The sequence below is a fragment of the Sitophilus oryzae genome, unplaced genomic scaffold, assembly GCF_002938485.1.
Source record: "Sitophilus oryzae breed Bouriz unplaced genomic scaffold, Soryzae_2.0 scaffold_1693_pilon_pilon, whole genome shotgun sequence".
NCBI lineage: Eukaryota > Metazoa > Arthropoda > Insecta > Coleoptera > Curculionidae > Sitophilus > Sitophilus oryzae.
Genome location: NW_022146383.1, coordinates 497,592 through 558,174, shown reverse-complemented (window position 1 = coordinate 558,174; position 60,583 = coordinate 497,592). Strand labels below are relative to the sequence as shown.

General features: G+C 30.9%; 5 protein-coding genes and 1 long non-coding RNA gene across 10 annotated transcripts; 2 read left to right on the top strand and 4 right to left on the bottom strand.

The window, feature by feature from the left end:
* Nucleotides 1–5,844: 5,844 nt before the first annotated feature.
* Nucleotides 5,845–6,768, bottom strand: LOC115881023. The gene is made up of 2 exons (XR_004049967.1): nt 6,488–6,768; nt 5,845–6,298 (listed from the first exon to the last, which is right to left on the bottom strand). It is a non-coding gene; the product is annotated as an uncharacterized LOC115881023 (long non-coding RNA).
* Nucleotides 6,769–7,165: 397 nt separating this feature from the next.
* LOC115881018 (splicing factor U2AF 50 kDa subunit) lies at nt 7,166–16,065 on the bottom strand. Its single transcript, XM_030898370.1, has 9 exons — nt 15,877–16,065; nt 15,566–15,724; nt 15,317–15,506; nt 15,052–15,263; nt 14,830–14,990; nt 12,434–12,556; nt 8,611–8,784; nt 7,570–7,713; nt 7,166–7,503 (listed from the first exon to the last, which is right to left on the bottom strand). Exons 1-9 carry the CDS (start codon nt 15,899–15,901, stop codon nt 7,372–7,374), a joined length of 1,320 nt encoding a protein of 439 aa, XP_030754230.1. The 5' UTR covers nt 15,902–16,065; the 3' UTR covers nt 7,166–7,371.
* Nucleotides 16,066–16,719: 654 nt separating this feature from the next.
* On the top strand, nt 16,720–29,916 carry LOC115881016 (low density lipoprotein receptor adapter protein 1-like). 2 transcript variants are annotated; one of them, XM_030898368.1, is made up of 5 exons: nt 16,720–17,066; nt 27,323–27,433; nt 28,153–28,339; nt 28,565–28,949; nt 29,633–29,916. In XM_030898368.1, exons 1-5 carry the CDS (start codon nt 17,015–17,017, stop codon nt 29,702–29,704), a joined length of 807 nt encoding a protein of 268 aa, XP_030754228.1. In that variant the 5' UTR covers nt 16,720–17,014; the 3' UTR covers nt 29,705–29,916. The 2 variants fall into 2 exon arrangements, with proteins under 2 accessions (XP_030754228.1, XP_030754227.1); XM_030898367.1 differs by lacking the exon at nt 16,720–17,066 and adding an exon at nt 27,011–27,187.
* A 1,610-nt stretch (nt 29,917–31,526) lies between these two features.
* On the top strand, nt 31,527–43,663 carry LOC115881086 (beta-1,4-N-acetylgalactosaminyltransferase bre-4). 3 transcript variants are annotated; one of them, XM_030898448.1, is made up of 7 exons: nt 31,527–31,758; nt 37,259–37,447; nt 37,622–37,986; nt 40,033–40,291; nt 41,260–41,424; nt 41,515–41,733; nt 41,825–43,663. In XM_030898448.1, exons 2-7 carry the CDS (start codon nt 37,314–37,316, stop codon nt 41,961–41,963), a joined length of 1,281 nt encoding a protein of 426 aa, XP_030754308.1. In that variant the 5' UTR covers nt 31,527–31,758; nt 37,259–37,313; the 3' UTR covers nt 41,964–43,663. The 3 variants fall into 3 exon arrangements, with proteins under 3 accessions (XP_030754308.1, XP_030754309.1, XP_030754310.1); XM_030898449.1 differs by lacking the exon at nt 31,527–31,758 and adding an exon at nt 33,283–33,515; XM_030898450.1 differs by lacking the exon at nt 31,527–31,758 and adding an exon at nt 33,343–33,360.
* A 72-nt stretch (nt 43,664–43,735) lies between these two features.
* LOC115881084 (sperm flagellar protein 2-like) lies at nt 43,736–59,697 on the bottom strand. 2 transcript variants are annotated; one of them, XM_030898446.1, is made up of 8 exons: nt 59,422–59,697; nt 50,270–51,253; nt 48,532–49,477; nt 47,997–48,181; nt 46,624–46,874; nt 46,294–46,562; nt 45,485–45,706; nt 43,736–45,359 (listed from the first exon to the last, which is right to left on the bottom strand). In XM_030898446.1, exons 2-8 carry the CDS (start codon nt 51,221–51,223, stop codon nt 43,765–43,767), a joined length of 4,422 nt encoding a protein of 1,473 aa, XP_030754306.1. In that variant the 5' UTR covers nt 51,224–51,253; nt 59,422–59,697; the 3' UTR covers nt 43,736–43,764. The 2 variants fall into 2 exon arrangements, with proteins under 2 accessions (XP_030754306.1, XP_030754305.1); XM_030898445.1 differs by lacking the exon at nt 59,422–59,697 and adding an exon at nt 52,114–53,114.
* Nucleotides 54,619–57,192, bottom strand: LOC115881085 (U3 small nucleolar RNA-associated protein 14 homolog C). The gene is made up of 2 exons (XM_030898447.1): nt 56,141–57,192; nt 54,619–56,078 (listed from the first exon to the last, which is right to left on the bottom strand). The coding sequence occupies exons 1-2, from the start codon at nt 57,017–57,019 to the stop codon at nt 54,675–54,677; spliced, it is 2,283 nt and encodes a 760-aa protein (XP_030754307.1). The 5' UTR covers nt 57,020–57,192; the 3' UTR covers nt 54,619–54,674.
* Nucleotides 59,698–60,583: the final 886 nt, after the last annotated feature.

The window sequence follows — 60,583 nt, the reverse complement described above, 5'->3', positions numbered from 1 at the left end:
TTATCGATTTGATCCGATTTATCGATTTATCGGATTATCGATTTAACTCTCTCTTTTTATCGATTATCGATTTATCAATTTATCGATTTATCGATTTATCGAATTTATCGATTATCGATTTATTCGATTTATCGATTTATCGATTTATCGATTTATCGATTTATCGATTATCGATTTATCGATTTATCGATTTATCATTTACTCGATTTATCGATTTATCGATTTATCGATTTATCGGTTTATCAATTCATCGATTTATCGATTAATCAGATTTTATCGTTTTATCGATTTATTGTTCTTAAATTAAATTTGCTTTTTCTATCATTAACTTTAAACTTGATTTTTATAAGTTGTAGAAAATCTCTAAAATACAGGATGTTTAAAAAAATATATAATAATTTAATTATTTATTGATATAGATGTATGCATTTTACTTGATGTATTGATTATTGCTTTTTTCGATTTATCGATTTTTCGAATTATCGATTTATCGATTTATCGATTTAAATCATTTATCGAATTAATTAATTTATCGATTAATTAATTTATCGATATAAATAAATTATTTTTCCTACAATACTTTTAACACTGGAGTATACATATACAGTTTCGGGATGGATTTAAGTTTATGAACGAAATACATTTAATTATTTATGATTACTGATTTATTGATGTAATTGATTTACTGATGTATTGATTTATTGCTTTTTCGATTTATCGATTTATTGATTTATCAATTTATCGATTCATCGAGTTATCTTCAGTTTTGGAATGGATGTGAATCTATGAACGAAATACATTTAATTATTTATTGATTTACTGATTTATTGATGTATTGATTTACTGATGTATTGATTTATTGCTTTTTCGATTTATCGATTTATTGATTTATCAATTTATCGATTCATCGAGTTATCTTCAGTTTTGGGATGGATGTAAATCTATGAACGAAATACATTTAATTATTTGTTGATTTACTGATTTATTGATTTATTGATGTATTGATTTATTGATGTATTGATTTATTGATTTATTGATTTATTGATTTATTGATTTATTGATTTATTGATTTATCGATTTATCGATTTATCGTTTTATTGTTTTATCGATTTAAATTAAATTTGTTTTTCCTATCATTAACTTTTAACTGAGTTATCTTCAGTTTTGGGATGAAAAAATAACGAGATACAAAGAAAAAATATAAGTAAAAAAAAAAAAATAAAATAATCAGATGTAGAATCTATGAACGAATACATTTAATTATTTGTTGATTTACTGATTTATTGATGTATTGGATTATCGATTTATCGATTTATCGATTTATCGATTTATCGATTTATCGATTTATCGATTTATCGATTTATCGATTAATCAATTTATCGTTTTATCGATTTATTGTTTTAAATTAAATTTGGTTTTTCTATCATTAACTTTTAACTGAGTTATCTTCAGTTTTGGGATGGATGTAAATCTATGAACGAAATACATTTAATTATTTATTGATTTACTGATTTATTGATGTATTGATTTACTGATGTATTGATTTATTGCTTTTTCGATTTATCGATTTATCGATTTATCGATTTATCGATTTATCGATTAAATTAATTTGTTTTCCTATCTTTAAAATTACAAGTTATCTTCAATTTTGAGATGGATGTAATTCTATGAACGAAATATATTTAATTATTTAATGATTTACTGATTTATTGATGTATTGATTTAATGATGTATAGATTTATCGATTTATCGATTTATCAATTTATCGATTCATCGATTTATCGTTTTATCGATTTAAATTAAATTTGTTTTTCCTATCATTAACTTTTAACTGAGTTATCTTCAGTTTTGGGATGGATGTAAATCTATGAACGAAATACATTTATTTATTTATTAATTGATGTGTTGATTTATCGATTTATCGATTTATCGATTTATCGATTTATCGATTTATCGATTTATCGATTTATCGATTTATCAATTTATCAATTAATCGATTAATCGATTAATCGATTAATCGATTAATCGATTCATCGATTTATCGATTAATCAATTTAAATTAAATTTGTTTTTCCTATCATTAACTTTTAACTGAGTTAACAAACAACAACAAAACAACGCTTTATTTTACAAAAAGCCAAAATAGCTTCATCGACAAAGCACTCACAAACAACAAAATCACAAAAAAAATATAAACAACAAAAAATACACAACACAAATAATACAATTTAATTCAAAAAAAATTAAATCTTTAAAATTACAAGTTATCTTCAATTTTGGGATGGATGTAATTCTATGAACGAAATACATTTAATTATTTATTGATTTACTGATTTATTGATGTATTGATTTAATGATGTATTGATATATCGATTTATCGATTTATCGATTTATCGATTTATCGATTTATCGATTTATCGATTTATCGATTTATCGATTTATGGATTTATCGATTTATCGATTTATCGATTTAATGATTTATCGATTTATCGATTTATCGATTTATCAATTTATCGATTTATCGATTTATCGATTTATCGATTTATCGATTTATCGATTTATCGATTTATCGATTTATCGATTTATCGATTTATCGATTTATCGATTTATCGATTCATCGATTTATCGATTTATCGATTTAAATTAAATTTGTTTTTTTTATCATTAACTTTTAACTGAGTTATCTTCAGTTTTGGGATGGATGTAAATCTATGAACGAAATACATTTAATTATTTATTGATTTACTGATTTATTGATTTATTGATGTATTGATTTATCGACTTATCGGTTTATCAATTTATCGATTCATCGATTTATCGATTAATCAATTTATCGTTTTATTGATTTAAATTATTTTTTTTTTATATCATTAACTTTTAACTGAGCATCTTCAGTTTTGAGATGGATGTAAATCTATGAACGAAATGCATTTACTAATTTATTGATGTATTGATGTATTGATTTATCGATTTACCGATTAATCAATTTATCGTTTTATCGATTTAAATTAAATTTGTTTTTTCTATCATTAACTTTTAACTGACATCTTCAGTTTTGGGATGGATGTAAATCTATGAACGAAATACATTTATTTATTTATTTATTGATGTGTTGATTTATCGATTTATCTATTTATCGATTTATCGATTTATCGATTTATCGATTATTGATTTATTGATTTATCGATTTATCGATTTATCGATTCATCGATTCATCGATTCATCGATTCAATAAATCAATAAATCAATAAATCAATAAATCAATAAATCAATAAATCAATAAATCAATAAATCAATAAATCAATAAATCAATAAATCAATAAATCAATAAATCAATAAATCAATAAATCAATAAATCAATAAATCAATAAATCAATAAATCAATAAATCAATAAATCAATAAATCAATAAATCAATAAATCAATAAATCAATAAATCAATAAATCAATAAATCAATAAATCAATAAATCAATAAATCAATAAATCAATAAATCAATAAATCAATAAATCAATAAATCAATAAATCAATAAATCAATAAATCAATAAATCAATAAATCAATAAATCAATAAATCAATAAATCAATAAATCAATAAATCAATAAATCAATAAATCAATAAATCAATAAATCAATAAATCAATAAATCAATAAATCAATAAATCAATAAATCAATAAAATCAATAAATCAATAAATCAATAAATCAATAAATCAATAAATCAATAAATCAATAAATCAATAAATCAATAATCAATAAATCAATAAATCAATAAATCAATAAATCAATAAATCAATAAATCAATAAATCAATAAATCAATAAATCAAATCAATAAATCAATAAATCAATAAATCAATAAATCAATAAATCAATAAATCAATAAATCAATAAATCAATAAATCAATAAATCAATAAATCAATAAATCAATAAATCAATAAATCAATAAATCAATAAATCAATAAATCAATAAATCAATAAATCAATAAATCAATAAATCAATAAATCAATAAATCAATAAATCAATAAATCAATAAATCAATAAATCAATAAATCAATAAATCAATAAATCAATAAATCAATAAATCAATAAATCGATAAATAAATCAATAAATCAATAAATCAATAAATCAATAAATCAATAAATCAATAAATCAATAAATCAATAAATCAATAAATCAATAAATCAATAAATCAATAAATCAATAAATCAATAAATCAATAAATCAATAAATCAATAAATCAATAAATCAATAGGTAAATCAATAAATCAATAAATCAATAGGTAAATCAATAAATCAATAAATCAGTAAATCAGTAAATCAGTAAATCAGTAAATCAGTAAATCAGTAAATCAGTAAATCAGTAAATCAGTAAATCAGTAAATCAGTAAATCAGTAAATCAGTAAATCAGTAAATCAGTAAATCAGTAAATCAGTAAATCAATAAATAATTAAATGTATTTCGTTCATAGATTTACATCCATCCCAAAACTGAAGATAACTCAGTTAAAAGTTAATGATAGGAAAAACAAATTTAATTTAAATCGATAAAACGATAAATTGATTAATCGATAAATCGATGAATCGATGAATCGATAAATCGATAAATCGATGAATCCATAAATCGATGAATCGATAAATCGATGAATCGATGAATCGATGAATCGATGAGTCGATAAATCGATAAATCAATAAATCGATAAGTCGATAAATCGATAAAACGATAAATCAATACATCAATAATTCTCTCTTGTAAAGACAATCCGGGGACATACTCTATATATTTTTATTGTGATTAGCAGAAAGAATTTTTTTTACCAATTTTAAGAGAAACTATTTTTTGCGTTGATTCTGTGTGAATTTTAATTTAATCTATCATTCTAACTTCTACTTACCGTGAAAAATTGTGATTAAATTGAATTCTATTTGAAAGTAGAAGAATTATTTTGGAAAACTGTTATTGGTAAGGGTGCCTAAACTATATATATATATATAAGAAATGGACAAAGATAATATTAGATAAATTGCGTTATCGATGCACCAATTCGATTCAAAAACCGTTATCAAAATAAAAACTTTCATATGAAATAAGTTACTTTTTCTAAACACTTCATATAGATTTTACATCGAGACATATATTTACTCTTTTATTAAGCAATAATGTTCTTTATAATAAACAGTTGAATTGAGTTAAAACAATGAAGTTCAAGTTAAATACTTTGAATGGGTTTCTTAATTACATGCTGCGAGATCTAGTGTATCTTCCACAAACTAATTTTATATCTTTGATCAATATTTAACAAATGTCGCTACATCAGTATCGCTGGCAGCGCCATCTGTTGCTAACTTTACCAACTATGTCCGATAGTCTTAATTACTAGTAACAGATGTCGCTAGAATACTTTGGCGCCATCTTTTAGTGACTTTGAAAACTAGATTATATATCCCTTAATAATGAAACAGAAAACTTTGAGAATCCCGAGAACTAGCTGAATATATGTTCGATAGATGTCGACACATATTTTTTTGGAAGTTAAATGTGCCAAATTAAAAGAATCAAAAATCAAAGCAAATTATAAATAAATTCTGATTTTAATGTTTTACCGTTGTACAAAATCAATATAACAGTAAAAGAACAAGAGTCATTTTTCAGTTTGATTGATTTAAAGAATCAAAAAATTATAATCAGTTGATATACATATTTTTCTGATAATAATGTTCAGATCTACATTAAACCACATAAAGTTAAATGAAAATTAATTTTTGCAGAGGCATTAACAAATCAAAATAATTAGAAAAATGTGTCTTCCTGGTTAATATGACTTTTCTTAAGACAAATAAAAACAATCTTGCAAAAAAATATATTACTCTAAAAATAAATTTACAACATAAGCAACAGCAACATTCTATCTTATACTATCATAATTTTAAATAATATTTCTTTAAGAATTCTATAAAAATTGACAGAAACTTTCCTTGGCTGCCTTTTTCGAGTATCTTAACGCATTCAGCTTTGGTATAGTCGATTTTGTGTTGGAATTCGGAAATGCTCAACAAAGGGTTTTGATTGAAATCGTCCAATTCGTCCATGAGATCTAACATTAGTTCTTCGTTCCAACTAGTGCTTCTATTCGCTACTTCCCACAATTCCAGTGCAGCGAGCAGCACTGAGGAATTGCCTTGATCTAAGTACATTTTCAATATGGAACGACAATTAGGATTGTTTAGACAATTTTGAATCCGACAACTGAATTCTATAATTTCATGTGATGTGAATTTAGGAGAAGCCATGAGTATTAACCTAAAGATACACACAAAAAGTTACTTCATTATTAAGGTACCTATTTCAAGGTTTTAGTACTTTTCTAATAATATACTAAATTTGTTGATATAGGAATTGATGTATGTGTATATAAAAAGTTTATAAACATGAGAATTTGAATTTATTATTAGGAAATCTTAATAATGGATTAAATTAAAGTATACTTACACATATTTGAATCTTATAGTGTCATTTATTCTCTTCCATAATCCCTTAAATTTATTTTGAATTTTCTCCTCTGGAAATTCTCAATACTCTCAATTATTTTACTGGTTTCTACATATTGCCATTATAAAATTTATACAAAAGAAGAGTACCTAGACAATATAGACTCCAAAGAGATCAATCTATTTTTGTAAGTAAGATTACAAAATAATTATTTTTTGATTTCTTAGAAAATTATTTTAGATTTTTGTCATGGATGAAAAATTTTTGTTGACATTGAAAAAAATTAGGTTAGTTTATATAAAAGATTAGTAGGCAACCAGTTAAATTGCCTTAAAAACCTGTAATTTTTTTTAGCTTATTTTCTTTTATTTGTTTTTTATTGATAACAAAAAACTAATTAAAGATGTCATTTTTTGTTGTTTTTTACCCCATAATGTAAAAAACGAGGTAAAGATGTGTAAAACTCATCCTTGCTTAAAATGCCTAAAAAGAGTAATTTATATAGTGATTGCTATTACAATTAAATAAAAAACAACTCATTACGATGTAAAGTTAGATTCTATTAATTAAAACACACTCATTTACATGTTAAAAATGTCTATTTTCTTTTTTTTTTAATTCTTAGGATGTAACATTTATACGGATCACTTGCATATGCAACCAGTAAAACTCAAAACATCCATTGTCTTTAAAAAATTCGGCAATTAATTTATTTTTTCTCTACATTACTAAAGCAAAAGACACAAAAACGTAATCTAGAAAGCTCTGATCGTTGACATCTGAAATTAATCGTCTTATGTCTCAGTCGCTGTCAAATCCAAAGCCAACCGGATTAAATCTTATTCTCTTATTATTTATTATTATTAGGAAAGACTTGAAATAAATTAAAATTCTCTTCGGTGGTACTTGTCCGGATCGAAGTACGACGTCACCACGACCCTGTTGCTGAACTTTCGTCCCGTCAGCGTTTGCTGAGCCTTTTGACAGTCCAGGACGGAATTGAACTCGACAAACACCTAGAAAAAGACAATAAAAAAATTATAATTAAAATTTAACTTTAAAAATTTATTTTTTCGGCTCACCTTGCCACAACCTGGTACTTCCACTCCTTCGATGGGCCTGGGTATCTCTATACTGCGCACCACGCCATACTTGTTGCATTCTTCCTTGATATCCTCCAAAATGTCTTCGTATTCTTCTTCGTCCTTCAGTTCATCAGGAGTAACCTAAAAAGAATTTTATTTTTTTATTTAATTTATTATTATAATTTTTTTAATAAAAATCAAAGATGATTTTGACAGATGACATCCAAAAAATGACAGAAAATACCATAATGTCCCCAACGGGAGAATCCTTGACAGGGACAGTTGTGTCTGTCATTTTAATTCATAGGCAAATTGTATTTTCCGCTGTGGAAATTTTCCCTCAGTCGTTGGACAGACTATACAATCGAAAAAACCGGCGTCGAAAACGCCCTGTTATGCCCCGGCCATAACAATCGATGATAATTTTGGCGAGGTCAAGCCCTAGACGTCATTTACTCGGCACTCTTCTTTTTTTGGCGCTTACCGCCAGTAGGCCTTACTATGAGGGATGTATTTTTTTTTTTAATTTTTATTAAATGACGTCTACAGATCGATCGCACCAAAATTATCATGGATTGTCCCTCCCCAGCCGTCTATGACACTGTTTTTTTTTTTCATAAGGTACGTGGTATGATCGAAAAAAACGAAAACGGCGTCAGTTATAGGTAAAATTATATGGGGAATGCCATTGATGTTCGTTTCAAAGCCAACTGAACGCCATTTTTTTTTCGATCATGCGGTATAAAGAAAGTATGATTGGCAGTAGCAGTTGTCTGTAATTTTAATCATCTGTAAATACTTTGTACTGTATGATCGAAAAAAAAATGGCGTCAGCGATGGCTATGAAATTAAGATCGCTGTCATTTTATATGGAAAATGTCATTGATCGTCATTTCCCAGCCAACCGAATGCCGTTTATTTTTCGATCATACGGTATTTCTAATAAATTACCAAAAATTCATTGTACTTTTCATCAAATACAAAAAAAATAATGTGCAAAAATAAACTTTAAATCATTTCGCAAATTTTCTTACTTACCATGTTAAGTAGACAAAGTACTTCGGTAGGCGGTCCCGAAGCACCGACCAAACTAAGTCCCGGCACTTGAATTTGTACCGCCGGTAGTACCGTGGTGTTCTTAGCTCCTACGCTGGCCCTTTGCACTATCAACCTCTTGTCGCCCAGCTGCATACCGTTCAAACCTGCAATAGCCTGGAAAAAGAAACATTCTATGTTATACAATGGTCTAACAATAATAAAAAAAACAATAATAAAATGTTTTAGTTACTGAAAAACTGCAAGTTTACATCAGTAAATAAATATTATTCTAGTTACTCTCAGAAAATGGTAAAGTCCAGATAGGTCCAGATGGGACACTCTAAAGAGTATCTTCCTGATCTTAACTATTTATTAATATACTTTGGAGGGCAGAGGTAAGAGGAAACATCTCTTATGAGACTATATTTGAAAATGTGGTCACCAAATGGGAAGAATAAAAGTTCACTAAATTACCACAGTAGTGGCACTAACAAGCAATAAAAGAACGAACTGAACTTAGCCCATAGATAAAAGAAAATAATCTTCTATTAAGATAGATATGAAACTTAATAGTAAAATTTTGGATCAAAGCGCCCCTCCGTGTTCTTAGTAGACACTACGTTTAACCCAGCGCCTTCGCCTTTTCTGCTGTAAATATTTTTTATGTTTATATTTGATTTCAAAGGATTTAGTTTTAAAGTATCCATAGTGTACAGAAGCGTAAAATATAAATTTTTTATAAAGATATGATTATATGATATATGATTAATAATTCATTTACTACAAGATGTCGTGAAGATGTGGGTTGAAGAAGGAGTGAAATTTTTATTCAATTTTGTTTAATATAATGTTTATAATAATGTTTAGAACAACTTTTTTAGAATTACTTTATATTAAAACTTGTGTTAAAACTTAATTGTATTTATTCTAAATTAAAAAAAACCCTTAATAAATAATTACAATATAAATAAAACACAACATGTTAATAAAACGAAAGTATGTATATATTTGGTGCTCTTCTTAACCTGTTCACCAACCTCTGCGCTGATTAGATTCATATCCCTGACAAACATCACAAATTTTCACTTTATTTAACACTTTACATCTATTCTTTTATTAATACTATACTTCCGAGTGTTTCGTAAATAAAACCTTTGCAATAACACGCAAATTCTAGCCTTTTTTTGAAACTGTCAAACCCCTGACAGAAAAATGTAATGTTGAGTAGAATGATTATTATTAGCCTTTTGAATAAGAAGACTAAGGAAGGAGCATATCAAAAAATCTTAGGTACACCGCGATGGGACTCAAATATGGCCGACTTAAATTCCGGTTTGTCAGTGTCGTTCTAATTTTATTTAAAAAATGTAAAACTATGATGTAGGGTAGACGTGGGGTAGATTCAATAATTTGTTGTTTTAATTACGTTGTGAATAAATGTTGGTAGTTATTAAAATTGTTATAAAAATATAAATTCTAATAAAATAGATAAGTTATAATAAGTATTTATTAACACAAACATCCGATACGCTACTGAAGCAGGGAAGTCAAATTAACGTATCTAAATTCTTTTGACATCTAATCTTTGACAAGTAATAAATAAAAGCTAAAAATGCAAGAAAAAAATATAATTTAGTTAATTTAAGTGAATTTCATAAATGATCGGTTTACTAAAACGTATGTATATGATATAGTCACTTACTAGCGAAAAGTTGTTCCATTATTTCACTCAATTTCTGCCGAGATCTACCGCACGCTACACAATCTATTTTAGAGTCATTTTCATAAAGTTTTATAGTGTTACTGTTAATTTGGTGCTAGCCACAATTTTCATCTAGATTTACTACCTTTATACAACTATCAAAAGTAGTAGAATAAATAACAAATAACATAAAATAAGCTCCTTAAAGACTGACACAAATCCACAAAATTTCAAATCACTAAATCCTTTGAAATCAAATATAAACATAAAAAAATATTTACAGCAGAAAAGGCTAAGGCGCTGGGTTAAACGTAGTCTCTACTAAGAACACGGAGGGGCGCTTTGACCCAAAATTTTACTATTAAGTTTCATATCTATCTTAATAGAAGATTATTTTCTTTTATCTATGCCAAGACGATTAGAACTTTCGGTACGCGAACCGAGGATTCGGTAGGGTTTTCGTTCGGTTCGGAGTGTGTCACAACCGAAGAAATTCTACCGAATCGATCGGTAAAATACTTACAGAATAAGGCCCCAGAAATCGCACATTTATCTATCTCTTTTTAATGTTTTTGCTATAGTAGCGCCATCTTCAGTCTACCCTCTTTTATTACCACTTTTAAATACACTAAGATATTTCTCCTTACCTCACTGCCCCCCATAGAATATACAAAAAAAATATACAGGGTGGTCCGAACTGTATTCCGGAAACTTCGGCAGCATATTCTGCAGATAAAAATAAGTAAAAAAGTTCGTATAAATGTATGTACTAAAATGCTTAGTTTCGGAGATACAGGGCGTAGAAGTTTCATTTTTATTTTGATTCTTTCCAAATAATTTATGAATTAACGTCAATATTTAGATGAAAATTGGTGTCGAGTGCGAGTTTTTTGACCTCAGAAATTTTATTTTGATGTTGTAGTTTTGTTGTATGTTGATGCATTTATTACTCCTACTTGTAGAGGGCGCCGCGCCACTTACATATTTTTAACCGATTTGAAAAGTAACTTTTCGTCCGTACCTGTATAAAACTACCGAGTAAAAAAAATTACATTTACGACATTTTTTACATAAGAAAGGTCTCTTAGTAAAAATCGCTACGAGTAATGGTTCTCGAGATATTTGAAATCGAAATTATCAATGCCTATCATCATTGACATAAATTAAACATATCAACAAAATAGTTATTTGACTGAAATCATAAATAAGAAATGTTTTTGTGCCAAAAGTTCAACAAAAACTGTTTTATCGTCATTTTTTCGCAGAAAAATTTAAGAATAATTTAAAAGCATAAAAATTTTCCAAATAAATGTATTATTTCAGTCAAATAACTATCTACTCAATGTGTTTATTTTTTTGTCAATGTCTTGAATATTTCCATTCTAAATATCATGAGAACGGATGTTCTTAGCGATTTTTATCAGAGACATTTTTTACGTGAAAAGTCACGGAAATTTATATTTTTTCACTCAGTAGTTTTATACAGGTATGGACGAAGAGTTATTACTCTTCAGAACTGTTAAAGTACATGTAGGTGGCGCCCCCTACAAATCGGAGTCATATTGACATCAATATCAAATTTCTCATGTCAAAAAACTCCCCGACACCAATTTTCATCGAAATATTGACGTTACTTCATAAATTATTTGGAAAAAATTGAAATAAAAATGAAACTCCTACACCGTAAGCATTTTGGGACATACATTTACACGAACTTTTTTACATATTTTTATCTGCAGAATATGCTGCCGAAGTTTCCGGAATACAGTTCGGAACACCCTGTATAAAAAATATAATATCCAATCAAATCGAGAATTACAATACAAAAAAATACCACTATAAAAATAATAATACAGAATTCGTGCATTTTTGTACTTAACAATTCTGTATTTATTCTCTCTTTCTTTAAGGGTGGTTGCAAAGACCTCCAGTAATCCTGCTGTTAAAACATAACAGCTGGTTTTTATATGTAAAAACCAATTGTTATGTTTTAACAGCAGGATTACGGGAGGTCGTTGCAGCCACCCTAAGTGGGTACAAAATTGTTTAATATGGCTAAAGTCTGTCCAGCGAGCCACAAAAAATGTTGACAGACGACACACCTTTTTTCAAGAGTCTTACCTGATCTGTCATGGTGATGTCCACGTATTCTGCAAAGGCGTAGCCCTTGCTCAAACCGAAGGCCGTGTCCTTGACCAAATTAAAGGCCCTTAACTGACCGAAGGACATCAGTAATTCTTTCACCTAAAAAACACAAACGTCTAGTCAGTGGTTATAATTTCTTGGAAAACCAAATGTTGGCAGAAATGTACTAGCATTGAATATTATTTATTAAATTACATTATTTACATAAATTTTGATTTGAATAATAATTGATCTCAAAAAAAAAATGCAACAAAATATTAACTGGATATAAAGAATTCTCTGTAAATCCTAATAAAAGAAATAAGTTACATTAGTACCAAATTAATTTTGAATACCCTGTATAAGTAATTCAATGCGAGTACATATTATTAAAAAAAATACAACAACCCTAGGCTGTACCAGTAAAATATAAAAAGTATATCTGAATATATTTCTTTTAAACAAAAAAAATCTTTTTATATGCTTTTTCTCCCAGAAAAAAAAACAATAAATTTTAAAATAATTTAGGACAGCCTTCGTAGCGCAATTATTTTTACTTTTATCTCTTTTCAAAATTCCATTTTTCTGTGTTTCATCTATTTTTTAACTTGCCTTTCTTAATCCACAGGGTGTTCAGGTTTTTTAGAGCGGAATCGACAACAACAACAATTCATAAGGATCGTGAGCGCGACCCTAGCTACAGGGCAAAAAATCACAATATCAGATTTAGTTTTATATATCTCTTTCTTACTTAAAAATTACAATGAAATATATAGTATGTATCATTTCAAACACATATTATATGAGTTTCAACATTAAGGATTTCAATTTGTCAGAAAAATAAAATATTTTGAAAGCTTTATAACAAGTTTTTGTCCACACTGTACATTTTTTTTGCTAAAATTTAAAGCCTTAAAATATTCGACCAAAGAATAATAAGTTTCCGTCTCATTTATATTTTTGTGTGACATATGACAGATACTCAGAGCAACATACTCATTTTTTCTTAATTTGGAATTTAAATAAAATGGCAGTAAACTAACATAGAATTGAAAAAAAACAGCATCTAAGAAGGCTGGGAAATGACAACGGATGATAATTTTGGCGAGGTCAAGCCCTAGACAGGTAATTATGACTCTTCTTTATTTTTTAATGGCGTTTTTTGCCAGTTGGTCTAAGGACGTATGTTATCTTTTTTTTTTTTTGGAAATACATAGATTTGTAGCTCTGGCAATGTTCTACCCTTTTTGAATCTTTTTATAGTGTTAATTTTTGGCCAGTTTTATGTCAATTTTTAGTAAATGACGTCTAGAGATTGACCTCGCCAAAACTATCATCGACTGCCATTCCCCAGCAGTTTCTGACGCCGTTTTTTTTAATAGAAGCTAGAAAAACTTCTTATAGAATGTTTAATATCTATGTTAATGTTTACAAATTCTGTTTTTTTCCTGAAATTTAGTGTATCAAAATATTCAACCTGAAAATAATAAGTTATATCTAATTTATTTTTTAAGTGTCATATTTGACAGCTATTTAACAATTACAGACTAAATAGACTAATTTTTTATTAACAGTCACTGTAAGTGGAAATTAAATGCTACTTTTCACACACACAAATAATTATCTGAAATTTTCATGAAGTGGCAACAATGTGAATTACATTTCAAATCAATCAAAAATTTTTGCTCATTTTAAAAATATTCTTTTTAGAAAAATCCTTAATGTTTTACTACTCAAAAATGCTGTAAACCGAAAAAATAACGAAAATTGGAACATCCACATTTATTTTTTTCTATAGATTCTTTTTCTAAACCTGAAAAGAGAGCTGAAAAGGAATGTAACCTGTAAAATCTGAAAAACAGTCACAGTGTTTACGTTTATTTCCTGAAAAAAACCTGAAAAGCTTTCCTCTCTACCTAAAAAACCTGTAAGGAAAAATCAGCCAAACGCTGGAAAAAATTAATTTGAACTAAGTTCAAATTAAAAATTTTCCTTTGACTTTTTTTTGAAAATTTCCTGAAAAAGACCCTGAAACAAGCGCAAAAAAAAATCTGATGTCGCTCCTATATATTTTTAGCTGTGCTATTTTACAGAAAAACCTGAAAGGCTGAAAAGAAAACAAAAACCCTGATGGACTTCTTATGAAACAACCATCGTTTTCGATGCAGAGAATGCTAGGAAAAAAAGAGCGCAAACAATCACACTCAGACCCTATTTAAATCTTTAGTTTTACAAAACAACACATACATTATAGAATCAGGAAAAAAACGACGTCATAGTAGCCTTTTTATATTCAAAGCCTACATGACGTCGTTTTTTTCACAATAAATCAATAAATAAAGTCTGCCTCTTTCACGCGACACTCGCTCCTCATTTTCATACCGATCACTTACCTGATCTTCGTTCAAATAGTTAGGTAACCCACCAATAAATATTTTATGTGGTGAATCGGGTACCACCGTGCTAATAACGCCGGCCGGTACGCTAATCGAGTTCTCCGACATGCCGGGCATGGGTTGATAATCGTGCGGTCTACGAATTTTCAAAGATTGTCCTACAAAATATTCCAAAAATTAGATTTAATATAAAACAAGGATGTTCTAAATAAAAAATACCTTTAAAATTAATTCCATCGAAAGCCATGGCTTGTGTCGTCTCGTCAATTGACCTAAACTCTAAAAATGCAAAGTTTTTGTCCAGGTTAATCTGGCAAGCAAGCACAGGGTTGCCTGCAGCTTGTGCAAGACCACTCAAGTGCATCTGTTGATTGAAATATTCCATCATTTCGTCTTCAGTAACACCAAACGGAATGTTACCCACATACAACCTAAATATATTCAATTTAAAACCATATTTTGATTAAAATATCACAATTGTTACCTTCGAGCCTGTCTGGTAATTGTGGAACCAACCACTGGTACAGCAGCTTGAGGAGTATCGGCTACAATATTAGCCGGGATTTGACCAGCAGCCTGCATAGCTTTGTATTGAAGAGGAGTGATATGTTCAAATCCTGGTGGAGGTACATCCCAATATAAAGAAGGTTTTCTTCGTCTAGAATGTCCAGCACCTAAAAGAAATTATCTTGTGGTTAAAGAAGCCTTAGAATACAATGTAAAGACTCGTTACCTTTATGAGCATTGGCTGCTGCCCTAGGTGATCCCGAACGACTTCTCCTCCTGCGTTCCCTAGAACGGGATCGTGAACGTCTCCTGTGTTCACGTGAACGCGATCTTCTTCGTCTCTCTTTGCCATCCCGTTCTCTACTACGTTCGCGTTCCTTATTATCTAAAAAAGTTAAAAAATGCTGCTTATATTTTGTAATCAATATTATATCTACAATATTATGAACACGTATGTTGTAATTTGCTAATCCTCATTGATAATTCTGATCGTAAAAACACAAAATCATCCAAAAAATTTGGTGAAACGATGCTTACCTTTTTCGTCTCCCATATTCACCATTAAGAGAAGCCAACCAGTAACGGATGTTTTAAACAATAAACGACAATTATATAACTAACTTTTAAACTAAAAAATTGGTAAAAAGAGCATTAATTTTAATAAATTTCTTGAAAAACAGTTTACGAAAATAACCAAAAGCCGAGAACCAAAAATGGCGTCTAAAAGATAACTGTCAAAAGTGTCAAATGTCAAAATCAATAATTTGTGGGAAAAAGATTAGGCAACCCGTTAAACACAAAGTTGTATTACGGGTTGCATAACGCAAAATTAGAGCATGAGAAATAAATAGACACCGCTAGTGTAAAGAGCGCATCTTGAAGCCAACATCATAAATTGTATGAACTAGTTAGCAATATAAAAAGAGTGTACAAAAGTATTTTTTGTTGGGATGCCTGTAGGTCTGTATTTCAGTCAATTTTGGCTTTTGGTTTTTATCAGTAGGATTTCATTAGATAATTCTAATCATCAATTAAAGCACAGCTTGTAAAGTTAAAAAGTGTAAGAAATTTGATATTATCAGTTCAAAAAGTATGAGATTCTGCACAAAGGTTCTTCAAGGGTGTTTCAACTATACTCGAAGTAGTGTTGTTCGTTGGTGAAACTATTTGTGAAGCACAATTTTTTTTAAAGTTTTTTTAGGAGGTAAAATGGAAGATAGAGTAGGCAGAGTCTAGAAATATAAAATCTTAAATTATGACTTCACTAAGCACTAAAATCTCTCATCTCTTTAGTGGTAAAATGACAGCTTGCTTGTGTCGGGCAGTGTAAAACGGGAAATCCAATCCATCTCCCAAACGGGCGCCGAAGAGATGCAATTCGTTGACGCCGGTTCGCGTAGGTACTAGGTACAGAATCGTACCGATCAGTACCGCAGTCAAGAAACTCCATCATTTGTCGAAAGTCCGTCTCCTCTCTGATAACACCGCAAGCTGACCACTGACTGGCCGCTTACAAAACAAAAGAAAGCATTCAGCCGATGATCTATTTCAGTGGTGGCAACAAGTTCAGTCTGTCGCGAATAATCGCTTTGTTATAGACGCGCTTTTTGTTGCGGCTTTTTTCTGTGATTGTTTCTAAATTTTCGTAATTTTCTAGTAATAGTTTTTTTTCGAGATGTCGTTCTTTAAGATTAAACCTATTTGGAAAGGAAACTCTAAGCACAAAAGTAAGTCTTATTGTATATTATTTCATCATAAGTAGGTACTTAAAATTTACTTCAAAATATTTTTTCATTAATCAAATGTCAATTTTTTTTTGAAAAGTGATTGTATAAATTATAAATATTAAACTTCTTATTATTAAAAAAAACGACTTAACAAAATTTTCAATTCACACAGGTTGTTGTAAAAGAGGTTTTTTTACTGGAAATAAGTGACAATTTTTAACTACATATAGTTTCTTTAATTACGTTAAAAAAGAGCGCATTTATTTCAAAAGTACAACTTTACGTACAGGTAAAATATATTGAATCATTCTCTATCTACAAAAATATTTTTTAAATATGGGCTAAAATTGTCTGCATATTTTATAGAATAGGCTGGCAAAAGATTTTAAAAGGAACACTAAATTTGGAGTGTTTTTGGAACGCTTTGAACATCTGCTATTTATTTTTTCAAGGAATTTGTATAGTTCACAAACAATAAAATATAGAGAAATAAAATCTTTGTTGGTACATACTTACTAGTACCCATTTTGTTGTTATGCATTAGCCTTATTAGTTAGTAAAAACAAATTAAACATGTGGTAAATTGCGTCATTCTTCATGCTGACACCCACAAAATTTTACACGCACCTGCTAATAATCTAAGGATACAAGTTTTTAATGTTTTTTTTTATTAAATACACGCCTACATGTATTTCTAATTTTTTAAAAGATTTTTTTTTAAATGCGCGTCATTTATATTATTTCGAAATGTGTCCATGCTAAGTTTATTAACCAATTATTTTTATAATATTAATTGGTATTTCACTTTTAATGGTTCAATTTCCTTTTCAAAACAAAATGGAAAGTAAATTGCTACCAAAATTTGACTGTCCTAAACTATAAAAAATATACAGCACTTTCTAACAACATGCACAAATTGTACAACTTCTTAGACGATTATAGCTTTTTACACTTTGAAATTTATTTTATTTTATTTATAAGAAAAACAATGGTTGGAGAAAAATTATATAACAGTACTAAATGAAAAGTTAATAAAATGAAAAATTTATTAAATTCCTAGATTTTTTTTAATTATCTATGAACAGTTGTGTCTATAATTATTGTCTTTGTATTATTTATTGCTTTAATAATGTAAATATAGTCATCACTGACCTTAGAATTTTTAATCAATTGATTTATAGGAAATGAGGAAAAATTTCAAATGAAATAATATATTTTTGGATTTCTTAACACTTTAACTGTTCTAGAAAATGATTATCTTTTCCGAAATGAAAGGTAGACATTCTTTTTTTTTCGAATTCTTGGTTTTTTGAATTTCACTTTTTTAAATATTTTGTGTAACTTCTTGTTAGTTAAATTATTTTAATTATTTATTGTTTTATACAAAGTATAGGTAGATTTATTTTATTCAGTTTAGGGAATTACTAAATATATCTTGTTTCTAATTTCAAATAATAAAGAGTAATACAGATGAAAAATGAAAGTTTAGATATTTCATGATAGTGTTGTATTCTATAATGAGTAATAAACGGCTTATTCGATTTAGAATCGTTTAAGAATAGGAAGATTTATTAATAAAATAGATTAGTACCATTAATTAGTATCATTATCATTACCAAAAATGTAGTCATGACTCTCATTGGACAGGCTATAGTAACACTTGCCATGAATTAATATATTGGCATTAGTAAACTTTTTACTCTAGGAATATAAGATTTAATTCAATGATTATAATACCGTATGATCGAAAAAAATGGCGTCCCTTTGGCTGGGAAATGGCGATCGATGACATTTTCCGTATACGAGTAAATTTACATTTAAAATGACAGCGATCTTAATTTCATAGCCATCGCTGACGCTTTTTTTTCCGATCATACGGTATGTTTGAATAAAACATGTCTATATTTGTGAATTTATCTACAAAAATGATTGTTTAAACTAATAGTAATTGCCATTTTAATATATTAAAAAGGTACGTTTTGATTAGATAAATTATACAGGTGGGTTGAAAATATTTTATATGCTTTTGTAATTGATTTTACTTATTTTTTATTTTTAATAATAATTAATAAAAAATAAATTTATCTTATCTTGCTCCAAATACATATTAAATTTATTAAAAAAAAACAATATATAATGAATAAAAACGATTTGTGAAAGGAGTGTAAAAGGTAATATGTCGCAGAGAAGTTTCACAATGCGGCGGAACAACAAAAACAATAATGTCACCGACACCGCAATCTGCAATTAAAAAGGATATATTGGAAAACAAAATAAAATAAAAATCAATATCGGCGATATCGCTAATTGTTCTACCGTTATAATTAAATGTTGCACGCTGGTCGAGAGGCTTTTAGAAATAGCCAATTTATTTTTCTTTGAACGAATACTACAATTTCACTTTTTTCGTTTGTAAATAGTATTTAGAATTCGGAATGATTACAGATAAAATCAAAGACATCATCCTACTAAATTTCAAGTATAGTCTGTCCAACGAGAGGATCCATGACAATGACAGTTCGAAATTATAGACTATAGTATATACTTCTATGAAAAATTGGCAATTGCAAATATGTAGTTAAAAAGACTTTGTAATTGATTGTCGAGATATATAAATTGTAACTGTAGCACTCTGTATATATGTTATTTTCGGTTCTCTTTGTTCTTCTTATTCTTTATCTTCTCCTTTGTTTAATTTAATTAATTACGCATTTTTGTCAATGTCAAAACGCATTAAAAATCACATATTAAAAAAACATCATGAATAATTTATCGGCAAATTAAATAAAGAATCTGCCATAAGCAGATCGGGGCTTTGTGTTTCTCTTTCGCATGGTTGGTGGTACGGCACCCGCGACGAGTACCCGCCGACCGAATCGTTCGAAATTATAAGCAGACAGAACCTGTAGGTACGACCTTTAAACGTTTGTTATTGAGCAAAAGTGATTTTTTTCGACTTCCGCGAAACGAAATAGAATCGACTCCGGTACGGTGATCCCGTACCACTCGGTACCTCGTCGAATACGGGCTTCATTATGATATACGGAGTGTTTTTAGTTTAGTTGAATCGTAATTGCATCTTAGAGAAATCAGACATGCAGAAATTGCAATTTAATGTAAAGTCGTTAATTCAAGTTATTTTAAATTTGTATTGTTATGTTGTAAAGTTCATATTCGACGATAAAAAGACTTGGACACCCTGTAAATAGACATATGTGTCTTATCTGGTGGTAAACTACGCAGAAGAGTCAATTTTGAGGACGAATCCGATCCGATAGACATAATCACGAATTATGCAAATGAAAACAAACATCGATTAATTACAATTATTAGAAGCGGCAGTACATAATAGACTTTATTCGGTGTTATCGTCGTTTGAATGTAAATATAGGCACGCGGATCCCATTTCTAGCCACTACATTTTCGTATTAATTTCACTTGTGACCTAGAAGAGACCAGAGGGTCAATGTCGCCGATGGTAAAACGCATTTTTATAGCGTCATTTCTTGGTTGTCAAATCCTGTTTTGATAAAAATAACGTTTGTTTCTATTGATCTTGAAAAATACGTAAAAGCTTATACATATGAAATAGTGCCTACAACGAGTTTGTTTCCTATTAAAACTAAAACTCAAAGTTTGCTCGTGAGTAATGATGTTTTTGAGCGTAAATTGACATTTTAGTACTTATTACTGGTCTAAATTATAAGTTAACTGTATATTATTAATTTCATAAACATCAGATTTGTCTAATAAATATCAGAGATATTTAAAATGTCTGTAGATGTCTGTAGTGTGTCTTCTAAAATATAATATTTGGTAGATATATACTTTTTGGTTACAAACTTTCACCAAAATAACAACATTCTGTGTTCCCTCGTATAATTGACAGATGGGAACTTTTATTTACAACGAGGTAGTAAAAAGTCAAATAATTTAGCTACAAATTGCTTAAAAGATCATCAAAATCAGTTAAATTAGAACCCAATATAACTTTAAAATACCTACATAAAAATTTTAAGGTGCCCGGTTTTCGTGCCGGTGAGTGTAGAAAGTTCTTGTAGAAGTAATTTCTGTAATAATTAGTGAGAAATTAAGATACAGACAGTACTTAGAATCTATTAGTATTTGTTTAAAGCGATCATTAAAATAACATCAAAATAAATATTTTAAAAACAACTTGATTGGCGCCAATTCACTGAAAAAAAAAACACTAACGAAAACCGAACAACAATTTCGTGAAATATTAAATAAAACATGTTCTTTTAGGCTTGAGTGCGTTCAACTCACATACAGTATCCATAATACATTGAAAATGAAACAAAAAAGCGTTAAAAATGGTAAAATGTAATAATTTCGATTAAAATTAATTTATGTAAAATATAGCTTGTGTGTATTACGTTATGAGAGATTAACTTAAGGAATTTAAGCTGTAATTATAAGAGATTATTGCGCAAAATATATCTGCGCTTGTAGATCTAGCATTTTACCTAGAAATTCCAGTTTTTTTAGTAAAGCAACGCGGCGCGAAGGTCGCGCATTTTTCTTTCAGATGCGGTGTGCATCCTTTTTTCTGCATTAATTCGTTTATGCTATGATTTCGCGAAAAAGTACATTACATAATGCATGTTTCTATTGTTTAGAGTATAGAAGATGTACTGAAAGAGATAAATTCCTTAAAAAATAGATTTTTGATTGAGAGAGGATTACTTGGTATCTTAAATTCTGAATTAGTTTCAAACATATTTTTTAACGACATTGTTGTAATAAAGTAATAAATACTGTTATTGACAGAACTATAAAAATTTCTTGAAATTTAACAGTACTAATTCATATATTTTACAAAAAAATTGAAAATTTCAAATAGAAAACTTGATGTGGGGCTTTTTTCGCCTCCCTATACTTAGTATATACAGTGTCCCCGGATTGCTTTTACAAGAGGAAAAACTTTTTTATTATTGACATTTTGAGAAAAAATATGACGTTAATTAAAATTCTACCAATAACAATCTATCAAAGATCGAAAACAAAATTATTTTACATGTTATCATAGATACGCGATTTGATTTTTAAGACATCATTTCTTCGGAAAAAATTCAACTATATTTTCACGTTTTTTTTTAATTTTCTCTAAAACGGTATGGAAATTTCGCAAAGCACAAATGGGGATTAACCGTTTTAGAACAAAGATAATTTTTTTATGAAAAATGCATTTTTCTCATAATGTCAATAATAAAAAAGTTTTTTCTCTTGTAAAGACAATCCGGGAACATACTGTAGAACTAAATAAATACATATTACAATAATATTGTTATTGGAGTGTCTCTTATCAAGCGTTAGTTTGATTATAATACATTTTTGTTCTTTCAAGATAATTAATGTCAAAAACTTTATTTTGCAATAGAAATGTTTTATTCAGATTTCTTCAATTATCGATTTTCAGATTTTTAAATTGTAAAATTTTAAATTCAATATTTTAAAGAATCTATACTAGAAAAGAAATGAGACGGTCTGTATAGTTACTAACAGTGTGTTGTCTATTAGTTATTACACATTTAAGTATTGTATTATTTCATTACCAGGAAGAATTACGACATCTAATTAACATTTCTACCAGATTCGACTTTTTTCATAACGACATGAATTTATCATCTTTAAGACGCAGATTCAATATTAAGTATACAGGTTGTCTCTTAAATAATAGTTGAAATGTTTTTTTTATTACCAAAAAATTTTAAGGAAATAAAAAATATAGAAAAATGTTGCAAGTGAAGTAATTCGGACCCGAGTAATTTTCTGTCATTTTTATTCAATTTTACACACAGCGACAAAAACCTCATAATCTTGTTTACAAGACTCGCCCTGTATTGCTTAAATATGTAAGAGTTTTATAAAGTTAAATGTCGTGATGGTTAGACGATTAAAGTGGTTGAACCAAACCAATCCATTTTCGGAATGCTATTTATATCCAACCCTGGTCTGCTCGCGAGTCGATTTCTTGCCTTTCTGATGCAACATCTTTAAGCATTGTCGTTAACTTCTGTAGTCTGCTGCAATATCGACATAATCGGCCAATTTAATCCATTCGAATTACAGGAATCGATTTTATTTCCTTTTGGATCGATATTACTTTGACCATGAATCACACACTTTAAAACGTTCCAAAAATAATTCCACTTTAAAATATCGCGTAGAAAATGGAATCAATCGTCACATGACTACCCTGGCCACTTATCGTATATGCATTATCGAAAATGTACGTATAAACAAACAAAGACACGTATTGGTCATACAGAACGACTTACCACTAATCGTTTACGCTTATCGCCTATACAAAATATTCCAATAGTTCAATGTTTTCGTTCCGATTCGCTGTGTAGAAATAAGCGAAAATGTTTATATTTTGATAATTAATTAACGAGTGACGAATTTGATTTGAAAAGAAACGATAGGATTTTGAAAATGATCACAAGACTCAAGAGGAATTCAAAAATATTACATACCATTTATGATTAATTAAAAGGGCTGGAGAAATTATAAAATAACTAGCGTGTACCAGCGACTTCGTTCGCGTCGAATTAATCATTTGTAATGGTGATGATAAAGCAAAGCAAGAATTTCCATTAACATACAAACTGGATAAAATTTTCTCACATTTAAGTCAGCATGAGAAAAAACAATATGGCGATATTATTATATAACTTGGTAATATTTGAGAGGTAGTTTCATCTCGTTGGAATTTGACTTTCGAAAAATCCGTTTGCCTGTTACGTCAAGCAGTTTAAGCAGAATCGTAGTTAAGAAATCACAAAACTTTTTGGAACACCCTGTATGATTTTTTTAAAAAATTTCAAAATATGTAAAAAAACCAAATAAATTATGCTTGCCAAGCGTTTTCCCGAAAGACTAACCGTTTTTTAAATAACAAATATTGTAATATTTGAGGGGCGTTTTCACCCTCTTGGAATTTGAGATTCGAGAAGCCCCTCCTTATCGAACCTCTACACCCCACAGTCAATCCGTTTGCCAAAAATCAGCTTTAAACGTCAAGCAGTTTAAGCCGAATCGTGATTACTCAATGGTCATATTTTATGAAACACCCTGTATAAATTTATAAAAAATCTTAAAATATGTAAAACAACAAAATAAAATATACGTGTTTAAGAGTTTTCCGAAAAACTCACCTAACTCTTTAATATTTGAGGGATAATTTCACCCATTTATTTTTTTTTATTCTTATCGAATCTCTACACCCTAAAGTCAATCTGTTTTCCAAGAATCAGCCTATTACGTCAAGCGCTTTAAGCAGGATCGTGATTAATCAATGACCAGATTTTTCGAAACACACTGTATACATTTTTAAAAAATCTTAAAATATGTAAAAAAACAAGATAAAATATACGTGTTTAAGCGTTTTTTCGAAAACTTGACCGTTTTTTAAATAAAAAATAATAATAATCCCTTCTTATCGAACCTCTACACCCTAGAACCAACCTGTATGCCAAAATTGAGCTTCTTACGTTGAGTGGTTTGAGCAGGATCGTGATTAATCAGTATGTCAGTCGCTTAAGGATTTTATATATTAGTATAGATTGACCACGATATGTTTTAATCATCAGATGATGCTATGCTGATGATGCTAGTGTTTAAAAGTACAGTGTTTTGGTGTATTGCGGTCGTAACTAGTGTTTTTGAAGCAACACTTCTTTACGCGCGATGGGAGTAAAAAGTCAAGGCCGCGATACACGAGCTAGCGTTACGCAAAGCGTTACGCCAAGGTCGCCAAGCGTTACAAAAATGGTAACGATCTTGGAGTGTCGCAACTCTGGCTCTATGTGAGCTAGGGGGCTGAAACTCGGAATGTAGATGGGTCTCTTCGAGCCCTAAATGGCTCAGCTTCAAATATGCGCACATAGTGCATATACAATTTTTTGCTATTGTAACAACAAAGGTTCCAACCCCCCAACTATAATGAAGGAATTATAATTATAACATTAATTTTCTTAGACTGTGATAAATCTTGGGGGAAATACCGAAACTCACCCCGCACGTTTACTCAACACCGAGCTCAACTCCCTAGGTAAATATTTTAACTGTACATTGGGTTTCTCATTGGGAGAATCGGTCAAGCGTTGTTCGTGCACGTTCCGCACATTTGTCTGGTTTCCCAATAGGAAGAAACACAGTTTGTGCAATTTCCATTTTATTCGCAATTTTTGAAAGTCGGTCAAACTTTTCGTAAACGTCGTCGTTCATACCGATTCCAAGGAAATAATCAACAAAATTGAAAGAAATTTATTTTATTCGTTTGTTTTTAATAAAATCCCAACTTGAATAACGCAATTGTAGCATAAATGCAATATATATATTTTCTTATTTAAAAGTAAAGACCTAATAAAAAGTTTTCTTTTTCAAAACTGTACGATATGTAATATACTGGGTGCTTATCAAAAGTGTGACTCACCTCTATAACTTTTTTATTTTTTCAGATATCTCGTTTATTATCTAAAAAAAAAATAAAAAAATTAATAGGGGTCAGCCACTTTTGAGAAACACCCAGTAGAGGTTGGTACAGTTTTTGTGTCTGCCATTAAAATCTAATGATAGTGCTAAGACCGTTTTATTTTAAAATTACTAGGTTGATATATAACTCTTAAAAAAGATTAAAAAGAATATTACGCAGTTTATAAAGATATGAAAAAATGTGACTATAATCCTTCTAGAACTATTGAACCACCTTGTATATAGTCAAAATTATACCGAATCGATTACTTATTCAACGTTTTGAATATAGAAAACCTAGTTAATAAAGAGCCTGTCTACGTCTACTGCACATTTTTCTACAACTGAAACTGCCATTTATGCAAATGGCAATATCTGCTGTGCTATTAGCGGCGTTGACAAATTAGAGTTTGTAGTACCAAGTAGACCAAATAGGAAAAAAAGTGGTACGTCCTCCATTTGATAACGGTAAACTAAATGTACAGAAATGATAGATACGTACAATATACAAAGGTTATTCAACAAGTAGGTATCCATGTTAAGTAACGAACTTAAAAAATTACACTTGTGGATTATTATTTTTATCATTATAATTTTTTTAGCTTTGTTCAATTGTCAATAATTAAATGCATAAATATTCGTTTATTTCGGCAATTATTCAAGCTAACTGATCTGCCCATTGTCATTTGAAGATTTTGAATTATTAATTCTGTATATTTTTCTGGATCCTCTGTCTTATCCAGAGCTCTATAGATCTTTGTGCTACCTGGAGTTTTTATACAAATTCATGTCCATATTTTACAGGTTGTTGTCAATCACAATTCACAATAAGTACCTACTTTTTGTTCGACCCTCGTATTAACATATTTTTTGAGGACGAAACTTGATAATACTTGATACCTACTACCGTCAAAATGCTATAAAACACCAACGTCATTATTTCCAGAGATAAATGACTGAATTTCCTGAATAATAATGATATTTTGGTGGGCGTTTTTCGCTAATACGCAATTGCAGGCAACAGATACGCAAAACTGGAATATTTTAAATTATAGAATATTGTTTCTAATCGAAGATAATTTAGGAGTGTTAAAGTGCTTCTGGAAACTTTTAGAAATATAGTAGATAAGAGTTTATCTAGTTATCTTAACTTTATTTAGATTTAAATTAAATTTTTCCTCTAATAAATGTAAACAAACATCAAACATTTAAAATTAATCTTCATTAATTAATCTGAATATTTTGACATGCAAATATTTAGAAAACTATAACACAACAGTAACTGAAAGTTTTTGACTAAGGTTTAAAATAAAAAGAATTTATGTATTGTCGTTAAAAAGTGATTTTTTTTAATAAATTTTATTGTAAAAATAATAATTATTTTTTTATAAAGTTCTAGATTCATATAGAGCTAAAGTAAGTTTAAATTTTCAACTGGGAGAAACTATAAAGAAGCAGGAAGAAAATAAAAATGCTGGGATTGATTTATAAGATAGCGAGAGCAGCAGCCAGTTCTACTGCTTCTCGTATCAGAAGGGTATTGGAAAAATATAAACAACTTTTACAGACAGAAAGAAAACTTAGAGAGGAAATTACTACCCTAAATATCGAGATACAGATAGGTTATTGAAATAACTTTTTTACCAGATACTCTCTCTTCATTAAAGCTAATAAAATAAATGTCATATGATTAAAAACGTGCATTGTGATTCTCTCATCTCTATTTTCTTATTTATATATTTTCTATTTTGTTACAGAATTATCAGAAGACCAAGCTTTACAAACCGGAAAAGAAGTGATCATAGAACCAGAAAACGACACGATGGAAACAGAAAATGACGTGGTGACGTTCGAATTGAAATATTTTGGTAATTTATTACATTTAGAGCTGCTGCACTCATTAAGTGTTTGTACAAATATTTATGAGAAATCTTTCATTAAAAAGCCATGAAGTGATTATGGTCTTTCTTGCAATAAAAAGTATACAAAGCTGGAGTGAAAACGAACAAATATTATTCTAAATTTACTGTTATGTCGTTTCTACGAATTTAGTGTTTTTGTTACTATAAAATTACTTAGTATTTATATTGTTTATGTTTAGAGAACTAATGTTTCATCAGTATGCCTTCTGCGAAAACTTATTTTTTTTACTGTTGTGTGCAAGTTTTGTCAAAAGCTTAAAATTTAGATATTTTAAGTTTTATTTTTTTTCTGGAGTATTTTTTAGCTAGAAATTTGTAAAAGTAAATTACTGTTATTACTATACAGGGCGGGTCTTAAATAAGTGCAAATATTTTCAGGGTTGGTATAGATCTCGATAAAAGAAATATATTTTCTCTTTACCGTTTTTCAAATACGTCCAAAATATCCGAAATATTTTACTTCGAAAATTCGAAAAAAAAAGATTTTTTGCTTAAAATTTGAGAACTGGATCTTTCCTCTTTTTTTTCTTGTAAATTTAATCTGTTCAAGCAATGTCTAGGCATATTTTTTTTTTTATTTTAGTAGAAAAGATTTCTAGTACTGAGGCAATAAAAAACCTATTATTTAATGGATCAGATTTATTAACTCTTCTCTAATATTTTAGGTAGTACAGTGGTGGACAAAACATCGACAGACCATAAAAACGTTAGTTCAGAGGCCGTAAAGAACATCATAAAAACAGCCAAGAAACGACAGAAGGACTTACAGAGGGTGAACGTTGCAATTTCCACCCAAGGAATCAACGTCACAGATTTAAAGGGCAACGATCTATTTAAAGTATCTATATTTAGGTAGGTTTAACAATAAGATTTGTTAAAAAAAAATATTGCAAATACAAAAGATAATAATTGTTAAAAACTATGGCGAGAAGAACACAGAGTACCTCTGTTCATACTCTTATTATCTACATCTACCTATATTTATTTATCTTTTTTTGTTTATTTGCTCTACCGTTGTTTAATTTAAATCTACTAATATGTTAGAATTGTTTTGAACTGTTTGATGTTTCTTTTTAGGATTTCTAACTGTGCGTCTGATTCAACCCACCGGCAATTCTTCTCATTCATAGCTACGGACGAAAATGACACGACGGAATGTCACGCGTTCTTCTGCTTCAAAAGGAAAACGGCGGAAGCGGTGACATTAGCCGTTGGCAAAATCTTCACTTCGGCTTACGAAAATTGGCGAGATATGCCGCATATTGAACAGATGCAAAAAAGTCCCGATAAACCCGCAGTGGAAGAAGTTAAAGTTGAAGATATAGGTGTTAAAGAAAATCTAGGAAAAAGTAGGGTAGTTAGCGAAGAAAAATTAATAGACTTTGACAATGAAGTGGAGGAAGATGATTGGGAGTTTGATGAGCTGTGTATGACCAGAAATGTCAGTAATAATAGTCAATGGGTGCGTAAAAACAGTAATTAATTATATTTTTTTATATGAGATAGATTTAAAACTAGAAAAAAATATAAAAAAATGTGCTGACTTAAATCGTTCGACGGCAGAAGTTCGTTTTTAAAAATTTATTTATTTTCAAAAACTTAGAAGCTAGTGTACAGTACGACAACAGAACAAGGAATAATTTATTAATACAATGTTATTTAAAAAGTAAACTACGTTTCCCACGATCTTGCTGAGTTGCAATGTCTATTCCTGGGACCAGAGTGATCATGCGCCGGTTCTCACGGGAATGGTCACATAACTGCTGTTAGAACACAGTTTTTTAGTTTACCTGTTTGATTTATATGAAGCCAACAACTCTTCAGTTCTAAGTAGTAAAACACTAGATTGAAAAGATCGATGCCACAGTGGCCTTTAAAATGATAACCGATGATAATTTCTGTTAAATCTATCTCTATGTAACAGTTTTCAGAAATTGCCGTAAGAATTTTGTCAAAATTAAAAATTTAAAAGAAGCAAAGAAAAATATAATTTTTTAACATAATAGTGCCTAGAAACTTTTTACTGACTTAACTCTATGTCTTTATTAGCAAATTTAATGTTCTTTTTACTAATAGTCCAATATTATTTTTATTCTGTTTTAATTTAACAGTTCTATTAATACTTATATTTTTTATGCATTCTAGGTATCGTTCGAAGATGAATTCTCACCTGTAAGCGTACAGATGCCACCACAGAAGAACTTAATTCTGGTTTGAGTACTTTTTTCGCGATGAAAAAAGTACTTCAAGTCGAAACGAGATTCAAAGAACTTAACATGTGTCATTTTACTTAAAATCTCTTTGACAGGAGACAAACTATGTGTATGTAAATAAATAAAACGAGTATATTGTTTTTCTCTATTTTATTTGCATTTCCTTTGCTTATTAATGGAAAAACTTGTTATTAAGAAATATAGTAGGTTATTTTAGTAAAAAACAATGTGTTTTATTTTTAGTAAGTAGTAATAATTATCCTGTAGAAAATTGATTTTTATCGCACTTATTAGCTGCACCAGAATGTTTCTATGTAACAGTAAAAAATGTTAAATCATTTGGCCACCTATTGAAATTTTCTAACAGGACAATAGCCATCTTTCATTAGTGTATCACAAATCAGGAGTCAGCAACATATTATTGACCCATATTTTCCATTAAGTTGTCTGATAATCCTTAGTCGTAGTAAAAAAAGCATAAAAATTTGTTAAAATCTGTTCTAGGAGTATGAAATTTTGCTGAGGTCCTTTAAGTGGAGTAATTGAACAATAAAAAGATATTTTCAAGAATTCATCTCATAAGGGGTGAAATTGGCATCAGTTTTAGGAGTATACATTTTTTTACAGAGGTCCCTTAAGTACCTACTAAGAAGTCCCATAAGATTAAAAAAAGTGAATACTCAGGAACTTTTTTTAGAAATTCATCTCCTAAGAGGGAGAAAATTTGTACAAATATCTGTTAAATCGCCTCTAACGGTAACGTAATTGAACACTAACGATCATTTTTTGGAAATTTACCCCTTAAGGAGGTGCAATGTTTAATAATTAGACGAAGTTTTTTGCCGAATTTTGTAACACCCTGCCTACAGGGTGAAACAACTCTCGGAAAAATGCACCCTAGTGCAGCAGCTGTAGTAGTTATTGCTATTACAGTTGAGGGTTGGAACCTTTGGTGTTACACAGCAAAATAAAAACACTAAATCCCCACAATACACCAAAACACTTTTACTTTTACACTGGACGCGCGTTTCGCTAACCATGTTAGCATCATCAGCAGTTGATTATAAACTAGCAGTTTATTTAGTGTTTTTATTTTGTTATTTTCTTACCTTAACTTTCTACCTGCGAAGCATTTTTCCGAGACGTTCGTTTTAAAGCAACGTATCTCTAATACAACAGAGATAATGTCGTAATAAAAAAAATACTCACAAAAGATGAGGCTACAATGTGATTTGATTTAGCAATAGCTACTACAGCTGCTACACCCTACAGGGTGTTACAAAGTTCGGGCAAAAAACTTCGTCATATTGTTGTGCCCTGTATATGCTCAAAATAAATTCGGAATAGAAATTTCTGACGTAGCATCCGTTAAGAAGGAATTATTTTACAATAATTAAAAAAAAATCATCAAAATCTAATGAGTGGCTCTTGAGAAATCCAACTTTGAAATTGGGACTAGTTTTTAGTGGCCGGTGAGTTTATATTGAATTTGAAGAAAAAATAGACGAACTCAGAAAAACATATAGCAGAAAATATTTATATCCCCACCAACCTAAACAAGACCTTTACAACTTTTAAACAAATCTATTGGCAACAGCTTGATCGAATAGAATCCGCGAACAGACACACGACGAGCCCTCCGCAACCCCGTTTTTTACACCCTCCACCCCCGAAGAATACTTATGAATGAATCCATAAGCCCCCATCGCTTCGCACATGCCGCCCCCTCAAACCCTGCTGTTACGTTCTTCGACGGGACGTACGTCCGAACTGGTATCGAGCGATCGACCCGGCAGGATCCGCGACCAATCGGCTTGCAGGGCCTGCTGGCCATGCGAGAGGACCGGCAGCAGGAACTGGAGAAACACCACAGCGGGGTCGCTGCTGAAAACTACAGAGTCTGTCGGGCGATATCGGAAAAAGTGCGTGGTTTTTTCGATAGAACTGTCGAGGATAAACATTAAGATGATTTTAAGGCTGGCTTGAAGATTTTTTGCTGTTGTTCTGGCGACAGAAAGGGGAAATTAGTTGGGGGTTGAGGAGGTTAGACTCTAGGGGGTAAGTTTTATGGAAACATGCCAAAATTTGATTTGTTTCTAAGATCGAAATGTAGGTAGTATGTATTTATTTTTTTTATATTAATGTAATTTAATTTTTATGTAAAATCTTATAAATTAAAATATTAAATTGATTACCAATATTAAAAAATAAAAAAGTAACATTTAATTTTTTTTTTAAATATTAGTTTAAATCATCACAGATCTTTTATATTCAGATAAAATATGTTAACAAAAATATTTTTTTTAATTTGAATTAGGAAAAATTATGCTAAAATCAAGTTCTTAGTGATCGGAGCAGTATCAATAAGAAGATAACCGTAACATTAACATAATTTTGAAATTGATTGACTTGAACACTTTCTGTGGATATTTACGTGGTAAAAATTGCAAAATAAAATTAAAATAACTTGGGGGTAGAAAAGGTTACGCTCTAAGGGATAAATTTTGTGGAAAAGTGCCAAAATTTGATTCGTAACCAAAATTGTAATAAAGCTTGTAAGTGGTTGTCTTTTTTTAATTAAAAAAAAAATTAAAATTGTAATATCTTTTAAATAATGTTATAGATAATATGATGGTAATTTTTGGAGGTGAAAAAGTTGTTTTTTTTTTAAATTATTTATATAAGAATATATTTTTATTTAAACCTTGTATAAAACAAATCAAAAATTGTCATTGAAATATTTGTATTACTAATTTTAAGCTTAATTTAGAGCTTAAATAAATATTACTTTTATGCGAAACTATAAAATATTACAAAAACATGCTTTAATCTAATGACGAGAGAAGAGATTTCCTGCTGAAAAATTAACAGTATAAACATGTGTTCTATCCGGCTTCGTGTTTTAATCTGAAAATTATACTTACCCACTATTTAAAAAAGTATACAAAAAAAAATTAAAAGGGTAATTTTTAAATTTAATTTTACAACTTGTTTTAAAGATTCGTGTGTCAAATATTGTTAAATTATACCTGTTTTATTACAACTTGTAAATAAATATAAAAATTCATAAATGAAGTATCATAAGTAGCTGTTTTGAATATTGGAAACTGTTTTTGCGACAAAAAGTACAGAAACAAGAGAAATGAAAAACAAGAAAAAATAGAAGAGAAATTCAAATTTCTTTCAATTAGTAAATTAAACGTTTTTAAGGTTGTGCTTAGATTTAAAACAGATTTCGGCGTTTTCGCAATTCGTTTAGGAGAAGAAAAACCAGACGTAATCGTAAATTTTTCATTGTTTTTATAAGCCGGATAGAACTTATAAAATCTGGATGTTTTAAATTACCAATACTTTATAGCTGCTTCAGCTTGAATTGGTCTTATAAATATTCTGCAGAATTATATTTACTGCTAAAATTGTTGACCTAAAATATAAAAGAAATAAACTAAGGGTATACTAGAAATAAAACATACAAAGTGTATTAAAGTTTTGTTAAATATTACTTTATTCGATCTGAACATATTGTAAACAATATTCTGAAAATTATCCGACAGTAACAAATAATACACAAAATAGGTACGTAGTTTTAATCATCCGCCCATGATGCTAACATGGTTTACCAAGCGCGCCAGTGTTTAAAAAGTGTCTTGGTACATTGTGGTAAATTAGTGTTTTATTTTCTTGCTACAAACAGAAGTAAAATTTTACTATCTCATAGATCTAAAATAATTTCTCCAACTTGTTAAAGTAAATATCAATATTTATTGATAATAATTTTATTATTATTTTTACGTTTTAATTCAGGTTAATGCTAGGTAAGCACAATACAAGTAATTAGTTGTAGAAAAAGTATAAACATATAAAAGTTACAAAGACTTATTTAACTGGATTGTAATTTATAAGATATAATATATTTATAATAAAATATATAATTGTTTTCAGATGTGCAATCACTGTATGTAAAACTATAAATAGGTATTTCTTTAACCTCTTTATCATTTTGAATGTATTTTCAATAGTTAACAAGTCAAATTGTTTATTCGAATATTCACAGTGAATAGCACAATCTTACGAATCAATGATTTTCTTTGAACTCGTTAGCGCACTAACAAACTAAAGTTAATTAGTAAACTTTTAGTTAATGTTAAAGCTGTGCTGTAACCAACGAAAATGTATAATCTACTAAGAAAAAAATGTATTTCTTATTTTACTTAAGTTTTATATTTATAGCTTTCGTTCTTTTTCGAAAAGTGTTGTATGTGTAGTGGACAAAATCGCTAATTTCTTCGAAACTAGAATTATTCGAATAATAGAATTAAATAAATGAATATTTTTCTTGACAGTAAAATAAACTCAGATTATTAAAATAAGAATAAAATAATATTACTGAGTCTTTCATATGTAATTTTTTCTTGCAATTTTCGAAAAAAATATGCAGCGTATCTAATGAGTCTTGCCAAAAACAATTCGATTGGGGGGCATCACTAATATAGCGATTGCTCTAAAATAATAAAATCTATGTTTACTTAGGTACTATTTTTCTTACAAAAGAACACCCTTAAAAACTGTGACAGTTATGGATTAAATTCCTACTATTGGTACAAAAAACACAATTGTACCTGTATATCTGTTAACTGCCTATCTTGTACAACTAAAGTCATTATTGTAATGGTAAATTGACCGTAGAAAAAGACTTAAAATACACTATGATCGGCGATAAGGATTAATTTCAGTTTCCTTTTCGGCTAATGGTATCGTAATTAGTAATAGGGGCGAAACTGATCCTGGCGATTGTTGGCACGCTAGAAACGTGTTTTACGGGCGTAAGAATGGATTTAGAACGCCCTTTTGACAATTTAAAGTCGGTTGAGTTTGTTTTGAAAACAGAATAGACGTGTTTAAGGACCTTTTTCGTGTTGAGTTGAGCTTCGGGCCGCTCCAAGGACCCTGAGGAATAACCCTGAAAGGGTGTGTAGTTATTTAGCACTGTGGCAAGTTCAAAGTTTTGGATCTGAAAATTTTGATGTATTTTAAAGTTTTATATATTGTGTTCTAGTTGGCGGATTTTAATGATCTTTTAAACAGTTTGTAGCTAAATTATTTGGCTTTTTAGTATCTCTTTTTGAATTAAGAATGAAAGTTCCCATCTGTTAATTATACGAGGGACCACAAAATGTCGTTATTTTAGTAAAAGTTTGGAACTTGCTTTGGAATATCTTAAAAAAAGCAAAGAATTTGAAAATCATTTTATTATCTGGGTGCGTCTTTTCTCGATTGTTTATTTTTGGGTTCATTTCAATAGCTTCATTTTTTTGCAGATATTATTTGCTTTTGAAGAAGACATTAACATTTTTTTCCTAATTTTTACATTAAAACAATGCCTTTGCTTTTGGTTCCAATCAAGAAAAGTTCCAAACTTATTTCCTAATCGGCAGACTAGAACAAAATATATTAAACCTTAACATACATCAAAATTTTAAGATGCCCGTTTTACGTGCCGGTGCATTTAATTCAGAGTATAATTTTAAAGTTAATAGTTAATATTAATTGAGTCAAACTATCCACTAAAAATGAGTCAAAAAATTGTTTACTTTTCATTGATTTTCCTAAATAAATATTTGTCATCAAACAAAAGCACTTTTAGTCTTTGTTAACATTGTAAAAGTAAATTTTATATTTCTAAAATTTTAGAATAGAAACCCGCCCTAAAAATATACTAAGAATTATATATACCTATGTAGAATAAATGATTTACATATTAAAATATTTTTTGGGGAGAACAATATCGCAAATTTATTGTAATTTATTACATTACTATATTTCGTATATACGAGATCATGCAGTAACAATGCACAGTTGTTCGTACCACTTTGAACTTTCTCAAGACAAATAAAGAAAGAGATCATAAAACAGGGCTGCGCCCCCAAGGTTAAGTCTAGAAGGCACCCGAAAATTGAATTATATAGATATTGTGAAAGGAGAATTGACTCCCCTTTGCTAGCTTATTGCTTCGATGTCGGTGACCTAGACATTATTAAAACCTCGGCTCATTTTTTTCTGTTACTGTGTAAGATTTAAGTAATGGCAGTATTGTGGCAGTACTATGAGTTTAATAAGACCTCTTATAACATAACATAACATATTTAAACTCCAAGAGTAATTTTATTTTATAAATTGAATATACTGAATATGAATAGAATTAAATTAGTTAATTAGAGGTCATTTTAAAAACCAAACATTAAATATTTCTTGCCCTACCAACTGTTAAAGTCCTTCCACGAAACTAGACAGTCTGTATATTTAATGGAACCGCTAAATAATTGCACTGCCCCTTTTACTAAAACTTTTTGATTTATACCACTGCATCTCAAGACAAACAACGACGAAAACCTGAAACGGTTCACGAAAATAAGCTTTTTCTTTTTTGTTAATTTTTCTTTGTTTTTCCTCATTTCTACCGGTTGAAATTTCGTTCTTTTCTAAAAGCTGACGTTTTATATGGATTAAGTTCTAAATTAGCTTTAAAATTTATAAATAGGCTTTAATTGGTTATTTGTGTTTTGTTTTTGTTTAATTATTTTCTTAATACATAATATTTAATTAAAAGAAACACTGAAACACTTATTAGTAGTATGCGACAATTTCTTAGCTGTGGAAAATTACACAAATTAATTAAAGTTAAAAAGGGGAAATTTCTTCCATATTTTTTGTAATCTTCCAGACTTTTTTAAATTAGAGTTTTTAAGATACTATTTCGAGCGTATGGCTTCTTAGCAATACGACGTGAAAGAAAACCTGAAAAAGAGCTCAATATTCTCGTGATTAAAAATTCACATCTCCTCAAGCGGGTCGCCATATACTTCCAGCACGGACCTCGTCAAAGTTCAAGGCTTTCGGATAATAATGTATGCGATTTCCATAAAGAGGAAGTTCTTTAACGTTGCAAGAGGTCTGGACTTCGTGCCGAAGGAAACTTTTTCACGCTGTTAATGTATCGAGGGTGTTCGGGTTGAACTCGAAAAATGATGTTTTATGCATTCGTGTCTCGGTACAACGGAACGGCTTAAAATCGAAACAGCATTAAATAATGGATAGATAGATAAATCCTTAAGTTGTTTAGAATTTAAAATTGTTCCAGTTACTTTCCAGAAAATGCAATTTTACTTAAGTTATTATTTTTTTTAATAATTTATTAAACTTCTATTATCAAGTGTATATTTTGTTAAGTCTCCAAAATTTGTTAATCTTAACTATTACTCATTACTTCTTAGTTAAATTAAAATATACAACTGTAGGTTGGAGCTGCTTTTGTGGATGATTTTAACCATTCTTTTTTAAGTATTTAAAAATGTAATGTTATAATACCTATTAGTCTTGTTTATATTTTAATTTAAAACTCATGTGAGCTTTAATAAAATTAATATATTTTGACACCAAAAATGACAAAACTCGTTCAAATGTCATGAACGAAACAAAAGCTTTTCATTTTTACCCTGAGTTACTTTTTATATATAAAAAAACAGAGTTTCATTGTCAATAGAACTTTTTTCGTTTCCAGATCGCAGTGAGCCTAGCCGCAAATATGACATTTCAAAATCTCACGTGAGAGGGACATGTCCCTCTGTGCGGCTCACGGAACCCCCTACAAGGGGCTATTTGTCCTAATTTTAGTTTTCGTCGCACTAGAGTACTTTTTCAATTCAATATCGGATACCAAAGATGCAGTTTTCAACACTACCAGTACCAGGTGAGATGTCGTTTGTTAACTTTTTAAACGCCCGCTAGTTAATTCAACTATAATGCCTTTAAAACATTAATATAGTTTTAAAAAGTAAATGGTATCACATATTTGGTTAGGTTAGGTTGTAATAAATATTCCTTATATTTTAAATACTAAAGCCTCTTTTTTATTATCTTTCAGACCGTCATCTTACTACGATAAATCGGCTATCAACTACGGCCCTCTTCTGAAAACGCTTCTGTTCAAAAACCATCCGAAAAACTCAACCAATAACTCTTCTTTATCTCGCCACCCTGTTCCCTCGAGAATTTATTACAAATCTGCCAAATTCCTGCTTAACATCTCCAACTTTGAATATATCGTTACCATACCTCCATTTTTAACGGAAAATATTACGTCGACTTACGGGGTAATAAGCTCGCAGACTGGTTCTGTGGTCAGTTCTTACGAAAGTCAAAAAAATGAAAATGTTTCCGCTAGTTTGGAGGAGAAACTTCCTAGCAGTACCGAAATGCCTTTGTGTCCGGATATATCACAGACTTTATGTAAGTACCTATAATTTTTTTAAAGCTATTCAGAATGTTCTAAAATAAAATAAATTGCTTGAAAACTACATTATTTTTCTTTTTTTGAGAAATTATCTATTATACAAGTCTTTGTTTTTATATTAGTTTATAATTTAAGGAAAAATGTAACAAACATTTCGTTCTTTAGAACACAAAACGTGCATTTCCTTTGTGAAAGACCGACGTTTGTAAAATGTCAGAAATGAAATATCTTTTCTTTGCGGTAATAAGTTTCCTCCGGAGTTTCCTTTACGTTGTGGGCGAAATGAGACCCTTTTCAGGTCAAACTGACATACGTCTCATTATACACGAAGAACTACAGTGTAATTGCCCTATTATTATTATAGCCATTAATGCATCTTAGAAAAAAATTACTATTAGTAATGGAAGTACCCAGTATAACAAAATAATACTAACCATAACAAATACTAGTTTTTTTCCCGCGACTACGTTCGCGTTACACCTCGAATCGTTTATGCATTGATTTAAATGATTGTTTAACTCTTTATAGATAGAGCTAGTGAACCTTACAAATGCACTATGTAAACTATGTTTTTAAGCGATTTAGAGCTACTCGTATTTCATATGAAAGTTAGCAATAATTGTCGATTTTCTGGGTATTATACAGGGAGAGTCTTGAATAAGTGCAAATATTTTCAAGGCTGGTAGATCTCGATAAAAGAAACATATTTTCTCTTTACCGTTTTTCAAATAACTCCAAAATAACCGAGTTATTTTACTTTAAAAATTTAAAAAAAAAATATTTTTTGCTTAAATTTTGAGAACCACTGCAGCTTTTCGTGTTTTTCTGTGTGGTAAATTTATTCTGCTATCTATGTTACCATATTATCAAGCAATTATGGTTTTTAACTAAAAACTAAAAAAAAGTTTTTCAAAAAATTCCAAATTTTCCAAAAAAGTTAAAAAAAAAATGAAAAAATCTCGAAAAACATAAATAGTGAAATGATTAATCCCCCTATGGATAGAACCAGAGAAGAACAACCGATTGTTCTTCTCTGATAGAAAACTACCTATAGTCCCATATAAACTGTATTACTTGAATAAATAGCTTCGACAAATAGAGTTCTGAATTGAATATTTGAAGTTTTTAATTGTTACTTTTCTTGATATATTCCATTGTTTTTTTTTTTTATTTTTCAAGAGCTCTAATACACTCTTTATATGTTACTTTTTATTCCTAGAAGAATGATTTGAAGAAGAAATATTTGGTTCATATTACTGATGTCACTAAATAAACCCTTGTATAAATTTTATACTTCTAGATGTTATAATAATGCACTTTCGTACAGCAAACTTTCATTTCCTATTCTACTCCTGAAGGGTAGGAATTTCGTAAATTCGCTTTGCCCAAATAATTAACTCATGTCTTTTAAATGATCCTTTGTGCAAATTTTTATGTGTTTAATCCCGAGGTCACGAAGATTATGTATATAAACATTTTACTAACTTTGCCTATTTGATTGATGAATTTCACAAATCTCTTATAATTCTTTTTGTAGATCTTCATTCTTCTAGATCAGATAGTAAGCAATTTTCATACAACAAATTGTTGGACATAATTTTACACTGTAGAGGATGAGTTTTCTAAAATCGCTTTACGTAGCTAATTCACTAATCACTAATGTCATTTAAACGAACCTTTGTACTAATATTTATGTATCTAAAGCTCGCGGTATGAACTGACCCCTAAATTATCTAAAAACTTGATAAATAATCTCACTGACACACCACTGACAATGACAAATAATTTATTTCTTTAGGTATTATATGCATATTATATGTGTGTAGGTGTTGTTCAGGTATGTTTTAATATTTATTCGTTTTACATAATGAAATAGCGATTAAACGATATAAAAATACTTCATAACAAATCTAGACATATATACCTTTTATTTAAAAAAAGAATCATCAAGATTGGTGAAGCGGTCTCGGCGGGATGGATGTAACAAAAAAACCCTTTGAGCTTTTATATATGTATGGATGGATAATTTGGTTGTTTTCTAGATGGTAGGGTTCAAATAGTTCGATATCCCGTTCCGTCAGTCCAAAGTCTGGAAGAAAGATTTTCCTGGCTTAGACCGGGGGGACATTGGTCACCGCCGAAATGCTCTGCGGAGAAAAAAGTCGCCATCGTCATACCGTTCAGGTGCAGAGGAGAACACCTGTTGTTATTTTTGCAGCATATGCACCCTTTTCTCAAGAAACAACAGCTGGACTACACGATTTTCGTAGTCGAGCAAGAAGGAGATGGACCATTTAACAGGTAAAAGCATTATAACATTTACTCATTAAGTTTAAATTAGAATAAAATCAACATATTTTGTTTACTATGTCTAATAATACCTAGAAATCGATAGTGCTATTTTTCTAAAGTGAATGTTTTCTTCTGGGGCAAGTATTTAATTTCGCGTGACGTAAACAATATCGATTGTCAATAATATTCTCGTATGCGAGATGTCCACATACCAAATATGCAGCTCAAGCTCTATGCAACTATGCATATGTGTTTTCTGTTTGTGTGTGTCTACTCAAAACTGAGTGGTATTGTAACTATACGTATTATCCTAGAATATTATACATTCAGTACAAATGCTCCTGTAAATCTAAACTGTTTTATTTATACAGTATGTCCCCGGATTGTCTTTACAAGAGGAAAACCTTTTTTAATATTGATATTGTGAGAAAATACATTCTTCACAAAAAAATGTGCATGTTCTAAAATGGTTAATTCCGTTTACCCATTTCCAAAGTTTTATACAGTTTTAGAGAAAATTAAATCCTATCAAAAACATAGAATGTAAAAAAAGCCAAGTATCGCAATACAATTCTTATAAAAATTTATGAGATCTCATGTACATAAAACTCAGACAGTTTATTTTATTTAATCCCTCTTTAAGCACATATTCAACAATTTTGTTATAAATTGTTAATATCAATATTAGTCATCTTTAATTCTCTAATAATTATAAAGACTTGGCTATTGCACAATATGATATATTCTATTCTAATTAAAATACTTTATTTTTAAGGGCACTGTTTAGATTTACTTAGTAATCGAGATGGTAGATTCTTCTTTTATAATTTTGGTGCCGTGAAACAGCTTTTTTCCCTTGTAAAGACAATCCGGGGAGAAACAGTTTTAATTTTTGCTGGAATACGTTTGACAAAATTAAAGAAATAAAACGCTTAAAAGCAAACAATATATTTTTATTTAAATAAGTTTTCTCATAGGGCCATGCTAATGAACGTTGGATACGTCGAAGCATTGAAGCAAAACGACTTCGACTGTTTCATATTCCATGATATCGACCTTTTGCCTGAAGACGACAGAAATATTTATTCTTGTCCCCAACAGCCCAGACACATGAGCGTAGCCGTCGATATATTTAAATACAAGTAAGATTTTTTTTGGTAATTTGTGTATTTTTTTCAATTTAAAAAACATTAAAATTAGAGATAGGTATGGTAACATCCTTTGAACTTTAGGTTGCCATACCCAGCAATTTTTGGTGGAGTTTCTGCCATAAGTACCGAACATTTTAAGCTGCTTAATGGGTTCTCCAACTCCTTCTGGGGTTGGGGTGGTGAAGATGACGATATGTCCAACAGAATCAGGCACCACCATCTCTACATCTCCAGATATCCCATTACCATCGCAAGATATACCATGCTGACCCATACGAAAGATAAACCGAATCCGAATAGGTCAGTATGGTTTTACTATAATTTTAAATAAAAATATTTTATATATTTTAAGTTTTAAAACAAAAGGAAAATATAATTTGTTAATTTGCAGATACGACATTTTGAGAAAAGGCCAAAAAATGTTTGACAAAGACGGTTTAAACAATTTATCCTACGAACTGGTAAGGAAAAAACAGAAGTTACTCTACACATGGATATTAGTAAAATTAAATCATCCAAAGAAGAGCTAATAGTGGGGTAATTAATGTAGAAAAAAAATCGGCGCACAACTTAGTGAACCCAATGTGAGATTTTTTACACAAAATTTATAATTAGCTAATTTAAATTTACTAACAAATTATTAATTAATTTTTCCTATTAATTTGTATTAAAAGTTACAGGGTCTTAAGTAAGATAGAGTTATGTTTACTTGGTTCGATTTTTTGTCCTTTTGTTATTTGTTTATAAACGAAAAATGAAGTTTAAAAAGGAAAATGTTACGTTTATAAAAATATATTTCGTTGTGATTTCATTATTCTAGATGTCTTGTTGTCGTGTTATTTGTTGCTCATTGTCCATTAGGTATTGAAAAATAAATTTGATAAGAGACAAAAATAAAAAAAAATGTCGAAATGATTATTAAAGAAACGAAAAGAACACCTATTTTAATAGCATAAATATAGATTATTGCTACAATTTATTGTAAATATAGATCAGTAGCTGGTAGGTGCCAAAAAAATTTTTTTTTACTTTAAATGTTGTTTGTATAACTAACTTAAATATATTATCTATGTGCTTTTCAATTTTGAGGCTTAAAATAACATTTCTACAATAGTATCAGAAAATTATAAATGCTTTTGTGTTAATATCACCTTAAAATATCTATTAGTTAACACAAACTATAAAAGTTTCTTAAAAATACGCTTAGCTATCAAATATATAGGGTGTTCTTTGTATATAAATGCAAAGTATTTTAACGACTTGCATATTTGATTTCGAAAAACAAAAATGCAAGTTATAGTAATTGATACAGTAAAAAGGGTTGCATTTTTATAGTGAACACCTTGTATGTAAATAAAGACTATATCATATCCGTTCCGGTTGAAGCTAATATAGTGATATGGGTAAACAAGTGAGTTCTGATTTATTCCAACCAACACAGATATTTTGATTTGTATCAATAGTATTTCAGAAATAAAAATTTTCATCTTACTTTATCACAAATATTTTCAAATTCAAATAAATATGTCTACGACTAATAGATAATCACTGTGATGGCTTCAATTTAAACTCGTTGTGAATTATATTATTTTCATAGATTTTATATGTGAAATATGCTACAATTTATTAGCAGAATTTGTTTTATGTTGGCTGTGACAAAATACGTTAAATAATAGGCTTAAGGAAAGCAAACTAAAAATGGTGAGTCGAGAGTTGCATAAAATAAATGTAAGCCCAATTTTAAATGGCAAAAACTAATATATGATTGCTGAGAATTTAATCATCTATTAGAGAAAATAAACGAAATAACATGATTACTCTTTATCATAACATATTTGTGTTGGATAAACTTTTTATTACAAAAAGTATGAACATAATTTAATCACATTTAGTTTGTTTTAAATACAAATAAATCTTTAAAATCTTCTTTTGTTATCCACAGTTTAAGGTTATGAAGTATGTATTTTACTTCATGAAGCGATTAAATAAATGGCAATTTGCCATATTTTTCTATAGATCACGCTGTATAATTATCACAAATTTAGAAATGGAGGTGCAACTCTTGACTCATACTGTATATTTTTTCGCCACAATGCCACTATTCTAGACATTATAATTGCCATTATATAGCTTCTGAAATTTTAAGATTTTTAAAGTTACCACAATTTAAACAATTCCAGAAATGTGATATTCCTCGTAACGTTTGAAATAAAATGAGATTTTTTATTATTCTAAATTTGTATTATTTTTGTTTCCTCACTTAATACGTCCCTTAATCATATAAGAACAAATGGAACAATTTTTTTTCATTTCATTTATTTACCAAAAATACTATTCTATACATTCGTCAAATATTTCCTTAATTTTCCTCACCGGATCCTTAATAGTGAATTTAGAGGTCTGTCCTAACAGTTTCAAAAACTCGTTGCTATTGAGAAAGTTGTGTGTCAACACGGACCCATTAAAATTTGGATCGGCGCTGTGCGCGTGCAACTTAGCCGCCTGTTCCCACAAACTCAGCTCCTCGTAGTACTGAACCTTACAGTGCCAAGGAAGAGCCGTCGTTATCACAGTAATTAACACGTCCAAAGGTAGAAAGAAAGCTATTTGTGTAAAATCAGAAGCCTCCGTATCGACTTGATTATGCAAGTCTGGCGAAGTTTGGTTATCGTTCGGTTGATCAGTATCCGTATCATAAAACCTAACTTCATCTTTGGTGCTGGACAATGGCGTTTTGTTGACTTCGGAGACCTCACTCTTCGGTCTATTTGGTCGCTTCGTACGAGGTTCTGCTGATTCTTCATTAATCTCAGTTATTACTACGCCATCGCTTGAATTAATCACTCGGTCAACCAATTTATTTAATTCTTGACGCACCGCTTTAAAGTATTCCTCTTTTTCTTCTTGTTTGAGCCGAACGTGTTGCTCGTGCTCGTCCATGTTCTTCATGAACTGCTCTGTAAAAGCATTTCCGGTATCTTTGTCCCAACACACCTTTTTTCCCAGTGACAGTTCTAAAGCTTTCGCAAAACCAATCAACGGACTTTCGTCTTTACAAAAATCTAATAATAGTGCAGTATAATTAACCCAATCCTTGTCGACGCTGTACATTTTAAATAACAACTCTTTCACATCTTTTATCTTCGTTTGATCCTTCACATTTACTACCAGCTCGAACCATAGCTTAGTTCCGAAAAACTGGTAGTCATGGATAGCTTCTATATTATCTGGATCGCACTCTTTCAACCGTTTTCTGATCAATAACAGTTCTTTTTCGTCGGGAAAAGCAACCCTTAAATTATACACGATAAAATCCCTCCAGTAAAGGTACTCCAAGTCGTCGAACAAGAAATCGATAAGGTGTCTTAAGTTTTTCGAATCCAGGCGTCTCCAAAGAGGCGGTGCTGCGGATTCGTCCACGATAATATCTTGGAGAATATAGAGAAAACTTGTTTTAGGTATGTAGCCCGAAGGACACAAGTCCGTTAAGATTTTAACCAAGTTTGAAAGTTGGGATACTGTAAAGGCACCTTTTTCTACGACCTCTTTCGGCAAGTCGGGTACAATTGGTGGGTTTTCGAATAAGTTCACTTCTGAATTGATGTGAAAAGCAGAACCTTCGAAAGTCAGTTCTTTTTGGAGGGATCTTTCCTTTTCTACAGCAGTTTGGAATAGTCTGCAGGCAGATTCAATACTTTCGACTTCTTTTCGGTATCTTGCATTGATCTCGTCGAAAACGGAATGAAAAGTTTCACAAACGTATCGGACAAACTCGCCGATAGTTTCCAGAGCCACGTGTTTGATTAGGTCGAGTCTTAAGAGTACTCTGAGAGTTTCACCCTCTACGGCACATTGCCATTCGGTGAGTAGTTCGGGTGTACGTTCTTTAACCACGTCCTGTTGCAAATCCTGGGCATTTTTCTCTTCTACAATAAAAAGAAAAACCGAAATACAGGGTGTCTCAGAAATTAGTGCTAGTATTTAAATAATTTTTCATTTAAACAAAACGAAAAAAAAATCAATGTAATAATTAATGAGCTATTATTCTAACCGTGGGAGGCTTTGGATTTGGTGGACCCCCCTTTGCTTTTGCTCTTATTGGCACCGTCCACGCTGCTCGACCTGATTTTCTCTTGAGTGGCTTGGGAGGCTGCCGTGTTTTTCTTAACGAATTCGTGAGCTTTGCGGATCAAATCTCTGAGAACTGTATCGAAGTAGGACAAGTCTATTTCGCTGTCTCTTATCTGGAACAAGTCGTTTACTACTCGAGGATCTGAAAATTGTTTCACAATAAGTGGCAACTTTGTCTAGATCGGTATCATGCATATTTTTAAGGTAATATGCACTCGCTGGCACGAAAAACGGGCGCCTTACAATTTTGATGTATTTTAAAGTTTAAATTAAAATTAAAAATAAAAGTTCCCATCTATCAATTATACGAGAGAAATCAAAATTAAAAAGGTATTTTGGTAAAAGTTTGAAACACCCTGTAGAATATAGCCAGGTACATTCTTCCCCAATAGTTTATGTTTTTCATCTCAATAGCTTTATTTTTATTGGGGATATTCGCTTTTAAAAAAGACATTAACATTTTTTCGTTTAACCTTCTTACAGTCCGTTCAATTACATGTCCGTTTCTTAAGTGCAATTCATTATAAATTTGAAAATCTGGCAAACGGTTGTTTCTTAGCAATAATTCCAGATTTAAAAAGAGATACTAAAAAGTCAAATAATTTAGCTACAAACTGCTTAAAAATCATCTAAATCGATCCACTAGAAAACAATATTATAAATAACACTTTAAAAATGTCCGTTTTTCGTGCCGGTGAGTGTATTAATATTTCGACACGTTCAACTCGCCTATTGAGTGTATTTTGGGCAAATTATCTTCCGCAATGTCAGTGGCGTTCGGAGTGTTGGTAAAAACTCCGGAGAAATAGTTGTCCGCGAGCCACACGCTTTGGACATATCTATCGATTTCGATCTGGAGCATGTTGATGAAATCGTTGAGAAGAGCGGCGATTTCTTTCGGAGCCCAGTTGGCGTTGATAATTCCGCAACGACCGCTCTCGGAAATCAGCATTTTTTCGTCACACAGTTCAGTCAGTTTCTCCTTAAAATCAGCAATCCTTGAAAAAAATAAATAACTTTGTGCTTGTTTCGATAACTTTCCATTCCAAAAAAGTGTACCTGCAATGCATCTCGGCTTTGAATTCGTCATCCTTGCGAAAATCCATGTCGAAAGCATTGAAGGCCTGTTGGAACTTGGCCAAATACTGGCCTTTACAATCGGGTCTGTCGATGAATTTTTGCATGGTTTCCTTCACGCGGTTAGTGAATGGAGCCAACAAATTCATCTTGGTCCGTTTCATAAACAAGAGCTGCTTCAAGTCGTTCGTGTAGATTTCTTCGGCCGATTCCCAAATACTTGCCAAGGGAATCTTAAATTTGTAAATAATATACAGGGTGTCATTGAAATGGTGTAAAAAAAATCGGGGGGTGATAGTACTCCTAAAAATAGTAAAAAAGGTTCCTATAAGTATAGGGCGGAAAATGCATATAAAGTGAGTTAGGGGCAATGAAAGGGTGAATTTAAAAAACGGTTTTTTTGAAATTGTAGGCTTTGGAACGAGATAAAATTTTGAAACGAGATAAAATTTTGAAAAAAAATCCTCTGCCATTTTCAATTTTGACCCTAAATTAAATGGTGACACTGAAAAATTATTTATTATATATTATATAGGAAAGGCGGAAAGGGTAGTTTTTGCAAGGGTAAAGGGTTGTTCGTGAATAACTTTTTTGAGGCTATTTTTTTTTGCAACGTGGGTTCATTTTTGAAAACTACATACCCTTTCCTACAAAAAAGAAACTCTTGTTGCACATCGCCCAGAGTGATTGTTTTCGAGAAAATTGCAGGCAAAGAGTTTGCTCTGATAGGTTGCTAACTGGTTAATCAACATAAATTTATGAAAGTTATGGCGGTTCAAAAGTAACCAAGTAGTTATTAAATAATTAATTGGAATATCAAAATTTCATGATAATGAACAATCCCCTAACCTTGCAAAATCTACCCTTTCCGCTTTTCCAAATAATTTTTCAGTATCACCATTTGATTTAGGGTCAAAATTTATGGCAGAGGATTTTTTTTCAAAATTTTTTTAAGCCTACAATTTCAAAACAACCGTATTTTAAATTCACCCTTTCAGTACCCCTAGCTCCTTATGCATTATATATATATGCATTTTCCGCCCTATACTTATAGGAACTTTTTTTACTATTTTAAGGAGTACTATCACCCCCCCCCCGATTTTTTACACCATTTCAACAACACCCTGTATACTAAAGATACACAGTGTCCAAGCAAAACTTTTTAAATTCATAAGACATTATTTAATAATACATATAAATAATTATAAAAAAAGTATAAACTTATACTAAAATATTAATATTAAAAGTTGTGAATTTATGTAATTCTCTGAATACATCGTCATTAAAATTATTAGTATTATACACAGGCCTGTTTAGTGTGTATTTAAGATAATATTAATTTAAGTGTTTATTACCATATAATCCTCTGGAACTGGAACAATAACGTACTGCCAATCTGGTTCGCCCACTAATGGAACCCGAACTTGGGATGGTTCACCTTCCAAAATGTCTTCAATTTCTTCATCTACTTCTGGTACTTGGACACTCTTATCTTCATGAACAATTAGTGCTTTTATTTTGGATTTCTTGTCTTTCTTTTCTATAGAGCAAAATAATCATGAGATGTGTTAAAAATAATAACCGTTTTAAATTTAAGTAATTGTTGTCAGTTACATGCATAACTGATATATTTAACTAAAAAAATAGAGACTTTCTTATTAAATTGTGACTTTCATAGAACATTACACGTTTAGATTATAAGAAATGGTTTTGGATTCAGTGTTTTTTAGCCCACAATTAGATGGTCAGTTAAATTAAAAGTTCAGATTAATAATTCATAATTTAATATTAATAATTCAAACTGATAAAAAATAATGCATGGAACACTTTGAATTTGAACTTTGAAGAATATGAATTTTGATATTAACAAAGTTCTTTATTCGCAATTACCTGATTTAGTTCTTTTGGATTCCATTTCCGTATTGTCACTCATAATCGACTCCTTATCGATAGGACTCCTTACCTTGGGTCTCTTCAATTTTTCTCCTTTTTTTGCCGACTTCACACTTCTCGTCGCCTCACCCTGCACATCCCTGGTCTGAGCGTCACCAAACAATTCCATGGACGACTTCAACGGCAAACTATAGTCCCCGATGATCAACTTGCCCAAATACTTTATAGTGGCAAAATCAAAGTCCTTGTAGTACATCGAATAATTCACTCCCGTATCGGAATAGTATTTATCCAAAGGATTTGGATTCGCGCCGGATTCCTCAAAAACCGGAGGCAAATTTGACTCGCCTCCACTAACACCATCCGTTAGTGGTTTTAGTTTGATATAAGCGGTAAGGATTGTGTCGTATACGATCACAGGGACGGGCTTGTACGGTTCGGGCATAAGAGTTGAATGTCTCCTGCAAGAACCTTCAGATAACAGGCTGCTAATGTCTTTGTCCATCTCCGATTTCGTGTCTACCAATTCCGAAATACTTTTTGTTTCTACATACTCCTCCATGTTCAGTATCCTTTCTCCGGTAAAAGCTTCTTCTAATATGGCAGCTTGTTCGAAGTTTGTGGGATAGTTAATAAGCACCCATCCCTTCATCTCGGGCTGTAGAGACTTCAAGTACTCAACCAACATGGCGGTTAAGAGGAAATCTGTCAAAGGTTGTCCGGCATTGAGTAGTTCTTCGGCAGTTTTGCCCAGGGCGGCTTGTGTGGACAAAATTATTTCCTCGCATGGAAACACAATCGGTGTTTGTATGTTTTTATTTTCGTAGGTTTTTACAGGTTCTACGTCATCTTGAAGGTCGATATCGTTCGATTTTAAAGATTTACCTTTGGATTTTGATTTTTTGCCCTTTTCCTTTACTTTCGGTGCGACATCTTTCCGTTTCTTTAATCACAAACAACAAAATTGAAACATTAAAAAATTACATAAAGTTAAGTTAATTCATATTCATAGTAAAATTTTCAAAAATTAAAATTTAATTTAGACAAAAGTAAGAATATGTCATTCGAAAAGTACTACTTTTATATAAACCTTGTATAGGTATGTATGACACTCACCAGCACAAAAAACGGAAACCTTAAAATGTTGATGCATTTTAAAGTTTAATATTATAATATTTAATATATTTTGTTCTAGTGTCAGATTTTGATAATTTTTTAAGTAGTATGTAGCCAAATTATTTGACTTTTTAGTATCTCTTTCTAAATTAAAAAAATAAATAAAAATAAAAGTTTCCATCTGTCAATTATACGAGGGAAAACAAAATGTTGAGATTTTGGTGAAAGTTTGAAACTACCTGTGGAATATGTTAAGACAGCAAGAAATTTCGATGTAATTTCGATCTCTATATATCATCTTCGACTAAAGCAACTATAGCGGAAACTTCTGGCCTTAATACCATTTCTGCTAGTAACTGATGCCCAACAGCCAAATAATTAAGCTACAAATTGCTTAAAAGATCATCAAAATCGGTCAACTAGAACACAATAATATATAAAATTTTGAAATACATCAAAATTTTAAGGTCCCGTTTTTCGTGCCGGTGAGAGTATATTCAAAAAGTACTACTTCTATATATATTTTTGCTTAGGATTCATTAAGGTGTCTAAAAACTTTTAACACTAAATATTAGTTTTAATAGTTTAACACCTTGATTAATCAAGGTGTTACAATTACCTCCTTCGTTGGTACGACATCGACATCATATTCCCGCCTATTCTCTTCATGAAACGCTTCTATGCAGTACGTCGTCGCCTGAGTCATTTCCACCACTTCGATCTTCTTATGAGCCAACAAGTTTCTCAACACCGGCAAAGAGTTCATATCATTCAAACCGTTTATACACACGCGAATGTCGACATCGGGAAATTGTGGCCTTTCCGGTAATGGAGGTAAAGGATGCTTGGCTAAAAGGACTTGATGTATGATATGACCGAGCACGTTAAGTCCTCTGCTTATTTTATCTAAGTTTTCTTCAGTTATCGTGACATTTTTTAGTTCCCACGGCCACAGGTAATCGACGTAATCGTTGAACTCTTCGGCGTCTATCGCATCCTGTTTATCTATTTCTTTGGTGACTATTTCCTCCACGTCTTCGAAGGATTCCCTTGATGCGATGATTTGAGTACCGGGTTCGGTCACATCGAACACGGGCTGGCAAGAGACGAAAACCTTTCTTAATTCGCCCATTTCGCGTAAATCTAAATCTCTCCCGAATTTCTTCTTGTGCTCCGCTATTTTAACCGCTATATCAGAGATATCTCTGAACGCTTCCGAACATATTCTCTTTTCTCTTTCGTGCCTGAGTCTCAACCGCTCGTTCCAAATCCTACGGTGCAACTCCAAATATCTGTCCTTCTCCAAGTAATAGATCGTTTTGTTCTCTTTTAGGTCCTTGTTTTTCATCATCATTGCGTTGACGAACTCGCGGTCCTTGAGCTTGTGCAAATTCTCGCCTTGGATGAACTTGTTCTCGAGCATAAACTCCTTCTGGATCTTCACCTGACCCATCTTGGACATGACCAGTTTTTCGTAGTTGGATTGGTGGAGGAGAATGTCGGTCATAACTTTGTCTTCGCTCTTAGCCTTGCCTTCGTTGATTTTCATCTCGAATTGGCCCAGGATCTCCATGTGGAGTTCGTTTCGGAAGAGAGCACTAATCTTAAAACAAAAAAAATATATTAAACGATAAAATAACTGTTAAAAGTAAAGGCTAAAGGCACATTTCTCCTCTGCATATACCTAGCAATAAAGTAGGTCTAAAAATAAATTTAGCAAAAACTAAAGTAATGTACAACGGACTAGTAGACAGAAACGACATTATAATAATAATTAACACGACACTGGAAAAAGAAGAATATATGTATATACCGTGTGGTACATCGGAACGCGGGACATAGGAAATCCCATTTAAGTAAATTTTGAAAAGGTAAAATATGAAGGGTCCAAGGGAAAAATCACGATAAACGCCATTTTACTAATTTTACAGGAGAACACTGGACGGCTGGTGGTTATCAGGTTCTTCAGTGTATTCTAGATTTTTACTAGTCATATTATCATAGGATTTAATTACTTATTGCCCTGCAGAGTTTATACATTTTGTAGGGACCATTTAGACTTACTATAATATTGTAAAATCCTAAAATTAAGAAATTGGCGCTTATCAAGTTCTTCCCCTGGACACTTCATATTATCTCCACAGTTCTTTTTAGAAAAATATTCCAATCTTAACCCATATGCACGTCTTTGGTGAATCTGTCGATACTTTTTTAGCATTATAATATGTAACACTATAGCACATAACTTTTACCCTCAAAATTTCATTTTAATCAATAAAAGCACTTGGAAAAAAATTATAATAAATCGAAAATAATAAGTTTTTAATCCTCTGTAGCTACGAAACAAACCGGAATCAATATTTATATAAAAAATAAAATCTTATTTTTACGTGAGGAATCTCCCCACGAGAGATGGCACATGTTTTTTGAAACACCCTGTATAAAGAATTTCGATTAATTTACCGCTTTATTTCTTTTTCGCTCTCGAATATTTTTGACGATTTTTTTAGCCTTTTTCACATCAGGCTTAATTGGCATGATTTGTTCGGCATCTTTTTGGGACTTGACCAAGTCCTCGTAGGTCCTCTCATCGACGGAAAAATCGTCATCGTCCATTTTCTCACTACTACCCTGCTTGGATGGCGATGGAGTTAAGTTTGTCGGCATTACAAATTCGGACATGTCTCCGTTTATGTCGAAGACCGCATCGGACTTTCGAAAATTCTTCATGTTGTGGATGTACTCGTTCCTCATTTCCTTGCAACGGCTATGTATACTGTCCATTCGACTTTTGTACCAACGGTATGCTCGCCTGTCTCCTAAAGGAATAAGCTTTGTATCGAGGGCGGCAGTTTCTTCATCAGGTTTCTTGCCGGGCATCTTCGTAACATCGAACCTGGTGTGTACTATACTCAGCTGAGCTCGAATTTCGTTTGCCATTACAATATCCAGCTTGCTCTTGTCCTGGAATTCCAAATAGACTTGATAGAATAGGTGCAATGAGGTAGTACCTAATCCGTGCACAATTTCGTATATGTCGTCGTCTTCGAGCACGATGTTCAATGTTTTAAGCCACTGTCCAATATATGTAAAGTTTTTGTACGAGTCCATAATGTAGTTGCAGTTTTTCGAAATCAGTTCGAGCTGTTCGGGTACTATATAGCTGTAGCTGAACAGAATTTCGGCCAAATAGCGACCGTTGGCCATTTTTAGTGCGAAGCTCTCCGGCTCCATGTCTATAATCAGGCCTAGTCGCTCTTGGATCCATCTCGCGACCAGTTCGCTCATGATACGTAATATTTGATTAAATTAACTGACAAATAAATGATTGATACTGTCATTAGTGTACAACGTGTACAACATCTTCAATGTCGAATTCTGTGACAAATTATCAAGTTTATAATGTGCCTGCAGAAAATACTAAAAGTTAAAACTAAAAAAGTAGATATATCTATAATATATTTTTTTCCTTCTGGCCTAGTAATCAGTGGCGTAGCAACCTCTGTATCAGCTGTATCATTGATACAGGGCCCACTAACCTGAGGGGCCCACCGAGCAGTAAAAAAAATCAAAATGTGATGTTAGCATCAAAATTTTTCGTAATTATGCAAACTTTGCTCATACTTTAATGAAACCCTGTATCAACTACAGCCAGAGCACGCGGCCATCACGCATTCGCCTGCCCCCGTATACATCAAACGGTGGCCAAAAATAAAAAATAAAAATGTTATATACCTAATAATTATTGTTACCTTTCTTGATTTTAGTTTCATAATATTTTCTTGTTTTTATTTTAATGTTTGTTTGTTGTTGGTTGTTGGAACGAATATTTATGTTATTTCTGTAGGTATAATTTTACCAAAGACCATACGTTCCTTGTTTTGATATTTATGTTTATTGTTGGAAAGAATGTTTATTTTTTTACTGTAAGTAAAAGTTATTAATAAATAATAAGCTATTCTGATCAGACAGTAAGTTATTTATTTTATCCCCCCTCCCTCATGGTTCTGTCACAGGGGCCCCCTGCGAAATTCGTGATAACAGGGCCGTTTCAATGCTAGCTACGCCACTGCTAGTAATTAAAGTAATAATAGCCTTGTTTAGAACAAGTAAAACACAAAATATACAGAATATATGTTGTAAATGTAATGTAAGAATTAAGCTTACTAATATTTTTTTAAATCTGCATTATTTTTTGTTACATTTTCCATACCACGGCACCTTCGCCATTTTGTCAATATAAACTCTAGATGTACCTTGGTAAAGTGAAGCCAGTCCTACACGTTGTGTCAAACACCTTCCAACGCGGGACACATGAACAGTTGCCACATCGTGTAGGAGACACACTTGTGAATTGCAATATTATCGAAGCCTATGCCAAATGATGCGTCCACCTTTGGAAGCATCGTGTAGGACCGGCTTAAGTCTATGGCTTTGATCACAGAATATATAGCTTGCGTAGCTAGATATTCTGTGCTTTGATCCATTAATGCTATTTTTTCGATATTGAAGATAGAAACCGTATTAGACTATATTATATTTAAAACCATTTGAGTACTTTTTTTGTTATAGAATAACTTTACTGATATGAAACTTTGTTATTATTTAACCAATTCAAATATCTTTATTTAGCAATTGCCAAACTTTCACCTTTGCTTTCACTATTTTTAAGAAAAAGAAACATGAAATTCAAAGTACAATTCAATCCAGCCATATCATAAAATGGAGAATATAAATATGAGTCATTTATGATCAGAAAAATAATTTCTTATATTTTAAAATTTAATAGCAGCAATATGAATTAATCAGCATTAGCGTACCATTAATCAACCATACCGTACGAAAAAAAAAACGGCGTCAGCGATGGGTTTGAAATGATCGCTGTCATTTTATATGTAAATATGTCCAGCCAACTGGACGCCGTTTTTTCGATCATACTATATATAAAACTAAATAAAACCTCCAAAATTAATATAAATTATTTTATTCTGTATATTATAACAATTACAAATAAATAATAACAGCTAGCCCCTCTTTTTACTCATCAAAATGCTGTCGGACACGGGTTCAATGATGGTACCCATCTTGGTCTCAACCGCGGGTCGTATGAACCGCCTGAAGGCCGTGTGTGGAACGAAGGTGTTGCCTATCGGAGCCCTAATACTCGCCTCGTAATCCTTCACCGACTTGAAGGGAAAGGGCAGCTCGGTAACTTGGTGCTGCTTCACCTTAGAAGCGGCCTTTTCATTTATTATCAACGAGCCCTTGTTGTCGTCTCTTCGGGGCAACGTCTTCGGCATTTTAACAATAAACCGTTTGCGTTTTCGCGCCTTCTTCGGATCGATACCTGTGCCTGCCCAAGAGCCCCATCCAGGCAAGTTTAGATCTATGTCTTGGGGCTTTTCTTTGTCGATTTCCTCTTGTTTTTCTTTCTGAAAATCGGTCACCACGTCATCGTCTTCAAAAGCTTCCATCACCAAATTTCTGTAACTCTCCTCGTCTGGAAGATCATCTTCAACTAAATCTGGAACTGTAGATCCTAATTGGGTGGGTGTTTTCACTGTCATAAAATTACTGGGATCTATATTAACCGAATGATCTTTTTGTGGAGTCGTTTTACTAGCAAGAATATTCTTAAGAGATTCCATATTGGAATTTGTTCCTGTTTCAGATTGATTAATCAAGGTTTCCTGTAATTCCTCATCAATAACAATTCGTTTCTTTTGAGTGGGCATGTCAAGAGTTACATTTTTTTTAGGTGTATCTTTCTCTTCTACACTTTTTTTATTGCCTAACTTCTTGCTAGTCTGTTTTGTTTTATTCGGATTTTGTACAGTTTTAGATTTAATTTTCTTCAAAATTGTATGTTCGGCTTTTTCAAACAATTCATCAATGTTCCATTCTCCTGAAGAATTACTCAGATTTGTTACACTTTTCATTAACTTTTTCTTTTGTTGTTCTTGTCCTGTTGTTTTTCTTTTGGTAACCTTAGTGTCTTTTTCGACTTGAACAGATTTATTTTCTTCAGAAAATTGATTTACTTTTACAACTTTTTTTGGATTAATTTTCGTTTTGTTTATTGTCCTTTTCCCCTGATTATTTCTTTCTAATTCTACATCCTTGTTTTCATCAACTTTTATTGGTTCAATCAGAGTTTGGCTTTGTTCTTCAGCTTGTGCTTCACTGGATATGGCTAAATCATTTGCATTCTTTTCCATCCAAAACTTTCTGTAGCCACTAACAAAATCAACCATCTCCTTACTGGACTGCGCCTTACTTAGCCATGGATTATTAATATTAACCGCATTTAAATTTGCTGTAGAAGTATTACTCTCGGTAACTTCATCATCAGAATCCAGTTCTACTCTCTTGGCTTCTTGTGTCAAGTCACGACTGATCTTCAGTTGCTCTGCTAATACTTGTCGGCTCTAAAAAAATAATTATCTGTTTATAATATGATGTGATATATTTATTATCATTATTTGCTAACCTCCTTGTCATATTTGGCTCTAACTTGTTTGTTTTTAGCCCACTGTCCAGTACCTTTATGTCTTAAATTAAACCTTTCCAAAGCTCTTGCCTTTTCAATTTCTTCCAACTTTTTCAATGCCAATTCAGGGTCTGTTTTCTGCAGCTCTTCAAATTCTTTCAATTTTTGCTTGATTTTCTCTTTTCTTAGAATTCTATGATACTTTTTGCTCTTAATTTTATTCTGTCTGCGTGCTTTAGCTTCTTTAAAGCTCTGATGAGCTCTTAGTTTAGCAGCTTCTTTTCTTTTTTCCTTTAATTCTTCTAATGTTAATGGAAATTCACTCTCATTCTCATCTTCAATAATGTATTCCTCTGTCTCAACTGCATCGAGTGTGTTTAACTCCTTTTCTAATTCTGATTTGACTGTCCACCTCTCTGTCATTTTTACTGCTTCTTTAGCCTGCATACTTAATGTTTCTACCTCTCCCAGAGGAAATTTTAAGTGGGCTTGTGCTCTGTTGGAAGTAACAAATGGTTCCCATCTATCTAATAGTAGTCTGTTTCTTTCATAGGCAACAGCACGTTTTATTCGTTCGGACTGGGGCTTTTCTAATGGTTTCGGCAAAGTATAAGACTTTTTCTTTGTCGATTCTAACTTCTGGCGTATCTGTGAAAGTTTTCTTTTATTGCCTAAGGCCTTACTTAATTTGTCTACTTCTACATCTCCTGATTTACTTGATTTAACCAAATCGAATTCAGATATACGGGATGTTGGTTCTGTTCGAGCTGGCTTTTTTAAACGTTTAATTTTATTAAGACTAATGATATTTTCCACAATCTTTTCATGATTATCAGCGTCAATCTCCTCGTCGTAATGATAGTCACTTTCATCGCTCATCTTAATTAAATCAAAATTTTTAATAACTTATTTTTCGTTATTCACAATATTATAGCCTTTAAACTAAATATTTGCTTAAAATCTGGTTCTTAACATGTCTTAAAAGAAAACCCCATGCCCAGTGAGAAAGAGAAAACCATAAAGAAATCGCTCTAAATAACTTAGGTTATAGTATTAGTCACAGTATCATGGTACAAAGAATACAAGGTATGATCGCAGCGTTGCCAATGGTCCAAAATTATATTCCACGGCGAACATACCCAAATTCCACAAAATTCCACAATCACTAGGTTCGGTCTTTAGGTCTGCGACCAGGGTTCGGAAAACTAAATGCTACTTTTAAAAACTACATAAACTACATTACATATAGTTAATGTAGTTTATTAGTTTATGTAGAGGGTAACTTCTGGCGTATCTGTGAAAGTTTTCTTTTATTGCCTAAGGCCTTACTTAATTTGTCTACTTCTACATCTCCTAGATTTACTTGATTTAACCAAATCGAATTCAGATATACGGGATGTTAGTTGTGTGTTCGAGCTGGCTTTTTTAAACGTTTAATTTTATTAAGACTAATGATATTTTCCACAATCTTTTCATGATTATCAGCGTCAATCTCCTCGTCGTAATGATAGTCACTTTCATCGCTCATCTTAATTAAATCAAAATTTTTAATAACTTATTTTTCGTTATTCACAATATTATAGCCTTTAAACTAAATATTTGCTTAAAATCTGGTTCTTAACATGTCTTAAAAGAAAACCCCATGCCCAGTGAGAAAGAGAAAACCATAAAGAAATCGCTCTAAATAACTTAGGTTATAGTATTAGTCACAGTATCATGGTACAAAGAATACAAGGTATGATCGATAGCGGCTCCAATTTCGTTCTGTTCGCGCATACCACCTGTGACGTCACTAGGAAAATAATGAATAAATAAAAAATAAAGAAAGTTGACAGGAGATCTGTATTTTTTGGGGTTATGGTTAAGAATTGTTTATTTTTAAGACTTTTTAGTTCGTTTAATTTAATAATTACTAAAACCATCAGTTCCAAAAATACATTTAAAAATAATAATTATCTATTAACATGGATTTGGACGATAATAGGTAAGAATACTAAATTTATTTCTATATTCGGTATAAAATTGTTTATTAGGTTTTTAGTTTGCGATGTTTATGGTAAATAATTTTCATGTTCATTGCCTCTGAATTCACATGAGGACGAGATGAGGATATCTATGGAAAAGTAACCACAAGAGGAATTGTTACATCATTTAAAAAATGTTGGAAAGTTTATTGTTTCCCATTGAACAGTAGAAAATGCCAATGCAGATGAATGTATTGTAATTGTGATAGAAGTAATTCCAAGGGTGAAGTTTATTATAATTAGTGGAAGTAATTCCAAGGGTGAGGTTTATTATAATTAGTGACCTGTGCTTCTTTTTATATGTAGATGTTTCAGGTTTTGAGAATAAATCGGTTGAACGAAACCCAAAATTTAGAGGAAGATGCCCATCAAGGATTATATAGCTCAAATTTACTTTAATGGTAGGCAATTATTCAATGCAAATTAACTTTTTAAGTGACTGAAATATTAAATAGTTTACAATATGGTATATCACTAAAAATATATTACTTTTAGGTACAATTAGGGCCCGATACATTTCAAAAAGTAGAATATTATTTTATATTAAATGAGGTATTGTACCAACAATCAATTTATATTAATACCGGAGATTAAAAAATAACAGAATAAATAGTTCTTTTTTTTATACTATAAAAATAAACTATATGTAGAATACAACAGTATTTAAAAAAATAAATAAAAAGTTATATCCCGGCCGAGATTCGAACTCCGGTCTCTCTTCCTAGCCCGACTCCTTACGCACTGCTCCACAGTAACTTGCTTAGCGATAATTCAATGACGGTATATAAAAAAAAACAGGTTTATAACAATATCTTGACGATTTGAACTGGCGCGCGGAGCGTGCTGACCAATAGCGCCTGTTATCACCTGTGACGTAGCGACCAACCTGCGCAATATCATACCTTGTATTCTTTGTACCATGTCACAGTATTAGTATCAATGACTAAAGAATCCAAGGACAAATAACACCCGACAGCAAATTGTGACGCTGGCATCAAACAGTGCCGTGGCACATATTTTCCTTAACCTAGCTGTTTGAAGCAATATTTATATTTTTTGATAATTGTTTTGACTACGCCTATGGTGTATCATCCTAACTAATTACGAAAAAAACGTACTAAAATGTTAACAAAAGATACAAAACTAGTATCGACGTATAGCACATATCAAGTACATACAGATGTTAATTGAAATTGAAGAATAATTATCGAATTCAATAAGAAAACGCTAAAAAGTTGGAGTGGACTGTTTATTTACGTATGAAACGTAACTCCTGGCTCTTTCTTGTCGCTGTGGCTTTTACACTTGAAAGCTACACAATTCACCATTGTAACAAAGTTTATACAAAGTTCACTACACACAACAAACTATTAAAAATCGCTAAAATTGTCGCTGGTGACTGGATGATGACTCACTGTTTGGCATCAAACGAATGGCGTCTAACGTCACAAATTCTACTACAGCCCGTACAGGGGCGTTACATGTCCTTATATTCTTTAGTCATTGATTAGTATAATAAAATATTTCTTCTTCCACCACCAATTGTGGCTTCTAGCACAGAATATCTAGCTACGCAACAGAAAAAAGAGCTAAAATTGCACAAATAAAATACTAGATGGCGCGACAATATCATAATCAGAATATGATTGGAAATATTTGGAAATTTTCAATTTTCGGTTTTAGATCGACGGCACGTCGACAGCCTTGAAGATCGGCTAAAGATGCACAGTTGCCAGATTCAAAAAGACTTTAATTGGCATCCCATTCTTTTTCTGGTGTATAATAATTTCTTTCTATTCTTCGTTTCTTGTCAAATACCCTTGTATTAATTATTCGTTTGGCTTTTAAAATAGTTCTAAGTTTAAGTATATTATTAGAAAACATATGCTCACAAAATATATTTTTAATATATGTAATACACTACTTTATTATGTTAACTAAGAAAATAACTTTAATTACCTTTAAAATTAATAATATACAGGGCGATTGATAGTGATATTTATTAATGCTGAAACGTTAGTAATGAAATATACGTTTAATAATAATGGAAATAATTTATTAAAATGCACTATAAAAAATGTTAATTGACTAAAAAAATACTATAAGAACAAATGTCTTCTGTTGCCACGTTATTTATATAGACCTAGGTAGATTTTAAAAAGTGACACAGGTACAATTAATAATATATTAGTTCGGCATAAAAGTTGCTGTCACGACATCGTACAATAAATTAAAATTCGTAAAATAAATTAAAATTATTAATTAAACAAATCTTTAAAACGAAACGCAAGTATACCAAATTTTGGCCCAATCGAACTCCAGGGAATGATATCATAATATTGTACTATATTATGGTACCACTCGATATGCTTCATAATATTGCAATGTCACCGAAGATCCATAGTATACCAAATTTAAG

Bases quoted from the DNA above. Each gene is read 5' to 3' on its own strand.
- LOC115881018 (XM_030898370.1), bottom strand. From the start codon at position 15,901: ATGGTGAATATGGGAGACGAAAAAG. The intron at 15,725-15,876 runs GTAAGCATCGTT...TAACTTTTTTAG, and splicing joins GAATATGGGAGACGAAAAAG to ATAATAAGGAACGCGAACGT. The intron at 7,714-8,610 runs GTAAGTAAGAAA...AATTCTTTTTAG, and splicing joins TACTTTGTCTACTTAACATG to GTTACTCCTGATGAACTGAA.
- LOC115881016 (XM_030898367.1), top strand. From the start codon at position 27,037: ATGCTGGGATTGATTTATAAGATAGCGAGAGCAGCAGCCAGTTCTACT. The intron at 27,434-28,152 runs GTAATTTATTAC...CTAATATTTTAG, and splicing joins GTTCGAATTGAAATATTTTG to GTAGTACAGTGGTGGACAAA. The intron at 28,340-28,564 runs GTAGGTTTAACA...GTTTCTTTTTAG, and splicing joins TTTAAAGTATCTATATTTAG to GATTTCTAACTGTGCGTCTG.
- LOC115881086 (XM_030898448.1), top strand. From the start codon at position 37,314: ATGTCCCTCTGTGCGGCTCACGGAACCCCCTACAAGGGGCTATTTGTC. The intron at 37,448-37,621 runs GTGAGATGTCGT...ATTATCTTTCAG, and splicing joins TTCAACACTACCAGTACCAG to ACCGTCATCTTACTACGATA. The intron at 41,734-41,824 runs GTCAGTATGGTT...GTTAATTTGCAG, and splicing joins GATAAACCGAATCCGAATAG to ATACGACATTTTGAGAAAAG.
- LOC115881084 (XM_030898445.1), bottom strand. From the start codon at position 52,938: ATGAGCGAACTGGTCGCGAGATGGATCCAAGAGCGACTAGGCCTGATT. The intron at 49,478-50,269 runs GTAATTGTAACA...TTGTGATTAAAG, and splicing joins ATGTCGTACCAACGAAGGAG to AAACGGAAAGATGTCGCACC. The intron at 45,707-46,293 runs GCGAGTTGAACG...AACAATTTTCAG, and splicing joins GCCCAAAATACACTCAATAG to ATCCTCGAGTAGTAAACGAC.
- LOC115881085 (XM_030898447.1), bottom strand. From the start codon at position 57,019: ATGAGCGATGAAAGTGACTATCATTACGACGAGGAGATTGACGCTGAT. The intron at 56,079-56,140 runs GTTAGCAAATAA...TTATTTTTTTAG, and splicing joins GAGCCAAATATGACAAGGAG to AGCCGACAAGTATTAGCAGA.